At 39.3% G+C, this 69,715-nt stretch overlaps 8 protein-coding genes across 11 annotated transcripts in view; 3 read left to right on the top strand and 5 right to left on the bottom strand.

The window, feature by feature from the left end:
- Window positions 1-546: 546 nt before the first annotated feature.
- Window positions 547-7,946, bottom strand: LOC149114721 (ASNSD1 upstream open reading frame protein-like). Of its 3 annotated transcripts, XM_089284217.1 has the most exons (4): window positions 7,523-7,946; window positions 7,392-7,445; window positions 7,227-7,302; window positions 547-1,813 (listed from the first exon to the last, which is right to left on the bottom strand). In XM_089284217.1, the coding sequence occupies exons 1-4, from the start codon at window positions 7,598-7,600 to the stop codon at window positions 1,734-1,736; spliced, it is 288 nt and encodes a 95-aa protein (XP_089140343.1). In that variant the 5' UTR covers window positions 7,601-7,946; the 3' UTR covers window positions 547-1,733. The 3 variants fall into 3 exon arrangements, with proteins under 3 accessions (XP_089140343.1, XP_020601224.2, XP_089140342.1); XM_020745565.2 differs by lacking the exons at window positions 7,227-7,302; window positions 7,392-7,445; window positions 7,523-7,946 and adding exons at window positions 2,533-3,572; window positions 3,698-4,057; XM_089284216.1 differs by lacking the exons at window positions 7,227-7,302; window positions 7,392-7,445; window positions 7,523-7,946 and adding an exon at window positions 2,533-3,689.
- A 24,813-nt stretch (window positions 7,947-32,759) lies between these two features.
- On the top strand, window positions 32,760-36,841 carry LOC110040552 (nucleic acid dioxygenase ALKBH1-like). Of its 2 annotated transcripts, none has more exons than XM_020745805.2 (3): window positions 32,760-33,575; window positions 34,269-34,594; window positions 35,698-36,841. In XM_020745805.2, exons 1-3 carry the CDS (start codon window positions 33,154-33,156, stop codon window positions 36,228-36,230), a joined length of 1,281 nt encoding a protein of 426 aa, XP_020601464.2. In that variant the 5' UTR covers window positions 32,760-33,153; the 3' UTR covers window positions 36,231-36,841. The 2 variants fall into 2 exon arrangements, with proteins under 2 accessions (XP_020601464.2, XP_020601456.2); XM_020745797.2 differs by having other exon boundaries at window positions 34,266-34,594.
- Window positions 36,842-36,991: 150 nt separating this feature from the next.
- LOC110040567 (potassium channel subfamily K member 3-like) lies at window positions 36,992-39,605 on the top strand. The gene is made up of 2 exons (XM_020745813.2): window positions 36,992-37,514; window positions 38,795-39,605. Exons 1-2 carry the CDS (start codon window positions 37,214-37,216, stop codon window positions 39,358-39,360), a joined length of 867 nt encoding a protein of 288 aa, XP_020601472.2. The 5' UTR covers window positions 36,992-37,213; the 3' UTR covers window positions 39,361-39,605.
- A 455-nt stretch (window positions 39,606-40,060) lies between these two features.
- Window positions 40,061-44,616, top strand: LOC110040570 (two pore potassium channel protein sup-9-like). Its single transcript, XM_089284215.1, has 2 exons — window positions 40,061-40,415; window positions 42,031-44,616. The coding sequence occupies exons 1-2, from the start codon at window positions 40,109-40,111 to the stop codon at window positions 42,588-42,590; spliced, it is 867 nt and encodes a 288-aa protein (XP_089140341.1). The 5' UTR covers window positions 40,061-40,108; the 3' UTR covers window positions 42,591-44,616.
- LOC110040541 (sodium/glucose cotransporter 1-like) lies at window positions 42,999-55,788 on the bottom strand. Its single transcript, XM_089284214.1, has 15 exons — window positions 55,130-55,788; window positions 52,999-53,070; window positions 52,490-52,594; window positions 52,255-52,314; window positions 50,780-50,884; window positions 50,466-50,571; window positions 50,091-50,171; window positions 49,560-49,768; window positions 48,788-48,923; window positions 48,252-48,359; window positions 47,722-47,872; window positions 46,868-47,036; window positions 46,288-46,503; window positions 45,588-45,828; window positions 42,999-45,074 (listed from the first exon to the last, which is right to left on the bottom strand). The coding sequence occupies exons 1-15, from the start codon at window positions 55,223-55,225 to the stop codon at window positions 44,857-44,859; spliced, it is 2,073 nt and encodes a 690-aa protein (XP_089140340.1). The 5' UTR covers window positions 55,226-55,788; the 3' UTR covers window positions 42,999-44,856.
- An 863-nt stretch (window positions 55,789-56,651) lies between these two features.
- Window positions 56,652-60,537, bottom strand: LOC110040639 (ATP synthase lipid-binding protein, mitochondrial-like). Its single transcript, XM_020745907.2, has 7 exons — window positions 60,390-60,537; window positions 60,247-60,318; window positions 59,581-59,600; window positions 58,383-58,429; window positions 58,219-58,247; window positions 57,601-57,727; window positions 56,652-56,962 (listed from the first exon to the last, which is right to left on the bottom strand). The coding sequence occupies exons 1-7, from the start codon at window positions 60,432-60,434 to the stop codon at window positions 56,793-56,795; spliced, it is 510 nt and encodes a 169-aa protein (XP_020601566.1). The 5' UTR covers window positions 60,435-60,537; the 3' UTR covers window positions 56,652-56,792.
- Window positions 60,538-62,980: 2,443 nt separating this feature from the next.
- LOC110040580 (uncharacterized) lies at window positions 62,981-65,360 on the bottom strand. The gene has a single exon (XM_020745830.2). The coding sequence runs from the start codon at window positions 64,824-64,826 to the stop codon at window positions 63,366-63,368; it is 1,461 nt and encodes a 486-aa protein (XP_020601489.1). The 5' UTR covers window positions 64,827-65,360; the 3' UTR covers window positions 62,981-63,365.
- Window positions 65,361-67,207: 1,847 nt separating this feature from the next.
- The window catches only part of LOC110039900 (KAT8 regulatory NSL complex subunit 1-like), a 13,809-nt gene continuing 11,301 nt past the window's right edge, over window positions 67,208-69,715 (bottom strand). Inside the window, exons 7-8 of the mRNA XM_089284213.1 lie at window positions 69,623-69,715; window positions 67,208-68,500 (exon numbers count right to left, since the gene is read on the bottom strand). The exon at window positions 69,623-69,715 is cut by the window's right edge and continues 203 nt beyond it. Coding sequence (XP_089140339.1) covers window positions 67,748-68,500; window positions 69,623-69,715 — 846 coding nt within the window. The 3' untranslated portion in view covers window positions 67,208-67,747. The remainder of the gene's footprint in view (window positions 68,501-69,622) is intronic.

Here is a 69,715-nt window from a genome sequence, read left to right as displayed (position 1 = left end):
GGGGATGCACCTTTTAACTGATAGACACGCTTTGCCGATTTTTGACCATTTTTACATTCAAACAAAAAATAAGCCTCACGGCCCGATTAATCATGCCAAATTTAGAAAATATGCGATAAGACCCTTTGCATAAATGGCACCTATATTTACAATACTTATACACCCTTAGCCTCACATTCATGTGAAAAATACTTTGCCTTGAAACATGAGTACGAGGCTGAGGTGTCTAAACTATTGTTATTCAAATTTAGACGCCATTTATGCAAAGGGTCTATGCTAAGGGGCAACGCTTGTAAGAATTCGCTACTTTGAAACAGATTCTTACGAAACTTTCCACATTTACTGAATTTGACATGGTAAGTTTATCTCTGGGGGTGGTTTTTTGTTTATATAAAAAACTAAAAAATAGTCGATATTGCATGACATTGGTTAAAAGGCCCATTATTGAGACATTTTTTTGAACAAACCTTAATCAACAATTTTAAAATATAAATATTACAAAAATCAGCCATATTTTTCAGAAGAAGTTAAGAGATACTTCCAGAATTCTATTATGAATTTACAACAATAGTTTATTTGTACCTCAAATCGATAAATCATTTATATATCATGCACATTTCACACAAAATAAGTAACAGGGAAACCAAAATATCTATAACATTGAAGCTAAACTGATTAGGTGCCTGTTACACGTAATAATGCAATTTATATTGAAAAAACTTTTTGTCAGAATATGCATAATTAGGTAGTGTAGATGAAGGACATGTGGATTGATTAATAGAAATAGAAACAAATGATTTGTTGAACACTCCTAAACATACAAGGTGAAAAGAAAACAGGAAAAAACGTTTGGCAGGGAGTAGAATTTACAATTTGCTAGGGTCACTAATGCTCCCCAAAAAGTTTAACATATAGATCTAGAGATACTATGAAAAGGCAATAAGGACATAGCCAGATTTAAATTCTTACAAAATATAAGGAAGAAAAACCTTCTATATCGATTTCTTTTTTCTTTAATGCATAGCCCCTTATAGGAACTTTTTCACCAAGGCCACCTTGGTTCTCCTGTAACTAGCTATGATAACTAATTAAAAACAAAATCCTTGATGTCTTTATTGTGCGTTTCCTCTATTCCTTTACCAGGGTTCGAGATATTAAGTTTTACCAGAAAAGGTAAAGTGTCGAAAAGGAATTCCAACAGGGTCCACGAATATGTTATAATTTTGTTAAGTCAGGTACCACACCTTGTTGGACTTGACCTGGGACCTTCCTCTCAAGAGTTGTATCATAGCACAAGTTAATTTCAAATCTGAGTCAAGGTTGAGTCAAATTAAATTTGTTTCTTCTTGTTGTTGTCCAATTGTCATCTGACAAAGCAATTAAAACCAAAAAACTTGAAAAAGCAAACAACATGACTTGTGGCTCAAACTTCACTTGTGCTATGATACCACAGTTCTCTCCTCTTAGGGGTTGCCACTGGCACCTAGGATATCTTGGGTCTTACTGATAAATCCTCAAGTTTCATTTTTGTGTGTGTTGTCCTGTCCCAAATGCTAAATTCATTAACCTAATGTCTCCATCGTAGATTTTCAAACAAGGCGCTTGTTGTTTTGACCATTTTTGGGTTTTACTATTCATCAGCTCCCTCCCCTCCCCCTCAAAGTCATCATCTCCAAGTGCCAAGATGATTGGCCTGTCATGTGTCAATTGATATCTGTCCAGATGCAACAATCCTAACTGGCCTGTGACTGAACAACCTCCTGGTTTTCTCTGTTCAGTTCTGCAAGTTCCTTCCTGGCATCTTCAAGCTTTTCTGTAAAATTAAAAAAAATAATAAAAACAAAAAAAGATTTTAAAAAATTCATGGGTGGAAAGGTGTCTCCTGGATTAGTAGCTGCGTTAACTATCTGCTTTCAACTCTGACTATCATGTAGTTGAAAGCGTGCCTATGTTTTAAGTACTATAAAAGGATACATTTTTGCTCTAAAAAAATCATTCAATGTTTTGGTAACTTTAATTCATGTAGTACTACACGACTGGACAAAATTTGTCGTCGTAGAGGAGATATCATTTGATACTATCATCAGGTCTGGAGTGGGCCATCAATTTTAGCCAGTCATTCTAAAATATAGCTAAGATAATAAATAATTTATTTAAGTCTTCAGGGGCTTGTACAATGTAGTTCCCTGCAAAACTTTTCCACACAGAACACTGTGCTGCCCCTGGGGATGGGTTAAAGTCACAGAAGAAAAAAACAAGTTTTGAGACTAAGGCTCTGTGTGTCCACCTAGTCTCCACTGCATCACTGGGTATTTAATTGTGGGTTTTTAGCCCCTTGCCCAAATCCCTGCTGATCATCATTGAGAGCTAATCGTAAACAGGCTAACCACAGGCAGCTCAAGTTCTCTATCAGATTACCTTGGACGAAGCTCTTGCCCATAAGCACGGTTGTGTTGCAAAGATTCTATTTATAAGGGTTTGTATGGGAACGCAATGGTTTTGCTTTATATTTGGTGGATAAAATCTACTTACCCTGCTGTAGTCTCCCTTGCAGCCGTTTTTTGACATCCCAAAAAACGCCTGCGAAGGAGACTAACCCTGTTACTGTGTTGTCTTCTTCATTATTTCCCAGCTCCTCGGGCTGATCTAGCATCTTATCAGCATGGTCATCATTTTCCATCTCGATGCCCTCTGACTCACACTTTTCTCTCCAGTACCGCTCTCTTTTTTCTGCATTTAACCTTGCTTGCCTTTCCAATTGTAGTTGTTTGGTAACATCTTCCTTAGAGAGGAAGCGCTTGTTGGTGAAAGGGCTGATCACCCCATTGGTTTCTAGTTTCCTTTTCTGTCTTTTCTTTTCCAAGTTGTGTAGGTTTTTGCAGTTGGAACAACACTGCCCTGCACTTGAAAGTATCACACAGTTCGCGGGAAAAGCCCTGTATTCTACAGTTTCTGTTGTTCTATTTGTCGACAAATCAGAATAAATACCACTTTTAAGGGGGATCGTCGAATGTAGATCCTCTCCATCTGTGATTGGCACCCCACGACATAAAGTCGAGGTATCTATGAAGGTTAAAATTGATTCGATCCGTTTCCTTATAGGAGACTGCTCAAGACATTCTAACTGAGAGACCGTTGTAAGATCAATTTGACATCCATGAGATGTGAGTAAGATGGAGTAAGATTCATCTTTTTTAACAAATCTCACCTCTGTCACCACCCTTTGCTTACGGAATGACCAGGGTTCATATCTCGCGAAGGTGAAGTTTCCGCCCTGATCACTTACCAAATGCCATCCGGTTCTCAACTGCGAGATCCGTTGGCTTTCATCTGTTGAATCATTTAAACTTGTTGGTGATTTTCGCGTAAGACCTAGGTAATAGTTTTCTCGTTGTTTCCGTGAACCACGTTTGACCAGCCTTACTTTATCAGACCAGATCTGTTTAATTAAATGGCCGAACAAAGTCGAACTTGCCGAGCAGCCAACTTTTTCTTTTATCTTCTCTCCTTCAGCTAAGATTTCTCGGACTGCTACCAGTTTACCCTCGCAGTGTTCGAAGTTTGATAACAACCTACAAAATATATATGTGACGACGTAAGCTTGGGCCTGGTTTAGACTTTGCATTTCACGTGCAGATAAGCGTCAGCTTTGGTGATAAATTTTCGCGTCAAACGTTGAGTATACTGTAAAACCTACCATGTCTTCCATTTCCACGATGAAGAAGTCATCGCTTCGGCATAGATCCTTTTTTTGGTATAGATACTAAGATAGCTTAGCACTCTGCACAGGCGAAAACTCGATCCTCAGCCGTTATTGCGCTGCCGCGCGCAGTGCCATCATTCTCGTCCCCAGTGCTACTCGTCTTAAAATGCCGACCACGTGATTAAAAAAAACGGAGGCTCTGGGGACGAGAATGTAGATTGCCATAGCCTAAGTGGTAACCGACCGCTTTGCCAACATGTCAGTTCGCCAACGTATGAAGTCGATTCGCCAACGTCTAATGTCAGTTCACCAACGCTTACAGTGGCGGATCCAGACCTTGAGCTAAGGGGGAGGGGGCAGGATTGGTTACCCTACTGACTTTTCTTCCCTCTAATAGTTTTTTCTTTTACCCAAAATAAGGAGGGGGGGTGGGCCCCCCTTATTTTGGGTAAACCATATAAAACAGCGGCTGATCAGTTCACCAACGTCCAAAATAGATCTGAAATGTATTTAAAAAATTACCAGAGAAAGTTGTTGAAGTGTGCACTTTCATTCATATTGTTGTAGAGATTTGTTGACCCATATGGGAGACCAGGAGATTCAGTCTGTATCCGGGAAACTGTCAACCGAGTTTTGATTGAGTGTTGATCAAGATTTTGATTGAGTGTCAATCACAAGTTGATTGAGGGTATTGATCGACACTCGACCACAGATGCTTTTAGTACACATGATCCATAAATAAATGACTTTATTATCATGTCAATTACATCTAGCAGTGGAGAATCCCCACTGCTAATAGTTAATAGTCTCTGGAGAAAACCAAACACCAATTTGAATTGTTTAACAATCCAATCAGTATGTTTTGTTTTTGTTACCAATAGATATACAAAATAAGGAGATAACAACTTCTTTTAAATAGATCTGACAAAGATGTTCCGTAATTAAATTGCAGAGGCAGATCCATGCCTCTTCAAGTGGGTGTGGCTGGTTACTTGGGTTCACAGAACCAATAATGCATGCCCCTGAAATATTGCAATTTGAGAATTGAGAGAAGTAATCAATATGGTTGACTACAGCAAAACAACTTATCGAGGGATTTAGCAAGGACGAATGGTGGGACATACAACAAGGCTTGATATTTCACAGTAGAGTGCTGCTATTTACGTCACAGCTTCAAGGCTCCTGTTACTCTTACTCACTGGTGTGAGTAAGATGATCACTATTTTAGTTTAAAAAAGGTACTTGTAATGACAATGAGGTTCCTGTCTAGAGTGCTTGCCTTTACTCACTCACTCACAGCCTCATCCCTGTAGCACCGGCTGTTGCAAAAGTTTGCCTTTACTTCTGCCATAATACAGGTACTCTCAATCAACCCCAAAATTGTTGCTATGATCTGTACCATTCCCGTTGTGTTGTTTACCATAAATCTTGTTTCATCAGTTCAATAAAATAATAAAAACTGTTTTTGATTGTCCAATCATGTTCGTCTACTGATTATAATTCATAAACCATACACCGTACACTGCTGACAGTTTTACCCTTCATTGTTACCTGTTACAATTATGGCAACACCCACATGTACTAATAGGCCACTTTCGACATATTACAATTCTGACTTCAAGGCTTGGGGGAATACAACAAAAGAAATCACATCAAGGTTGATGGATGAATAATTAATTTCGTTTGTTTTATTTCTCTAAGCCTTGTAACCTTGTTAAAATTTTAATACCTAATTACAGGAAATTTTCGCAACACGTTTAGTTCACAATCTTGAGGTATACGTATTTCGCAACACTTAAATTCCACGATTTCGCGAAAGCTTTGTATTTTGAATCACTTTAACTTTGCGTTTTGAATGACACAAAATTTATTTCCTTGGCATTGTTACTTCAACATGTCCTTGAATTTAGTAAACTGACGTTATTAAAGGTACAATAACGTCAAAATTAACAAAAACACAACGGCGGAACTATATGTCAACAGTAACATAACGTAAGTCACTTAATTTTTGCGTCATGTTATGTTCGCAACACTTATTGTTCACGTCACTTTAATTTTGCGATTTTTTTCAAATTGCAAAATTCGCAAAATTAACGTGTCACGAAAATTTCGTGTAATAATGTATATTGAAAATGGCTAAAGAGCCATTTTGTTTTTCCTCAGTTTGGGCAAACATTCTTTAACAATGGCTTATAAGCATTCAATAATGCTTCTCATCAATATTCATTATCTAGCTATTTGCATACATTCCTATTCACATAACTGGATATATAGGACAATTCTACTTTTCGCATTTTCACCTTTTAAGCAGTTGTCACATGCACCTGTATGGTGCCTATTTTTTAAATTTTGTGAACATGACTTGACTTGATTTTGATTGGTGGATGGAAACAATGTGCCTCTTGGTGGGTTTGACAAATAAAGCATGAGGGGACCTAGAAACATTTTGGTTTGGCTGTCGACAAATCGATGCTGACTACCCCCATCAGGCTAATTATAGATACCCAACGTACTATGCAAACCGCAAAACTGTCCACACTGGTTCGGATGAGGCTCATTCAAATTTGTGAAGAAAAGCAATCTTGAAATAAATGTTTCGTAGCAAAGGCATCATGGACAGAATTGCGGTGAAATGACATAAAACTTCAACATCTCGTCTTTGATTCTATGGAGGAATTGAGTCAGCAAGGTTATTTTCAGTGGATTTATTCACTTTGAGCGGTGGGCACACCAGAAATCAGTGTTCGGTCTTCCTTTTAGTAGAAGAAACCCACACAAAGATTACTCGCCAAAGTCGCATTAGATTGGCCTGAGGAGCTGGCAAACAACAAAGAATACAACACAGCAACAGGGCAAGTAGATTTTATTCACAAAATACAAGAATAATTGACTTTTAAAGTAAAACTGTTGCATTCTCATACAAACCCTTATAAATCAAATCTTTGTAACACAACACCACTTATGAGCAAGAGTCACATCCAAGCTTATCTGACAGAGAGCTTAGGCTGTCAGTGGGCTAATGGAAACATTATTTTGGCTAACCTGAGTGATATTCAGGCTAAGTGGGAGTGATATTCAGTCCAACCAGAGTGATATTCAGGCTAATTGGAATGCAGACTTTCACTGCGATTAGCCTGAATAATCCTGTTTACGGTCAGCACTCGGTAATGGTAATAACACGATATATACTTAAAAAAGTCTGTAGTCTGCGGTCTGCATTTTACTCTCAGTCTACATTTCACACCTGGTCTGCATTTTACCCTCAGTCTGCATTTTACCCTCAATCTTCATCTTACCCCTGGTCTGCAGTTTACCCCTGGTCTTCATTTTACCCTCAGCCTTCATTTTACCCCTGGTCTGTAGTCTGCATTTTATCCCTGGTCTGTAGTCTGCATTTTACCCCTGGTCCTGATTTTACCCTTGGCCTGCAGTCTGCATTTTACCCCTGGTATTCATTTTACCGCTGGTCTCCAGTCTGCATTTTACACTGACCGGATTATCATGAGACTAAGTTGCAACTTACTCTTGAACTGGCTGATCACGTGAGGACGATCAGAGAGAAAGAACAAGTGCCCCGCACCTTGTCTTGTGTAGACCCTCTGGAAATGAACACAGGAGAACAGCTACCTCGATATCAATAAAAGCAGGCCAAACACTTGCAAAAGCTTCAAACGTAAGCTCAACTGACCTTTTTTGCTGGCAAGCAGCTGAGTTCGTGGTTTGTTACTTCCAACTCTTTTATCTAGAGAAAAGGAAATTAAAATTGACAGTTTTCACTCTTTCTGGATCCAGGAGGCATCGATACATTCTAGATGTTACCTTGTATAAAGTTTGTGATATCTTCAATTCAAGTAATTCTGGAGTTTTAGCGCTTTCATTTCCTTGCATGTCCGCCATTTTGGATAAATGCGATATTATTGGGATTCAGGCTTACTCGTCCAAAGAAGCGGCGCGTTCGCGACGCGGTAAACAGCAGGAGCAACAGCGGGAGCCATGGTAAACAGTTGATTTTTCCACCCTTTTCACGGGCAATTTCCAAATCATTCTATGTTCAGAAGTGGTTACTGTTCCAAGTGATATAACTTTGCAAGTCTATTTCCTGATGTCCGGGGTAAAACTAGTTGTCAGGCTTGGCGGATCAGGCTTGCGCTGGATTAGATCAGAAACTGATGCTGAAAAGCTTTGCGCAAGCCAGCCAGTTTTTGTGAGGTGAAAGACCTATTCAAAATGAATTACAGTTGAAAGGTAGACGAGAAATTACCAGAAATAACATTCCAGGTTTAAACGCGATGCGAAACTCTCCATTCTAATTGACAATAAACAGTAAACATAACAAGGACAGCTAAAGCAGAGACGATTAAAAATGTGATAAGGGTTTATCTTAAAGTAAAAGAGGCATTACTTTTGTCATGTGGGATTATCCAATCTGACCGAGGCCAAGGGGCACGTACCATTTGTACATAATTATTAAGGACATAAGCATAACTGTCCAAGAAATTTGGTTTCTATAAGTTACGAGGTCCTTCTTGGAGAGGAAGCACAACTTCCAAAGGCTGCTGTCCTAAGTTTGAAGTCGAGAACAAACGTGGATATATATTGTTGAGTTATTTTGCGCAACATTCTTCTCCCGATATTAAATAGAGCTCCTTATAGGAAGTAATAAGGTTGGGGTTTGATAAGATATGCCGAATATGATTAAAATTAGACAAAGAAATTCGAGAAAGAAGCTGCGCTTTTTAATTTAACGAAAGAGGGTCAAAGAAGCCGAATGTTCAATCGGTTCCTTGAGCAATGGAAACCCCACGGTTGTTTTTTATCGACTCTTTTTTCCGCCTTGTTGTTCCGTGACCGATATATTTTTGTGGGTTTTGTCAATAGGAATTGACATGAACCATGTCTATCTTTGACCGTCTTGTTTTCATCTATGTATATTAACATCCGTTATTCTTAATTAGCCTGGACAGTGAATCGCATTTGATGAAATTGATCTGTCCACTTCCTTTCAGTCTTCCGAGTCGTTTTAGTAATGACCTCTGTGGTTCCGGAGTTTTCCTTTCCTGTTTCTCGATCATGTGTAAGCCGCGAAAAGGCCAAAATTGAGTGACGGTGCTTTCAGTTAATAGCAGGGGAAGTCAACGAAGAAACACGGAAAACCTCGGGGAACAGGGTATGTCATATGGGGCTTACACAGACCTACATAGTTTCTATGACTGTTCAAGTTTCTTATCGCTTAAAGCATCATTCCATGTGTTGACTTGGTCACCTTTCAAGCACCCTCATTTAGATTCTTGTCTCGTACAACCCTCACAAATGTCCTCAGTAAGATGCAGATAAAGTGCAGATCCAAGCTTCTGATGAAGGAGATTTAAATGCAATTACCGAAAGGAAATACTTGATCATTTTTTTGTCCCTTCATTTGCGATGCAATTTATTATTTACAACATGTACAATGGGTTCATGGTGTGTTGACTCAGTTAAATGGTCGTCTCGATAGACCGCAAACAACGTTATGTCTCTCAGGTTATTAATATTTACTGAGCGTGGTGAGCAAGGAAGTTTATAACAATTAACACGCTAATAGGTCGCAAACTTAACGCTAATTTGCTAACACAGAAATCACTGCTACTGATAAATACGGCGACAGTTTATCCACCTGGAAGGTGTGAATGGTTCAGTCAAAAATAAAAAAAAGTGAATGTGAACTTGTTGCCGAGTTGGATGCGTGTTGTTATTTCACAAACTCTTATAAGTCTTGTTAAAACACAATAAGCCAGCTCACAGTACTGTCGACTCTCACTAGCTAGAGCGCCAGTCCAGCGCACCGTAATAAATTAAGCGAATGATGAAGGACAATCATTAAGTTAGCCGGTTCATAAATCAGCATCACTATCACTTGAACTGTCGAACAACTCTCTCACTGAAGTTGGTACAGCTGTTAGCCACCAAGAGATCGTTTCAATTTTCACACACTAAGTGAAGGTTTATAGCTTCTTTCCAGTTGGCACCTCAGGTAACCTCCTTCTCGACTTAACGTTTGTAACTTGTTCAGTATGGACTTCTTCTTGAAGTTCATGGTCAGGTTTTCGCGATGGCAAATCGATGTAAGCTGTCGGTTCTGGAGTGCTTTGTGTTTTGGCGATCTCACTCGGATCACACTGATTGGAAGTGATTCGAAATCTGTTTTCCTCTATACCACGAAGGTTGCGAAAAATCGTGCTGAGGGCCTTTTCCATTTCCTCTTCGTAGTCAAACGTTGTGTAGTTCTCCTTGTGGACTCGGTTTTTTGTATCCATGACCTAAGCAATCTTGAAATCAAGAACGCCACCAAACGTTTTCACCCTCAGACTAATCCTGCGTCCTTTGCAAAGATTCACTCCTTATTAACTCCTCATATCTTTTGTCGGAATATGTCAACCTGTAATCTGTGTTTGCTAAGGAGGGTCAGCGTGCATAACAAATTAAAACCCTAGCTAAACGCCTTTAAAGTTATTTCGCGGTGATAAACGAAGCCGCAACAAAATATATGTTCAACTTCTTGGGGAGGTAATTTTATGACTGGCCCAAAAAACGTGACGTCGTGAATCAAATCAAACCAAGACACTTGTAAATTACATCATGCCCAGCACGCGTCCAGTGGGTCGTGCAGATTGGCATGTAAACCATTATACTGCCATAAAACTCCTTTAATAAGCACATTGTAGTTTTCTATAGATTAATAAGCGAAAAGGAAGAAACGTTTAATTGATTTTTCAAACCAGACAGGGCAATTGTTTCGTGTTAAAGCCCAAACGAGGCGGCAACTAGTAAATTAATCACAAAGGTGCGTAAATTAAGGTTCAACTGGTAGGTCAGTTTATCGGTTTAACAGGCTGAAACTTTACAACTGATTTACATATATGATCACGGCATGCAATCTCTGTAATGTCAAGCACGCTTTTGTGTTGAACGACCTACAAAATTAAAGCGGTTGGGTTTCGCAATCTTTGTTGCGGTGAAATGGACCCTGAAAGCTTTCTGACGTTTTCTGATTATCTTGGTTAGCGGGACGGGACGGGACGGGAGAGGAGAGGTGATAGAGGAAAGCAAGCTTCTGCAACTTCAATTTAGCGGAATTTGTTTGAAAGGTATTTTTTCTGGGAATGTCTTCTGGGGCCTCCAAACACAGGACAACGGAAGAAGAGGCCAGAAACCATAGCTCAGACAGCACCAGGAAAGAGATGTGTTTTACAAACAAAACTAATGGAAAACAGATTAAAACAGAGAATCTGCCGTGGAGCTTGTAATAGCAAAAAACTGAACAACTTGAGCTTCGATCCGAGATGTAAGCATCTACTGTTATTCTGATCCTGACCTAGGCCCGCGAACGTGCATTTTGATCACAGTCCACTTCACCTTTTCCTTTGCAAAACAATGTTTGACCGGCATTGTCTATATTCTGTAATTACGGGGTATGTAGTACCACTTAGTATGCTCCACGGGATTTGGTTGCACATAAACAGTCCACAAACAATTAGAAATAGCGAGATGGAAAATCGATTTTTTTTTTTTTTTTTTTTTTTAGGAAAGTTACAACGCACGTCTTTAATTTTCTGCCACGAATTTTTCGAATTACTTAAGAAGGAGTTCAAATGCTCTGAAAATGAGTTAATCTTCTAGCCAAGTGTTAAACAATCAATATTATGTAGATATTTCGTTGTAACGGTCAAAGAATAAATGTAGTTTAATTGTTAATCAATCAGTGATGAATTAATGTCAGACGTACTGGTTTAAAAGTTGTTAAAATTGAGTTTGGATTCAGTACAGCGGCTTTCCGGCATAGAAGCAGGAGCCAACAGAAGCCATTGTTTACGCATTCGGTTGAGGACAATCCAAAAGATGATCACAGAAATCTTATGGCGAACGTACCAGAGGTACCCTTGGGACACTCACTAGTGTCCGCTCTAAACAGGTTCTAATATATTATGCAATAAGAGTTTATCATTAAACCTTTTGTAAAACAGTGTAACATAGTGTAAGATCAAAGACTGCACATAGCACCATTTCCAGTATCTGGAATAATCTACTTGGCTTTAAAACGACATAACTGAACAACTGTTAGAGGAGTCTGAGCTGATCTGAGCAAAAGCCCATGAAGTGTCCGCTTATTGCAGGTTGCGGCAGGTTGATGTTACAGTAAATGCGGGAAGAAAATTTAGGTAATCAAGCTGGTGTCTACTTAATATGGGGTCCACTTAACACAGGTTTCACTGTATTTGAGAGTAGTTTTGACGTGAGTGTCGAAAACAACTCACTGATTTGCTTTGTTTTTCCTTTACTACCCTAAAGCGCGGTCCGCACTTGCGACGCAAGGATAAACATAGACCGTGAACATAAATATCAACATAAGAAGCTAATGCGCTAGTGGGGACGGCCGCGACATAAGCATAAGAGTCATAAGCATAAGCGTTCTCCTTACACTTATGCTTATGTTCAGTGAGGACATGGTTGACAAAGGCACGAAGTGCTCGCTGATTGGCTGAAAGTCTTTTGCCCACGCTTATGTTTATGCCAACATGTCTTCACTGAACTCAATAGCGACAAAAGCATAGACATAAGCAAAAGAAGAACGCAAGGTCTTTTCTTATGCTTATGCTTATGTCGTGACCGACCTTACTAGGACATTAGCTTCTTTTCTGCTTGTGCTTATGTTTTTGCTTATGCTTATGCTTATGCTTATGCTTGCGTCCCTAGTGAGGACCGAGCTTATGAGTGATTGGCTTGAAATTCGCGACAAAACCACTCATGACTCGCTCGCATACGTTTCAAAAATTTCCCGCGCTACATGTATTTGCTTCAAGTTTTGATTGGTTCACTGGTTTGTCTTTGTCCTTTGTGATTGGCCAGAGTGATTCGGCTTTGGTCAACACTCAATTGAAATTCGCTCTATTTTCATGATTCTGATCCTGATCTCCCTCACTGGTGGTCACACTCTACCAGACCCCCATAATATGTTGACTACGAACTGGCTAAACGCTAAACGCGGGAAACTGTTTAGTTCTTGTCACGTTCGTTTTAATGACGTCATAGAAAAGAATTTTGTTCAAAGTGTGAGAAAAAGTTGCCGAAGACTAAACAAAGTTTAAGTAAATAAGAACGTCTCTTTCGAAACCTTAACCACTTGTCTCGGTAGATCACGCTTCAATCCCTTGTCTGCCGACTAGCTGTAGAACACGCTCATGCAACAAAGCTTACGATAAAAGTTTGCACGAATTCAAGCTCTTTCCTGGCGTCCTCCTTAATTTTCTAACGTCGCTTTTGCGAAGCTGCATTCGAATTTAGATAAAGATTTTGCCTTTAAATTCGTCTCGTTTGAAGTGAAACAACAAACAAAGGTGAATTCATCATTACTGATACGTGACAGTGTGGGGTCTTCAGGTACTTTCAGAGATTTTCAAGATGTGTATCGCTCTTTCGACATCGTGCTTGCTGTCCTGTCTTATATCTCCCTTAATACGTGACTGACTGACTCTTTCAGAGCATTAAAAAGACAGGAAAACGACACTACTGGAGTTTCAAACTTTATGTTAACTTTTCGAAGGCAAAATGGAGCTGTTTATCACTCAAATTTTAAAGCAAAGCAAATTCTTACAGGTCGCTATGGTTACTTATGGCTTACATAATTATCAGCGCAGTCCTAACTTGTGGCGCAGTAAAACAAAATAAAACACTTAATGCTTTTGTTCGTTATTCCAAAGGCGGAACCCACAAGTTCTCTTTGATTGCTCTCGTGGCTTCATTTCGTTTCCATTTCAGTCGTTTATCAAGAGCGCTAGTTGTTTTCAAGCTTTCTTACCTTCAGCCAGCTATCTGTCACATAGTGAAATCCTTGTCTATGTAATTGTCACTTATCAAGATTGGTTTGTTTCCCTCTCGTATCACACTCTCTGCGCACTAAAAGCTTCTGGTGTACCCCATCAGGTGCTTTCGTGGGCGTTCACTTTTGTAACGTGCTCCGTAAACACTCGTTCAATGACGAATTTTTTTCGGGATAGTTTCGCGCATCAGTTTCGTGCAAACTGGTTCTGATCGTTGAGTATTGGAAATCTGTCGCGACTTCTCACACTTCGGCAGTGAAACTCTAGCGTGCCGAATCTCCTCCAAAGCACGCAGGTTGTCAAAAATCGTGTTTAAATATTTGTCCATTTCTCTGTCGTAGTTAAGAGTGGTGCACATTTTGTAGGGTTTGTATCTCTCGTTCATCGCCCAAAGAGTCTGCAACAATTATGCGTGAGCTCAGATTATGAGGTCAAATGACTGCAGGTAGAAAGCTGTCCTCCTTTTATAACCCTGTCACTGAATGGGAGGGGTTTATAAGGCTTATGCTCTAAGCACGATATATCATGTATGTGCGACTCTAAATCCGCGTTCTTGCGAGACCTCTGTAAACCATTTTAATGCTTGAAACTCACGAGGTTTATTTCCTAAGTTTTTGCATACACGCTAGCCAGCGAAGAAGAAAGGAAAAGTTTTTTGCTTTCCCAGTTAGGCAGAAAATACGCTTGAAATTCGGAGCGTGATGGTCGAACTTGGTGAATTATGCGTACGTAGGTCTATAAAGGTTCAAGAAGTTAAAACCCTCAAACGTGTTAAACGGCAAACACGTTTTCCGTTTCCTCTTGTTTTGTTTTCATTCTGAAAACGGATGTTTTAACATTCACAGTGAAACAGTGGTATTTATAGAATTCCTGACGATTAGTTAATGATTATGTATGAGAATCAATTCCAAACGTTTATGCCAATAGCTGAAAACAGAGAGATTATCTCTTGCTTTATTTCAAGGTGCACTTTTATGTCAAGACAATTTGTTTTAGTTTATCAAGTTTCAAACAACCCCATCGATAATCCTCGACACGCGTGTTGTTTCCAAGGGAACGTTTACTGACTAAAAGCTTGAATGGGCTGAAAAGGAAAAAAATGTGTTGGACACGTCTGGATCTCGCTACTGAGGATGAAAAGTTACATTGATTTAAAATGTTGTCCTTCGAGATCACACTGTGATCTTATTTATTTTACTTTCCATTTTTCAGTTTGTACTTATGGTCTGTTTTGACGCTAGTCCCTAACTACTCGTCTCGATAATATGAATGAACAACTATCGCAGAGCCTACCGGTGAATGCCTAACGATATTTCGTGATTGTCACGTTCAAGAAATAAGCATTGTTCCACCTGTTTTTTTTTTTTTTTTTGGATACGTATGGATTCCTAGCCAATATGCTACGCACCTCGTTGGCTATCTCACTTGTACTACCTTTTGTCCAACCGAATTCTGGAATACGTAAATACTGAAACATCGGCTGTTAGACTTGCCTACAAGTTGGGAAGCGAAAACCGAGCTCAGAACGAAAAGACTGTCCGCCCGTTCAAAACTCGCCTGTGGGCATAAGAGGAGGGCAGAGTCGCCCTGCGCGCCGGGGCTAACCTAAAACCGCGAAGGAGTCTGGACCTAACGAATTGTATAAAGGAAAGTGATGGCTTGAAGGCATATCACTCATTTTCGTAAGTAGTGATGTCAAACAAGTCTCTACCGTTTCTTGGTATCTAAATGGCTGTCATGAGCAATCAAAAATCTCTTGATATTGTGATATTGAGCTCCCACACGCATACATACACTTAACCGGCCCTCTAAAAACCCAAGGTGGTAGCCGAGTGAATAAATGTTTTAAAGGACAACGTGCATCAGTGAATGAAATCTGTTCTCTTTTTTTAGCGACAATTGTCGCAATTTCTGGTTATTTCTTGAGCGTAATTCAATGGGCCGGAAGATTCCAACTGTTCCCGCGGACACGGTCAACCGCATTTCAGCGTTATGCGTCCAACATCAGAAAGACAACGCAAATGGGTGACTCCCACATGACCTAGTCCCCAGGTCGCAGTCACGTTCGTTCTAGTGACGTCACGGAAAAGGATTTTGTGGCAAAACGTGTAAAGACCCATTCTCTAGTAAACTGTCACGCATTCTCCGCGGAATTAAATCACCAGTCTGCACACGAAGTAGTAATCGAGAGTTCCATGGGTAGACCTTTATTTTCGTCTGCACAAGCAGCCAAAGCGTATCACTGAATTCTTTCCCGTATTTAACAATAGTATTAGACAAGGTAGAGCAAAGAGAGGTTCAAGGACCCATACACATTTTAGAGACCTATTATATAAAGAGCTTCTCTAAAAGGTATAGAACCCGACTCAATTCAATTTTACCCCCACCCCACTCTCCAACCCCCAACGACACAAAAGTGGATAGTATTCCACTAAAGGTCTCCAACCACATTTTTCATTCACGCCCAATCCGATGGCCGATTCAAAGCCAAAGCTTAAAATTCAAACATTTGTAAATTGCTTTTGAAGAGATAGTGTTTCAGCGAGGTTTCAGCGAGGTTTCCAAAACTAGGTACGACAACTTGCTGCCCCATCTCTCTGACTAGCACATGGCTTAACCTTATCATTAGCAAAAATAGTCCAAATAGCTTACAAAAAGCGATTGGTGGAAAACACGAAGAGAACACAAGGTAAAGTTTCAAAATTTATTGTAAGTTTTCGAAGGAAATGCGTAGTCATTTGTTGAATTGATCGGATTTCAAATTCATACAAACTCTGATTGCCAACTTTATGGCATTAACACTTCGTTTATCTTAGAAAACTTACCATCAGTTCCTAACCTGTGTTGTAGAGTGAGCTAATCAGGTAAGACATTACACTTGTTACTTCCATTACTTTTTCCAAAGATCGACGACTTCTTAGAAATCGCTTTCTTCAGTTCAAGTTAAAATCTAAATAGTAACAATGAGTTTCCGTTTTGCGCCCTCTAATTAAATTCTCAAAGTGCTTACAAGCTTTATTACAAATATTGAAAATGACTCTAATATAGAAAGGTTGTATAGCATTATATGGAGTATAAAATTAAACATAGACATTTTTAAAAAGGGAAGCCACTTAGTTTGCTAGTTATTGTCAATGATTTAATTTCTTCCGGTAAACTGTTCCATAGTTTCGGGGCATAGAAGGAGGAGGCACGTTTGTCATACGTTGTGTCAACAGGATGGATTTGAGAAAGCGCGCTGATTGTCACTGAATTTCCTTTCTCAAAAATAGCCATGGATCCAGGTTTATATCTGCTGTGGCTACTTCGACCATCGTTTGGTTTTCTTGCTGATCAAACCTTCTCTTGGTGGACTACAACCTGTTGCATACCATCACATATTCGTGTCGTCTCTTGTTTACTGTAGAACTTTTTTCGGGATAGCCTCGACGCGCAATTCGTTACAAACCAGCTCTGAATTCTCAGCATTCAGTATTTTTCTCATCGTATCAGGCTCGCGTAAAACCGTCTAGTTCGTCGAATTTTCTCCAGAGCGCTGGCACGCAAGTTGCAGAAAATCATGGTAAAAGACTTTTTCATCTCTTGTTCGTAACTAGAATTGTTGTTTGGTTTGTGTGCTTTGCATCTCGCATTCATTGCCCAACAAATTCAGATTCGTCGTACGTGATCTCAAAATATGGGGTAAATTGACTCCATTTAGAACATTCTCCTTGTTTATAGATTTGGTCGCCAGATGGGAGTGGCTTATAACGCTAAATTAGCCACAAGTTCGCTTGACTGAATATGCTGCGTGCCGGCTCTTCTTGCTGTCGTTAAATGTGTTTGACTCATTTTCGTCGTCTTTACATACACAATAGTCACTGAGCAAAAAGCAAGGAGAAGGTGTTTGCTTTTCAAGTTTGGCAGAAAATGATACTGGCTTTGAAATTAAGAGCGTGATTCACAAGCTTGGTAAATAATGCCTGCTTAAAGGTTAATGTCAATAAACTACTCAAACGTGTTAAACGACAAACACGTTTTCCGTTTTCCTTCTGCGCGTATGGTTTTCGTTCTAGAAGCTAATGTTGTGACATGTATGTCATGTTTTAACGAATGCAAAACGATTCGCCCTCGTTTTATATGAAATGAATTCCGAAATTACGAAGTTACAAAGTTAAAAAGATTCTGAAGGCCTACCAAAAAGATTATCAAGTGTTTACTTGCATTTGATGAATAAGAACGAAAGCATTCCTCGGCGGCATGTTATCAATTGAGCCCCGTTTTGGTTTTTAACTGTACCTGCCAGAAAAAGAACTCGAAACGTTACAAACCGTGATTGTCATATAGATTCAAACGCAACGCGCATTACGATTGGCTACCGAACAGACTTCAAGAATTAGAATATGTAACAAGCAGACGGTAATTTTGTTCAAGGTTCACAACAGGTCATGCCGAAGAGTGTTCAAAAATATTTCGGCTGAGATTTTTGCTTTGCCGTTTAGTTTCAAGCTTGCCATGGCTAGCCGTGAAGGTGAAACATCGAAGCAGAGCAAGCAAGGGGTGAATTATGAGAAGGTCATGAACCAGGCTTTGAGTGAAATCTTTCAGAATCTAAAGGAGATAAAACAGGATACTAAAAGACAAAGAGATCAACTGCTCCTTGAACGAAGGCGAGGGAGTGCTCCTTCTTCAGTACTTAGAAAACCGACAACAACTTTACAGCTACCGAAAAATGAGCTCAGTAGATCAACGTCGAACATGCTGTGGGTTTTGCAATGTGAAGAAGAAGACGCTTTATGAATGACAGGTGAAATTAGCCTAAACTTTGAATTCCTCGAGACGTTATCATTTGAATTTAACTTTGGATTATTCGTAAATTACTTAGAGCTTCTTGTCATGGTGGAAACCGCGAAAGATCAGTTATTGTATGGCGACTTAGTTCCATGCAGCACGTATCCTTGAAAGACTCTCGCTGAACTAGTCAAACTCAATGAAACTGATTACAAATTTTCTGGATTGTTGTTCAGAGTTCAGAGGACTAGCGAAAATCGTGTAAGACCTGCTAGCTGGCGGCATGTTTTATTAAGGACTACAAATATCCCCTGTGTTTATTGAAATACAGGCATAAACTGATTTGCGAGGTTGTTCAAGTTGTTGTCCTCGGTTAATATAGACTGCAATATATGCTTATCTACTGTAATACGAGCTATATTCGTCTGCGACTTTTGAAATCCTCGTGCACTTGTACAGCGGATTAAGCGACCGTTCTAGCGCAGAGTGCCGGAATACACATGGTAATCTTGAGTTGACGTCGTCTCTGTTGAAATAAGATAGTTTCTCTTTGGAAACGCTAGAATACGAAACATTAAAAATCGGCTAACCATGCTTATGCATGTTGTTACATCACACTGGTTGTTTCGTCAAGCGATTCCATGGAGAGCGATATAACCGCAAAATGTGGGTTGATAATCTGATCGGTTCACTCGAGAGGGAATCTTCTTGGGGGTACAAATAATTGAACCGGTTTGATTGAAAGATACGTCGACTCAGTGAAATGAGCTAAAACATGTTAAAGTGACTGGTATTAAATTTACATTTCATGTTGAAACGACGGGGAAATATTTAAAGTGTGAATTAGTCAGTTGGAAAACAGCAATCTTTAATTGCTGTTGAAGCTTTTACTACTGAAACGAGCTAATGACCACACCAGACCGTCGCTAAGTCAACATATTTTGAGCCAGTGTGTGTTCTACAAATATTCTTACGCGAAATTCCAAGACATACCAGCATCAACTCAAATTATTTTAAGCTAGATAGCGAAGGACGTTTGTGCAAAAACCATGAAGTGTGTCTTCAACGAAAGAAGAACATTTCAGTATAGGAAATTGAAAAGAGATGAAATGTCCGAAGTTCTTAACTAAGTTTTCAAAATAGGGCCTTGATATTTCTTTTCTCGTTGACTTTTACATTTACGTTTTTGCACATTGGGTTGGTTGATTGTATTTTTAGAACAGTGATTAAGTACCTTAGTAATTTTACGTCATGTTGAGCTAATTTGTTTATGTAAATATTAAAAATTGCTTTAATTAGCCTTGCTTGACACATAACAAAAGCAGCGACAAAATCTAGATAACCTTGCACCCAGTTAGACTCGCAGTACTGAACAATCACAAAGACTATAAAGACTATAAAGAGCTTTGCCGACTCCAAGTGAACCCACCACTGTTGTAAACGGACCTTAACATGGCGCCACGCCTGGTAGTTCCCAGAATACTGTGCCCGAGCATGACCTGGGCACTAAAACCCATTGGCTAGCTAAGCGCATTGATCACTATAAACAACAACATTTGAACTGCCAGTAAAATTTTATGGTGGTTTGAAGCTTTCAGAAATTAAAGGGATCCGTAAAGAATAATTGAACTTACTCTGCGACAAGATTTCATTGTCATTCAAATTAATGTTAATTATGTCATACAAATGTTATGTAACTTCATTCCAAAATTAAAGTAGCCTCTAGCGGGATTATATTTGTAAGATTTTAGAAGCGTCGATCAAATGGCTAAGCGACAAAATAGATGTCTTTTCACTGACTTTCTCTTTTTCAGACTACCAGGTTACTTGATAATCACTAAAATCAACTGAAATTAATATTTTAAGTTAGAGAGCGAAGGATGTTTTTGCCACCAGGAAGCATGTCTTCAACAGAAGAAAAACTTCTGGGAAACTTGAAAAAAAAAAATGAAATGTCCGAACTTCTTTACTTGGTTTTCAACACGGGACCTCGCTATTTCTTTACTCGTTGACTTTTACCTTCATGTTTTTTTTACATTGGGTTGGTTGATTGTATTTTTAGAATAGTAATTAAGTACCTGTAGGTGTGTGTTTGTGAGTTAATTGTTGTAATTAACATCAGTAATTTTACGTTATCAGACTTGTTAATTTCTCGGTCTTTTGTGTTGAGCTAATTTGTTTATGTAAATATTAAAAATTGCTTTAACCTTGCTTGACACATACACGTAGCTAACAAAAGCAACGACAAAATCTAGATGACCTTGCAGCCAGTTAGGCTCGCACTGGGGAATCAGAAAGAGTATAAAGGGCTTTATCGGCTCCAATTGAACTCACCAAGGTTGTAAACGGACTTTAAAATGACGCCACGCCAGGTAGTTCCCAGATCGCTATGCCCGAGGATGACTTGGGCACTAAAGCAAGTGATTTTGATAATTGTTACGAATATTTTCGTGTGACGAAATGGATGTCAGGAAATTGAATTAAAAACACAACTTATTTTGAGCCAAATAATGTTGAACTGCCGGGGAAATGTTATGGTGGTGCGAAGCTTTGAGAAATTAAAGAGATCCGTATGAATAATATAACTTTTTGTATGACGAGTTTTCATTGTTATTCAAATTAATCTTATGTCAAACAAATCTTACGTAAGTTCATTCCAAAATTGAAGTAGGCCCTTGTGGATTTATATTTCTAAGATTGTAGAAGCGTCGATTAAATGGTTAAGCGACAAAATAGTTGTCTTTTCACTAGCTTTCTATATTTCAAAGACTACCAAGTTAATTTATAGTCTGGCATTCAAATGGTAACCAACATCGGAAGACATTATTAAAAACACATTACATATGTTAGTAGGTTGTTCTGCATGAAAAAGTAAATTGTGAAAAGACATAATTTCTTTCTGCAAGTGAACCGATATTTGTATCAAGCTGACTCAGTATTTACTACACGCTTCATGGAGTAAACGAGTAAAATAATTCTGATAATAAGTTCTTCAGAAAAATTGCAAAACCTGTTAGGCTAATCTGAAAAGGGTTGACAGAACCATGTGAAAGTTAAAGCTTGAGAGCTTGCGTTTCGGACAGGGTGTACTTTGAAGAAACAAGAATGACGTGAGATAAATTTAAATATTTGAAACTCTATATCAGTCACATTAGCTTCTTGCACGGACAATATCTTCTCTGGGTTTGATTTATAATATCAATGTGCAGTGAATTATATAATTGGCTGTTAGGTAAAGGAACTTTTAGAGCTGAGTCAGGCACAGTTTAGCAAACATTACGGACATCACGGTTGTGTTTAATAGTATTTTTCTCAGCTGCTTCTTTATTAACAATGATAAGTCGAATTCAAAGCAGTTGCAAAAACGGGGTGAAGTTTGAAGACGCCATGACTCAAGCTCTTACTGAGATCTTGCAGAACCTACAGGTGGTCAATGAAGATACTAAAAAGCCGAGATGCCGAAAGGCCAGCGTTCCAGCTATTTGGTATACAACGGTAGGAGCAACTCAAGAAAGAACAAGAACTTTCAACCAATCGAATATAAAAATGGAAAGAAGATTTTCTGAAATAGCTGCTTCAGATTTGTCGACCATGCCTGTGTTGCAGTCCTTGGAAGAAGAAAAGGTCAGCACTGAACAGGTTGATGTCAGCTTGGGTTGCCAGGGTAAAGTAATTGAAGAAGTAAGTGAAGAAATGAAAAGAGAGGATGAAGATGTTAAGCCTAGAGGACTGATCGGTGCTCCTGTTGGAGGAACCTCAGAAACGACAACTGTTATGCAACCGAAAAAGGAAATGGAAAGAAAAATGTCCGTCATCTCTGCTCCAGCTTTGACAGCCATGCCTTCGCTGCAGTCCCTGGAGGAAGAGGAGGTTAACATTGATAAGGCTGATGTCAGCTTGGGTTGCCAGGACAAAGGGATTGAAGAAGTCAGTGCAGAAAAGCTAAAAGAAGATGAAGATGTCAAGCCTAGAGGACTGATCAGTGCTCCTGTGAGAGGAACCTCTGAAACGACAACTCTTAAGCAACCGAAAAAGAAAATGGGAAGGAAATTTTCCGTATTCACTGCTCCAGCTTTGTCAGCAACACCTTCGTTGCAGTCTTTGGACGAAGAGAAAGTCAACAACGATGAGGTTGATATCGGCTTGAGTATCAACGACAAAGTTGTTCAAGAAGTCAGGGCAGATAAGCAAAGAGAAGGTGTTAATATGCAGCTTAGAAGACGGATCAGTGCTCCTGTTATAGGAACCTCAGAAACGACAACTCTTGAGCAACCGAAAAAGGAGATGACATTTTCCGTATTCGCTGCGCCAGTTTTGTCAGCCATGCCTTCGCTGCAGTCCTTGGACGAAGAGGAAGTCAACATTGATAAGGTTAGCATCGGCTTGGGCTGCCAGGATAAAGTGATTGAGGAAGACAGTGCAGAAACGCAAATAGAGGATGAAGATATTCAGCCTAGAAGAAGAAGAATCAGTGCCCCTGTTATAGGAACCTCAAAAACGACAACTTTTAAGCAGCCGAAGAAGAAAATAAAAAGGAAATTTTCCGTATTCACTGCTCCATCTTTGTCAGCAACACCTTCGCTGCAGTCCTTGGACGAAGAGGAGGTCAACATTGATAAAGATGATATCAGTTTGGGTTACCAGGACAAAGTTATTCAAGAAGTCAGTGCAGAAAGGCAAAGAGAAGGTGTTGATATCCAGCTTAGAAGAAGACGAATCAGTGCTCCTGCTTTTGGAACCTCAGACACGAAAACTCCTAAGCAACCGAAAAAGAAAATGAGAAGGAAATTTTCCTTATTCGCTGCTCCAGCTTTGTCAGCAACACCTTCTCTGCAGTCCTTGGACGAAGAGAAGGTCGACATTGACGAGGTTGATATCGGCTTCGGTTACAACGACAAAGCGATTAAAAGAGACACTAAGAAACAACCCAGAAGACGAAGAGTTAGCGCACCCGCTAGAACGTACAGAGAAACAGAAGAGACGACAACTTTTAAGCAGCTAAAAAAAGATCTTGTTAGAAAAATGTCCAGGCCAACTTTTCTCCCTGATTTACCTTTGTCAAGTATGCCTTGGTTGGCTGATTGCGTTGAAGACCAAATGGAAGAGGACTTTGAACCTGTTGAATTTAACTTAAGTTTTCTTGACGATTTAATGAAATCCGTGTAGATGATTGAAAAGAAACTCCGAATTCACCTTATTAGCAAAGAATTTTGTGCAGAGAAACATTTGACTGACAGATTTTTAATGCAAAAGCCACAATGCCACAAACTGATTGTTTGCCGATTAATGAAGAGTGGTTAACAACAAAAAGCTAGTGTCGAGGAACTTGAGTGAAAGCTATCAATATCTTCTATCAGATTCCATGGTTTGTTTAAATACATATACACACACCTATCGTTTTTTAAGTTCCTTGCTTGCCTGCTCAGTGATATGCAGTGTCATCACGGGCAATATTCGATCGAGTAGAGCCGTCGTGTGTGGCCTGTTTGTGTTTCTGATATTTTACAACTGATATGCTTGAGTTGAAGATTTGATCGCTCAATATCAGTTTGTTCGCATAGAATTGATCTTAATCGATTTCATAGCGGGCAAAGCGGAAAGTACAAAACAACTTATGAACTCAGTAAGTTAAAATGACGTCAATTGTTCTTATTTTAAAAATGATTTGCTCGCTGGTAAAAGTGCTTTACACTTAGGTAATTGTTGCAGTACAAAAAAAAAATACGGACAATTTTTGTCAAATTTCAGCTTGTTTGAAACAAGTCAATGTCTGTTTGTTTTATTTGTTTGTGTGTTTGTTTGTATATCAGACTCCATTGTTTCAGGAATAAACTGTATTTTTGAAGTATTCGATATTTTGCTGTTGTTTTGCTTGACTGGATTTTAAACATACATGCTCTTATGCTACTAAACAGTTCAATGCAGGCATAACTAAATAATGCGCTTACTTTTCGGTGCAGAATTAACGGAAAATTGTTGGTCAAATCGTTAATTTTGGTGTCGCCTATAAGGAAATACTTCAGGAAGACGTTTAAGTGGAAAAACGATAATTCCTCCGCCAGAGTGGTAAAATAAAAGCACTAACGCGCTTTTAAAAGTACCAAAATACTTTCGTTCACACTAGCGTTTTCGTTTTGTTGTCACCGGTGCATGTCCACAACAATGCGTTTTCATTCGAAAACGCATACTTTTTGATACGTTTGCGCCTGTCGTCTACACTAAACACCCGAAAACGTTGGTGGAGGCGACGGATTTTTTCTGTACCGTTTTCAAAAGTCTCCGGTTTCTCCTATCTACGGAGCGTTTTCAAAGCGATGCGTTCGTAAAAGGCTGCAATTTTGAAACCGTTTCCGAAAGCCTTCGTTTTTATCACCGTTTTGGGTCGTTTTAGGGTGGACGATAGGCGAAAACGTATCAAAAAGTATGCGTTTTGAAACGAAAACGCATTGATGTGGTCAAGGCTTTACACTTAATCATCACCCTGCTTTTTTGTCCGCATAACCCACTGACAGACTCTCAGGTAAACACGCAATATTATTGGCTCCACAAGGTCCTTCTAATTAACAATTAGATTATGAGCTCAAAATTTCTATTTAAACAATGGAGTGTTTCTGTCGAGGAACTATACTATCGGCTTATAGTTACCCCGCGGAAATTTTACGTTCTTAAAGCAATGTTTGCCCGAGAAATGAAGCTTCGAGGGCAAATATGCTAGTTTTGAGAACATCAAATTGTCAAGGGGCAAATATCAGACCGAAGTTCCAGGACATAAACATTCTATTGTCTTTATTGTTCGCCACTAAATTTTCTCCTCGTGCCACTTCAAAAATCATGTCAAATTATTTTCAACTTTTTTTGATGAAAGGCCTGAAAGCCAAATGTTAAGTTTGAAAAAGAAAACAATCAAAACCCACTTAATAGAGTTTCAGTTGTTTATTTTTTATAAGCCCGCTTGTTTACAGAAAAATGTTCACGGACGAGTACTATCCATCCGGGTATTTTCCTCCGACCGGCACTATGGGAAGATAGTGTCTCTTCGCTGATGAACACTATCGCGTCACGTGATCAATTTAAAGCAATAAGAATCGGAGAAAAATTAGTGGTGAAGTGGCTGATAGTGTTCGAGTAGCTCAACCAATCAGATTGCAGTATTTGCATTAGTATACTATTAGAACTAATCGACGGCTCGAGAGGGTAAATCTTTGAAAATGGCTTCAACTTCTCGTTTTCGAGAGTTTGTGCAATAAATATACTGTTTTTCGATATATCGGTCAGTGTGGGTTATGTTAATAAAATTAGACAGCTTTCTTTCAGGTTAGTTACGTGTCTTATTGTAAGTATAAAGTAGAGACGAACACAGGATAGTTTAACAAGAACTATATGTTCTAGTGCGTCTTCTGAATGATGATAAAGGGGTGTAGTCAGCTCGGGAGCGGGGTAACTCCCTGTTGTCATGAAGCTCTCTAGAACCTCTAATTTCATTGGATCTTGTTAGCACGAAACTCTCTTGTTTAAGGGCTAGGGTCCATTGTTACTACTGTTTGTGTATCATTTTCTCAGCCAATCCTGTGAGACGTTCCGAAAGCTTCATGGCGACCGGTAATTCCTAGTAATAGGCTAATGAGGATGTACATGTGTCGCTGGATGCGGTCGCATTTTCTGACGACTGGATCGACTATAATGGGGTTGCATTTTCAATAGAGTTATAGGAATGGGGTCGCACTTTTTTGGGGTTTCGAGAGAAAGAAAATTCTGACAAGTAGGGATTTAAAAATTTAAAAATGTCACTTCATTTTAGGATGAAATAGTTTAAGGGCTTTATAAGTTAGATACATAAACAGAAAGTGACTAAGTTGGGATTGCGAAAATTACACTTGCCCAAAAGTGACTAAGATAAGGCCTATAATTGGCCATAGAACTGACTATTATGGGGTAGGAGTTCTGAGAGGTCAGCAGCACATACCCAGCAAAACTTCCCCCCCCCCCTCCCCCGGAAGTGGGGTAGCCAGTCTGGTAGTTTGTCCCTTCATGGTAAGTGGTTTGAACCCAGCTGTGTCAGTAGTTTGTAGCCACCAACAACAGTTTTTTTCAGAACTGCTCTCACTGCACCCAGACGATCACATGAAGTGTACGAGTTCAGCCCTTCGAATTCGTTACGCATGCCCTGTTAAACCGCAGACACATAACTCAACGGCTTAATGCGTCTCTGTTATAACAAGTAAATGGGGCCAATATTTGGAGATAAAAATAAATTGGGCGTAATTTAAACAAAAAAATCTCTTTATCTGCTAGCAACTGGCTTTCCCAAAACCAGGACCGATTGAAAAATAATACATTTTGTTTTCAGGTTTTTACGTTGTCCTGCATGAAAGAGCTTGGTGTACAAGGAAATTATTGCTGAACTTTAATTTGTGTAAAGTTAAGTGAAGTTACTTCACGCTCCAGTAAATGATAAAGTATACTCTATAAAAGCAAGAGAAGATCAACTGAGATGGTTGTCGACAAACTCACACACACTCGCACCGCTAACTTTCTTACGTTTTAGATACAGTCAGTTACTGCAATTTGGGAGAACAAATATAACGTGAAATAATTTTGAATATTTGCCCTAATGTCGTAAATCATTGGTTCTGTTAGCGCAATACTCGTCACGTAATTGGCTGTGGTCTAGAAGCATCGGAACACGTAAGCAGAGTGCGGAAGGCCATTGAAGCTTTATAAAGGCGCTGAGAGCTCACAGCTCAAGTAAAAGGCTGAGTGATAGCTCAATGCTTGGAGATATTTGGTCTCAGTTTGGCATCTGAATACTTTCCTTTATAGACATCATTCCTTTGTTCACGATGAAGAGTGGAAGAGACCAGCTAAGTCGACGAAAGAAGGAAGGTAATTATGAAGAAGCCATGAATCAGGCTTTTAGTGAAATCTTTCGGAATCTCAAGGAGATTAAAGAAGACACTGAGAAGCAAAGAAAGAAAGTTAATCTTGAGCGACAGAAAAGAGTTAGTGCTCCTGCTATGACGCTTAAAGAAACGAGCACCGCCTTCCAGCAATCGGAAAATGAACTTAACGGAAAACTGTCGCCGGCTAGTACCCCGTATTTCCCAACCATGCACTGGGTTTTGCCGTGCTTCGATGAAGACGATGGAGACGATGGAGACGTAGAACCGGTTGATTTCAACTTTGGTGCCTTCGACAATATCACAACTAATATCAGAAAAAGTCAGTCGAACATGAGTTGAAATATATTTTGGTAAACTGAGGATTTTGCCAGGAGGAACAATACAACGGATCACAGAACAGTTCTGAGGTCTCAGACTGCAGGTGTTTTCACCAGCCAAAGGATTTTTGAAGCGACAACCACAAAGATTTGGTTCAAGATTAATGAACAGAGTAGAACAACAAACAGTTAATTTTGAAACTTATAGATATTATCTTTGTGTTGGTTAAAATACAGGCCAGAATTTACCCGAGACCTTTACAGCTGTAAAATTCTAAGCTCGCATATTTTAAAATCGATGCAGTAACATGGCCAGATCATGGCTGTCCGTGCGAACGATATTTGAGTGAATAAGATCGCTGCGTGTGGGGCGCAGTAGTTGATTTATGATAATAAAACGACATATACGAGTTGAAGTGATTCTAGGTCATAGGATTGAGAAGTTTAGGAAAGCCACGAGGCGTAAAAGGTTCTATATCAAAGCAATTAATTATCACGCCGGTTTATAAGCTCTCGAGATATATAAGAAATAAAGATATAATGATATGCTTGATGACAAATGCCAAATAAAGTGTAGAAAATACGTACGTGTAGTTACAGCTTTACATTTCTATAGTTTAAAGTTTGTTTGGTAGCAACGTTTGTCCACCAGTTGTTTGGAGGGCATGCACAAACCCACGAGCTTCTTGCTACTGACACATTCAGAGAGGAAGGGTTGTACCACAGACATGCATAAAGACACGTCTATTTACCTTACTGTTGCAACACTATTCACAAGACTCAACGAAGCTTGTCAAGAAACAAAAGCTCAGTCGAAAGCGGAAATACACGTAGATTTTTGTCATTAGAATGTCTAGGTGTTCATTCTTGAAAAATGATCTCAGATCTATACCATGGCGTTCTAATAAGCACTCGTTTCACTAGATTGCCGGACCTCATGACTTCAGCTAAGTCAAGTGTAGGGATATGATGGTGATGGGTGTGATAATTGTACCCTTGGGGAACCTTTGTATAATAGTTACAGAAGGTATTTTTGGGGCATACCATTCATGGTAGGACACATTTAGTCGCCTTCCCCTTCTCCCCTTAAATGCTAATCGCAAGCAAGCAGCAGTAAATAAATGCTAACCGTAAGCAAACAGCAGTAAATAAATGCTAGCCACAGGCAAACAGCAGTATAAAAGGCTAACCGCAAGCAAACAGCAGTATATAAATGCTAACCGCAAGCGAACGACGATAAATAAAAGCAAACTACATATGTATCCTACCATGAATTATATCCCTGTTTTTGGTTCCTTTTAGAACTTTAAATACTATTAAAATTGGATATTTTGTATACAAAAACATATTGCAGTAATTATATCATTTACTTATTTATCCCCTTAATGATTTTACAGAAGAGAGCCATGTGCACCACAACTTTTTCGCAACCAGATGAACACTCTGAGCCCCTCTTCAAAGAACTAGAGATTCTGAAATGAAGTGACCCTGTTACCCTTCACAAAGCACTTCTTATGAATCAGTATCATCATAAACCTTCTTCCATCTTCTTTTGATAATTTCTTTCAAACAGTATGATCAATTCATCAGTACAATACTAGGCTTGCTTCCAAATCAACTTATAATGTCAACACCATAGAAACAAACTGTTTTCTTTTTTTAACATTCAGTTTGCAGCTGTGAAAGTTTGGAATAATTTGGATGAAAGTATTAAATACCTCCCCCTTATAATATTCAAAAACAAGGTAGCTCAAGTTAAACTTAACATCTCACAATCGTACTGATTGCCAACATTCATGAGTTTCCATCTGGCATTTACTAGTTGAGCAATAGAGCACTTTTTACGTATTTACATAGCCTCATCTAAAGACGAGAAGGGTAGGGAGAATTCGAAACAGTTATGCAAACTCGAGACGTAGTAAAGGGTTTGCATAACTTTCGAGAACTCTCCCAATTCCTCCGAGTGTTTACATGAGGCTATGTAAACATGGAAAAAGTGCTCTATGCTTTTATCAAATAATTCTCAAAAATACGCGCGAATCTAAAACGTCACACCCGTGTTTACATACTCTCATCTAAACACACCAATCGACCAATGAGAGCGCGCGTAGTACCTCAGTTATTTTACAATGACTTATCAGTATTTATTACTAATTTACTTTATTCCTAGGTATTTAGTGATTTACTGATTTCAAGTCCGCTCACTTATTTCTTGTTTCTTTTTCTTTTTCCCCTTATTTTGTGTCCTTACTACCCCCCCCCCCTCCCTTAAGCTTTACTGCCAAGCATATATCTTATACATATATATACTATTATATAAATATCTTATATAAATACTATTTAACTTCACTCAGCTCGACTGGCTTTAAGTTATTCTTAGTGAATTTACTAATTTTCTGTTTTAATTATCTTTTTTTGTAACCAAGAGTTTTCTATTTGAGTAAAAAGCGTGTGTTGTTGTTGTTGTTGTTGTTGTTGTTAAAATTCAGTTTGCCTTGGTACCACTAAGGGTCAAAATGGCCATTCGCAAATCCTTCTTAGGGTTGCTATTAAATTAAAGTTGTGATGATAGCCGACCTGACAATTTTGCAAAGGAGGCTTGGAGTGAGCTCAAATGGTGCAGTGTGTGCTACAGCAAGAGAAAATGAGAAAATGTCTCCTCATTCTCTCTTGGTCACAGGTAGAGTAAGACCTGTTTAGCCGGTACAACTTTTCCACCTGCACAACATGTTGGACCTCATCCTTTATATCTTCAATTGCTTTTCGTTCCTTTGTTATGGAGGTTTGACGATGTTTTGAGGGTTTCAAAATTGGGCGGCTTATTCTTCGGGGGTGGGGGGAAGATGGCTTATTATGGGATTGTTACTGTGAATAAATAGGAACCATACTGTTTCCCAGCCACGTCCCTCCGCTCTCCACCGTATTCCACTGATTCACGTCATGGACGGCGCACACAACAGTTCTGTTTTATGGGAGGAGAGGGTAAGGAGAGTTTCGCTTTTATTTGAGTCAAGAGGTTTTTCATCAGGATTAATGATTTTAATTAGCTCAGTTTCACACGTGTACTCGGTTAGAACGGCAAATAAGCCACGTGTTGTAAACTCACGTGTCCACAGTTCGTTGATCTGAACGTTTCACAACTTAGGTGACATATTGAACTAATGAAACCCCTCAGTTGATAACAATAATTTCCTTATGCAGCGGACAGTGAAAATAACTAAAAAAAAACAATAAAGAGTCAGTTAGTTCTCGGACTGAATTTGCTGAAGTGACTGTGAAGTGAATCAAATCAGAATCGCTATGTTTACTTACAACACCGGATATATCAGGTCTTAAAGAGCATGGTGGTAAAAGGTTAAACGTAAGTGAGTAAACCAAACTAACAAAGTGTGTAACAAATTAATTCAACAGTGCTGTTTCAATGGTAAAACGTCAGTAGGTATTTCAAGGTGTTCTTACTAAAAAGCCTGAATCGTGGTTTATTTTGCTTATATTTATTTCGCAATCGTTTCTTGACGTTTTAGATCTTACTTAAATGACAGTTATGGTGCAATTAATCTTTTCGGAGATTTGGCACATTAATAAAGGCATCCGATCCAATAATCTCTCATTTAGTAATAGTTTTAACCCCATTAGTAGATCACCTGTCAGCCACTGATTTTAATTAGCTATTCTTTTATTTCAGTTTTCAGTTCACATAGTTATTTTTTTTTAATCCATGAAGACTAACTGGAGATTACTTCTGTCAGTGAAACTTTCACGAACAATATTTTAAATTCAGAACATTCCCGCTTAAATAAGGCATTCTTGTTTATTTTGTTTATTTATTTACAATCGACACCTTTATTGGCTACAATTACTCAATGCTTAAAAAAATGTCTTCCGGCGATGAAGCGTGCTTGATTTCACGCGCAACCATGATGCCGGAGAGCTCTTTTGCTCACATGACAACGGGCGTTTTTCAAAATATTTTCTTTCCCTACTTTTCTCTTACTCTTGTTCACTAACCCAAAAAGGAAGGGGATCGATCGTGTTTGAGAAAAAAATGAGTCTGAAGTATTTACACAGATAAATAGTAAATACCGGGGTATAAAAGTTATATACAACTCTGTTATCTATTATACATTTACATTTCTTTGGCACTTAACTTGAAAATAAAAAAGTTCTATACGGAAATGGTTTCGCCAGTATTTCAACATACATGAATGAAATATTTGGGTGGTTCTTCCAAGGGTAAGAAGAACTTGCTAACAGAACTTCTCGGGTTTCGTGATTCCTGAGGTTTCAAGTTAATCCCTCAGTGTAAAATCCTGTACTGAATCGTCACGCAGTAAATAATATCTCATCCTGTGAATAGATTTCACATAGTTCCAAAATTCAAGTCTTTCCGAGCCAGCCATACGTTTTTCAATAATTGTTCAAGAAACCAAAACTTGATTCAATCGCTCTTCAAAAAATGTCTTTTCTTCTTCTTCTTCAAAGCACTGCAAAACCCAACGCATGGTCGACAGAGTTGATGATGTCGCGGGTACTGTTGTAGACAGTGATCTGTCGAGTTTTTTCGGCTGTTTAAAAGTTGCTGCTGTTTCTCTGAGGGCTGTGGCTGGAGCACTCCCTCGCCTTCGCTGAAGATTTATTTTCTCTCTTCGCTTTTTTGTGTCCTGTTGGATCTCCTTGAGATTCTGAAAGATCTCACTCAAAGCCTGGTTCATGGCCTGTTCGTAATTCACTCCTTCCGCCTGGCAATGGTATTGCTGTCCTTGACCGTTATTCACCATTGCAAATTAAATTAAGGCAAGCTCAAAAAAGTGGAGTTAGGTCCTCGAACGTCAATAGTTGGAACTGTGCCGCGTGATGAAGACGGTCTTGTTATAAACGGGTCTGATGTACTCTTGACTTAATCCTCTAGTTCTTATTAAATAACCAATGAACGCCTCGTTGCGCTTTCACAAAAGGTCTTAAGTCACGGAATACAGCGTTTAGGTTGTTTTAACGTGATTTTAACAACTAAGATCAACTAACACGTGAGCTCAACTGGAAATAAGGCTTGATTGTTTCGGCAATGTTTCATTGTGTTCAGCACCTCATTTGAAACAATTTTTGTTTCGAATCGTGGCCTTTGCGTGAAAAATGATGACAAGGTCAGATCCCTGCCTTGCCTGTCTTGTGGACGGTGTATATAACATTTTGCTGAGAAAGATCACATACAAGTTTTTTTTTTTTTTTTTTTTTTTTTCCGACCACCTGCTCGGATTTAAAATATCCACTTTCTAAATCCTCGACGGTCCAAGCTTGTGCTAACGTGGCAGTACTACGTCACGAAAATTTCTAATCGTCTTAATTTTCACGTGAATCTTCCTTCCCCTGTTGTAGTCACAATGCTCATTTTGGGCTAATGCATGGAACAGCCTCGCGGCTCTGGCCCGCGCCTCTGGGTAGCGCGGAGAAGGGAGAGTTCAGAGCAGGGCGGAAAAAGGCCGTACATGTAAGCGCCCTCGGCAACCTCCTTTCCAGAGTCCCCTCTCTCGGGGAAGAGAGAGGACCCTGGGAACGAGATTTCTACCATTTTGATGAAATGGTGCTGACCACTGGAGCCTGCAATTTTCAACATGGCGGACGAGTCGACCCAAGGAACGTGCGGTGAACTGTACAATCAAAAGATTGCTCGTGGTCGAGTAGATTATGTTCGTGAAGAATACAAGCGTTATAAACGAAAGAAACCTCCTCCTGACTTGAGTGAAGTTATTGACTTCCAAGATCCGTCCACATTTGGTGAGCGTATTCAGAAAGTCGAGCTGAACGAAAGCAAATATCATTCGAAGTTCGGACTTCGTTGTGTCTCAGAATGGCGAATGTACGAGCTAAAAACTTGTCCAGGGTTTATGTTTATAGTGAATCCTTTTTCGCCTGGGGCACAGCAGTACTGGACTCGGCGTTGCATGGAAGATTTTCCACGTAAACCAAACGTGTGTAACTTGGACGCCCACGTGAAGTTAGACCCGGAGAAGTCTGTGTGGGAACTTAGTCACGGGTAAGAACTTCTTACGTGCCTGGTGATAATGATCAAAAAATTTCGCCTGTTTGAATCTCTACATAATCAAGCAGCAGGTTAAGAGAATTGAGGCAATCGTCTCCTGGTTGCGCAATTCTTTCCGAGGGAGGTGGGAGGGTGGGAGGCGGCCTCTCCGTTTTGTAAACGGTCGATGCCATTTTCGCGACACTTAGAAATTTTTTTGACTATCAACGAATTTTTCTTTACTAAATTGAAGAAAAAAGAAAATTTGTAAGTAACCAAAACAAAGCTATAGAAATTTGTGAAGAGCTATAAATGCAGATTTGTCGACATAAGGTTTTGTGGAACAATAATAAACCAGGAGTTCTCCTTGAGACCTGCTAGATCCACACCGAGAGACATAAATATTGCAAAAACTGAAAATAAGAAAGGCATTAGCAAAACTTCATATTGCTTATTTACTTTGAGAAATGTTTTGACCCACAAAGGAGATTCTTGTCAAACTGAGAGTATCAAATTATTATTATTATTATTATTATATTAATATTATATAATCATATTATTATTAATATTATTATTATTATTAATGTGAGAAATATGTGTACCTATGATCATGACCACCACAACATAACATAACATAATAACATAACAGTCATAAATTTTGTTAGATTGTCAGAAATTACTAAAGAAATTTTTTTCATTCCACAGCAGTGATGAAAATAATGACCTAATGGACAGGCTGCGTTGGGTTCACCTTGGCTATCACTTTGACTACAATGTTGTTGATTACAAGCCTGAAAGGTACTATGACTTCCCATCAGACTTAGCTGGTATGGCACAACATATCGCTAATGCAATCGGTTATCCTGACTACTCCCCTGAGGCTGGCATTGTCAATTACTATCCCCTGGGGGGCTCTATGGGGGGTCACACCGATCATTATGAGTCAGATCTGTCGTGGCCATTGATTTCCTTGAGCTTTGGTCAGACAGCAATCTTTCTTATTGGTGGAGCAACCAGAGATATAAGACCAGTTGGTGAGTAAATAAAATAAATGAATGACTATTTATGAGTAGAAGTGCCATTTTTGCATCTAAATACAGCTGTAAGTCTTGTTTTTGACATAAAGAACGTATTAAGTGTTTCTTTTATTTTGTCAACTTTTTAATTTCCAACGGTTCAAATCCATCCCAACTAGAAACATTTTACTTTCAAAGAGTAAGACATCAAGACTCTATCCCACTCATCTTAGCTTAGGCTGCATACCATGACCTGGGTAATGTTATGGAGGATGCTTGAGCTGTGGATGAGAGCAAGAACACATAGCAGGGTGTGTCCATCACTCCAACTCACTCCCTATCATTACTTGAGGGTGCACTATGCATTCTGCTCACCTCTCTCCACCCCTTAGCCGTTAACCCACTTTCTTGCCAGTCCAACCTCGTTCCCAGGGTCTTTTCCCTGGCTCGGGGGTGGGGCAGGAAAAGACCCTGAGGGGCAGGAAACACCCCACTCCCAAGCCAGGGAAAAGACCCTGGGAACGAGGTTGAACTACAGTCAACTTTTGTTATAGTGGACACCCTCAGGACTGTCATTTTGGTGTCAGTAATAGCATGATTCCACAACAGCAGGGTGTGATGAAAATGACCCATTTTTGATTGTGAAGTCTCACATATAACATATACTGAGCTGCACTTTTTCAAGATTTCCAGATTCTTTTAGTTTGTAGTATACATTTACTTTGACACATACTCATAAAATATAGGTCAAAATAACAGTCTAATAGTGTACAAACTGGCAAACATTCCAAGGCTGCAGAGTAATGTCATTGAATATGGCCAAGTTGTCCATTGTAAGGAGAAGAGAAATATTAGAAATATTAGTCTGGGACCACATGAAGTGTCCAATTCCTTAACAGTCTGACTTAATAACAGTGAGAGTTGTTTCCATACATTTCTTTGTAGCTTTGATTTTTGAACCTCCAGATTTTTGAACCCATATCTGTTCCCCTAGGTGGTTTGAAAAATCGGGATTTGATTGTTTTAATTGGCTTTTTCGTCTACTTAAGAATGTAATTTTGAACAGGGACAAAACTATTCCAACAAGAAAACTTACAAACAAATTGTTATGATTTTTGCAGCTTTGTACATTCGCAGTGGTGACATTGTCATCATGTCAGGAAAATCAAGAACTGCCTTTCACGCAGTCCCGAGAATAGTCAAAGTAGGAAACGAAAATGAACCTCCACCCTGCCTTAAATGGGAAGACAGCCTCTTAACGAATGGCGTCACTTTGTCTTCAGAAGAAGACTCAGATGAATCAAGTATCCCGGATGAGAACGTGAAATTCCCGGATGTCGTGGAGAAGAAGACTGTTGCCAGCCAAAGAACGTGTGCTTCTAACGCTGAACGAAATGAGAAACCGTTGTTTCAAGAATCCTGCGATAATAAAAATACTAATAAATTTGGCGACATCAGTAGTTTGGGAAGTGAGTACATTGAAACCAGCGAAGGTTGTCAGTGTAACAAGAATGATTTTTGTGGTAAATCCATGAAAACTATCAGCTCGGACGAATGGAGGCAGTTTGAACTCTATCTTTCAAAAACACGAATTAACGTCAACGTTCGCCAGGTGCACGAGAAAGGGATGACCATAAATTCGTTTTGTTTGTAATGTGAAATTATGAAAAGGAACACTTCATCTTTAGCGTGAACTGAAACATTCAGCTCCTAATTATCAGTGATTATTTTCGTGAAATAGCCTTCCTAAGGACACTTTTCACTGATATGGATTTTAAAAACAACACACACACAAAAGGTATTTGCCCGTTGCATTCGTTGTGACATGTAGACACATGTACACACTGTGCGCCTTTTTGTTGTTTGCTGAAGGAGATGGGCAGTATTGTTTATGTACGCGAGAGAGTTTCGTGCGAACCGCACAAGTCAGGTTTACAAATGGCCCGTTTGCAAACTTCACAATAATTTGTTCCACTTACGGTTCGCGTGTGCTAGGATTGCATTTTTACCAAAAAAATGATTTTAAAACCAAAATATAACGAGTAAAACGCGGTAATTTCAGGGTAATTAACTCAAAAAGAGACGTTTTTGTTTTAAAATAGAAGACAAATAGAATTAGGGCCAGCTGGTACGGATGGCTTTTGTTTAAACATTAAACAACCAATCAACGAAGCCAGCATTTTTTAGTAGTTTTAAAATTACCAAGTTCTGAAATAGCTGGATACACAAATAAAGATCAATAAACAGTCGGTAGTGGAAATATGAGGTTCGTAGTTAATTCCTCTTTGTTGTCTTGGTAATTGTGTATTGATAGTTCTTGACTGATATATCAACAACAGACTCGGGTTATATCAACAGTCTATCGTAGTGTAATAGCACTGGACAATAACACAACAATGGCGGCAAAGAAAATATATTCTTCTGTTCATTTTATTGTCTTAACGGAAGCTGCCCAGTTGTGCCTGCCTTTTCCGTTGTGAGCATGAGATGATACCGCTCAAAACAAAGGGACTCAATAAGAATTAACAATTCTGCTATTGTCATAGTAACAAAATTGATACGCCCCGGCTTTGGCCGACCTCGAGCCTGTTTGCATACAAATTGAACACGCGAAACGCAACTAGTTAAAAAGAGCAGATGGCTTTGAGCGAGAAAGACCGTACACTTCTCTATTTGTTTCTTCTCTGGCTGATTTATCTCATTGTTGGCGTTTTCATATTCAGAGCTGTCGAACACGATGGCGATAAAAAGCCAGATAAAACCGAAGAAGCGAAACTGGAGACGATCAAGCTCAATACTATGGCGAAGTACAACATGACTGAATCGGATTTCAACAACATTGTACAGCAAATCGAGACAGCTTCTTCGTCAAATGCAGGACCAGTATGGAACTACCACGAAGCAGTGTCTTTCGTGATTCAGTTAGTAACAACCATTGGTAAGCTAGTACTTTTAATATACTTCTTCCTCACCCTAAATAAGCTTAATTAAACACAGACTAGTAATCCTAACCTCTGACGTGCTTCAAGCAGGAAATCGTCACTAATTATTCCCAAATACGAAAACGTTTAAACACCATGGACTTCATTTAAGACCCAGGCGAGTCTGTAGGGCGTTCATTTAGAATGACGTTATTTCTCACTATTTTCAGGAATGAAACGTGCAGTCCAAATTCACTGGAAAAAAATAATTGTACCACCGCAACGTTTCAGCGGACTCTCATCCTCTTTTACATTTCTTTTACACATTTTGTTTATTTGGGACGATCTAACCTCGAGTTTTATTTGATCCTACAACGTCACGAAATTTTCTAGCCTGCTGGCAGGGCTCCCCGCAAGGAGCCTGCTCGCCGCTAGCACGCGATTTTCCCATCAACGCGATTTTTGGACGTAAAGATTGCATGACGAGACAAATGGGGAGTATTGATTATCTGTTAGGTCTAAACGTTGCGGGGATGCAAATTTTATCTTACTTTGTTTTGCTCCGGTTGGCGTGACGTCAAAACAACCTTCGAAAGTATCATGCACGCTATGTTCGTCTTCGTCACGCAACGCGCCCAAGGCAATCTGTCCTGTAACATTCAATGCCCCGGAGGGGGGGAGGGGGTACTGTACAAAGATTTATAAGGGGAGGCTTCGTCCCGGGGTCCAACCCCCTAGTATTCTTTTTGAAAGCAGTTTCCATCCCCTTTACTTAAAACAGGCGTGGTTTTGAAAACTTAGTTGATTGAGCCTGTCCAAAGGAGGAAAATAAAACAATTTTCGCGGGAAATCCCTAGGGAGCCCTCAAAAATAGAAAATGGGCACAGTCCTGCCAGCCATTCAGAATCAGCTAATATTTGAAGGAGTATTTCAAAGAGAAGAGACTAACCAAGAAAATTGGCAACTTAATCATTAGTCTCTATAGCTGGCAGGAGAGCTTTGCTTTGGCGGCGGAGTCCCCAGTGAGAGCGGCGAAGCCTTGTGGAGTTGGAGTCGTCAGTTCTTTTATTACGGTTTCTCCGATCCCCGCTCGCGTCCCGGACGCAAGCCACTCGCGCGCCAGTCCAGGCCTTATATGGGGCAAGGAAGGGAGAGTTTAGAGACTGGACTACGAAATCGTAAACGGCCGGATGACGGAAAAAATCTCAGGGAGTCTTCCCAGTTGGAAGACTCTTCCTTACATCTCAGTTGTTGTGTTATTTTTCATGTAACAACCATGTTATTTTCTTTTTTCCAGGATATGGTAATATCACTCCAGTGACAACAGGCGGCAGAGTGCTTTGTATATTCTACGCCTTCTTTGGTATCCCCATCAACATTTTGTTCCTGCAGTTAGTTGGAGAAAGAATGTTGCGAGGTGAACAACATCTTGTGACGAGATTCGAAACAAGTTGGCTAAAGAGGGAAGGCGTGCCAAAATATTTAAATGAGAAGTGTTCTTTCTTGGGTTTCGTGTTGCTAGTGATATTGTTAGTTATAAGCGCTCGAACTCAAAAGGCCATTGATGACTGGACTTTCTTTGAAGGATTTTACGCTTACTTCATCACATACACAACTGTCGGCTTTGGGGATCTGATCCCAGGGGAGAAACCAAGATCTGCAGGGCATACAGCTGTTCGAGTCATATTCATCATCCTTGGTTTGGCAGCCATGTCAAACGTCATCAATGCCCTGGTGAAATGTACCGAGTGCCTACGTTGGTTCACGAAATTGACAGCACGGTGTGGAAGAAATAAAAGGGTCGACAGACCCGTTGAAACGGAGGGAGGTGGTGAATTGGAGTTAAACGAACAAATCAAGTGAGATCTGACCAGTGTAGATTTTTGGATGCATATAAAATTTTGCCAGATTTGCCGGCAAAATGCTCTTGTCAGGGGGTATTGTAGTTGAGTAAGCGGTACGAAAGCGAGTGCAAAGAGTTGTAATAAGAGAGACTTGATAGGTAGTCGACAAAAGTGAGAAAGTTGCCATGATATGTAAAACAAATGTCTTAAACAAAATACAGTTGTGAAAGAAAGAATAAATGTTTCATCTTTCGATGCTGTTAAGCAAGCTGTTAACATAAGTCGATCAGTTTTGATCAGTATCTGTATTAAAACCGATGGTGGCTGCCAATGGAACAAGAACATGGCGCAAGGAAATGTGGTAAATCCGTAACTCTCATCTCAGTTCATTAGAGACATTTTAAACTCTACCTTTCAAAAACACGAATTTACTACTAATAATAAATGTTCGTCAGGTGCAGGAAAAAAAATAACAATGTAACTTTCAATCGCTAATTTACATGAGATTAAAACTTGAATAATTTCGGCAATATGTATACAACTGTTTAGCCCCAGACCAGAAGTCGAAAACACTGTCTATTTCTGTCCGGATTGGGACTTAATCGACTTCTGGTTGCAGGTGCGCCAACATGAAAAACAAAAGAATATTACCTATTAGCAGTTGTCGTATTGTCATGATAACAAAATAACTGAGAGTAGAAAAGCTTCCAGCCCGTTAATCTGTGTTTGCATGCAAATCGCGTAAGCAGAGCACTCAGCAAAGGCAGATGGCTTCGAGCGGGAAGGCATACGCACTTTTGTATTTGTTTCTTCTCTGGCTAATTTATCTCACCATCGGCGTGTTCATATTCAAAGCTGTTGAGCATAATGGCGATAAAGAACAAGAGAACACCAAAGAAGAGCTCCTGGAGAAAGTCAAGCTCAATGTAACGACGAAGTACAACATGAGTCAAACCGAGTTTGACAGTCTTGTCCAGAAAGTCGAGGAAGCTTCGTCTTCGTCGTCAAATGCAGGGCCTGAATGGAGTTACATCCAGTCACTATCTTTTGTCATTCAACTTGTAACAACGATTGGTAAGCTAGTAAATTCTTAAACCGTGATAATCATGCTTCTCTCTAACTCTAATTAACCACTGACTATAATCCTGAGTTTGGGAATAACAATTGCATACTTTCATTTAACATCTCCAAATCTGATTTGCCTGTTTTTTCCCCCATATTTCTATATTTTATTTTTCCGTATTTTTCCATGTTTTATTTTTCTTTGAACTTGATAACATTGACTTGGAGTCGTCGTTCAACGTCGTTCAGTTGAACTATCGCTGATGATTTCATTCTCAAGTGTTTTGCAAAGCCTATTGTTTTTAGTAATCCTACTTGCTTATTTACATTCTGCATCTACTTATCATTAAAAACATTTTCTTAACTTGCTGCTACGCCGAAGAAATTTGAAAACGCAGCTTTATTTCTACGGTTTGGCCTACCGTCCACACCAATCCGTCACGAAAACGGAGCTTTTGGAAAACACTCTTCATACCGGTGAAATTTGAACGCGCCTGCTTTACGCGTTTTTGCGTGGACGGCGGAAAACATTTTGAAAACGGAGCTTTTCGAGCACGATGACATCACGATAATAATGTGATTACTCTGCCCGAGTCTTCCTCAACCACAAATCCAAAATGGCCGGTTATTGTTGCGTTTTCAAATTTCTCCGGCGTAGTGTGGACGGAAAACATTTGATTCGTTTTCAGAGTGAAAATGCCGTTTTCAAATTTTCTTCGGTGTAGGATTGACGGAGCCTTAGTCCAAAATGCTTATTAGGTCGCGTTTCAAAAAAGCCTGCGATGAAATTGAACTCTCGCGTTTAACGTTGTCGTCATCGTTGGACATTGCAGGGGTGGATCCACGATTTTTGAAGGGGGAAGGGGTGGCTGGATGGTATCTTGGGGCTGCAGAATCAATGGAGCATGCTCCCAAAATGTTGCAATTTGAGAAATGGAACCTAATTGAAAACCGTTTCACCAGAAACACTAGCAATGCCACAAAGTAGAAATTATAATGAGGTATCCGTCCAGAGAGTTTGCCTTAATTTCTACCATAATAATCATAACCATTTTCAATTTTTTTTTTTTGCTTCTCCAAAAGGGGGGTGTCTAGCCACCCAATCCCCTCATTGTATTGTAGTCCAGTTCAATCCAAAATTTGAGCTTTTAAAAATGCGTCGCGCAATTTTCTTGGCAAAATAAGCGACGATTTTCAAGCTTGACCAGGGTTCGTACTCTTTGAAGCTTTTAAAATTCCATGACTTTCCATAACCTTTTCCATGCCCTTTCCGAGTTTTCTGTGACCAAAGTCAAGCAGCTACTCTCACAGCAGTATCAAAACAATCATTCATTGCACGTATTTTCCAGCATTATAATGCATAAAATGTGTGTCTATTTCTACTGAAATTAAAGCCTGTTTCTTACTCGTCTGTAACTTTTTAATTTTTTTTTTTTCATTTTCCCTTTTTATTTTCCGAAAGCATATTGCTTTTCCATGACTTTCCATGGCCTTCACTTAAATTCCATGACTTTCCAGGTTTTCCATGACCTGTACGAACTCCGTCGACGGTATCCCGAAATTGTGAAAAGGTGGACTTATTTCCTAGTTGGTTATCTGCTTCTATGTTTATTGATTTGTTTTTTAGGATATGGTAATATTACGCCAGTGACGACAGGCGGTAGAGTGCTTTGCATATTCTTCGCTTTGTTTGGCATACCCATCAACATTTTGTTCCTGCAGTTAATTGGAGAAAGAATGTTACGCGGCGAAAAATATCTCGTGACGAAATTCGAAACAAAGTGTCTGAAGAGGGAAGGCGTGCCACAATATTTAAATGAGAAGTGTTCTTTCCTCGGTGTTCTGTTGCTGGTGGTACTGTTGTTTGCGTGTGCTGGAATCCACACAGCGACTGACGGCTGGACATTTTTTGAGGGCTTTTATGCGTTCTTCATCACATTTACAACTGTTGGATTTGGTGACTTAATTCCGGGAACCGTGGACGGAAAGATGGAGGGAGTGAATACCGTGATTCAAGTCACGTTCATCGTCCTCGGCTTGGCGTCCATGTCGAATGTGATTAACGGGCTGGTGAACTGTTCCGAGGCGGGGAAATTGTTCAGGAAATTGACCGCGCGTTGTGGGAGAAGAGGAAGCGTAGAAGTTACAGATGAAACGAAGGAAGGTGGAGAAACGGAATTAAAATGAGAAATCAAGTAGATACCAAATGGAAGGTCTAGTTGGGAGTGCTGGAGTCTCAATTAATATATAGATTTAACCAAGCCTAAAAGCGGAGCTCCCATAAAAGAGTAACTCGATGCCCCAACATTTTATTCGTGGGTGGAGAGAGCAGGGACTACGGAGACCATTTTAAAGTGGTAGGGCTAGACAGACAAGCATTGGCGGTCTCTGTAGGGCTGTAGCCCTACTAGCCCCACGCCTCCACAGTCCCTGGAGAGGCAGGGTGAAAGCGAAGTGCCTCGCCCAAGAACAAAACGCAATGACCTCGACCTGGGCTCAAACCCCGAGTCCTGGCCTCCGCGTCTTTCCTGTTAATATAGGTGTGGTCAATTAAGTTCGGATTTCAGAAGAGAAACGGTCACTACACACAAAACGTTGCTATTTATCGCCATGTCTATTTAATGGTTACTTCTTGATTTCTAAAGAATGAGTTACAAACTACGCATACATCTTGTGCTGAAGGTTAAAACGCGACACCATATTAATTTAGCCTACGCTTTTATGGGTGGCACGATGAAAAAAAAAAGTGAGAGGCGACGCTGTGAGAAGAGGATTGGGTGCAGGTTACACTGATCGTTAGAGTACATTTTCTCGATATTACATATGAAGTTCATAAGTCCATAAATCATTGCCGGTAGCACAAATCTTGTAGCCTGAATCAATACATACTAGCTTCAGGACTTTATCAATCTATCAATTAATCCATATCGACCACATTTATATTTAAAATTTTGTAGCCGGCCTAATAATTTACTAACCCACTATCTATGAAAACTAGACTAACAACACAGTTCTGCAATAGCATAAAACAATAAGATAAACGAAGAAACTAAGCGGGCATTGATTAGCCAACATGGTTACTATATTTGACAATCATATTACACAATGCTTACGAGGCGTGGGCAAAATGGCTGTTTTTCTTGACCGACACAAATGTTGTGCATCCCATAACTGTTAAGGAAATAGGCCCATGTAAATACGCGCGCTGATTGGTTTAAAATCGTGTTTTCACGCGTAAAAATCGTGAGCGAATAATCTAATTGTTTTAGTATATATCTACTAGTGGTTCAAAATTTTCAGACACTTCGAAAATTCAAAGGAGCGGCCGCCAGTTCGTTAACAAACGCACACTGCTAGGCTATCTATTTCTTAATTATCAACATAGAAAAAACAACTACAAACTTGAGATTCGAAATGCGCGGAAACTCTGACGGTTTGCAGTGAAAAAGATGAATTGGCCATCAAGTTATACTTTCGTCAGACAAAAATCTCATTAACAAATAGATTCCACGACAACCCTCATTTCCAAGATCTCCAGGAGGGATTTGGGATACACCACAAGGAGGAGGGGGTGGGGGCAGTAAATTGGGAATACGGTATTTTTACCCTTCAAATATGAAAATATACCGGGGTATTTTGGTCTGCTTGTATTCTAATTTATGGTATAAATATATGCTATTTTTTTCTTAATTTTGGGTATTCGGGAGAAAATGTTAGTAAACTGGGAAACTTGCGACAAATTAAATAAAAATGTGCTATCTACATTGCTAAATGACTAGCTATAAAAATGTGCTATCTACATTACTAAATGACTAGCTATAATGAGAACTTTTAACACTACAGTGTCTATGATATTCCTGTTTAAAATAGAACGTACCTACAAAGCGTTAATAACAAAACAAATCGATATGGGAAAACACGACGCCTTTTTGGTGCAAGAACTAGTATTATTTAGAAGTGTTTTGTTGACAAATAGGATTATCTCTGTTAGTGGTGATATTGTTAGTTCTGTCATTATAAGTAGTATTATTGTTAAGCAGAATCAATTCTTGTTATAAAAGAAAGTAGAATTGTAAGTAGAGTTAGTATTATAAGTAATGTTACTGTTTTGAACGTAATTCGTAGCATTGTCAACTGCGTTGTAATCTGAGTTGCGTAAGTAGTGTTAGTATTGTAAGCAATGCTGCTGTTGTAAGTGAAGTTAGTATTGTAACTGAATAAAGAAAAGGAAAACGAAAAAAAGCAACACAAAGAATGTCGAAGAGGAAGGCTGAGGTAGGGATTAGCCCAGTCACACCAAGGCTGGTTAAACTGGTTACAAACATATTTGTATTGTGAAAAAAAGGTAATAGTCACATGACATGGCAGTACTAGTTGAGGAAGGCCCAATTCTGAGGATTGAAAACCAGTTAAACTGGATTGGAAATCAATAAAACCGGCTACGACAAGACCTTTAAATTGAAAAGAAAATGTAAAGGTAGAGTCCAACAGCGAGGATAATAATGACATTAATGTTGAGGAAGGTTTCGGCGTAAGGGTTCCGTTCCAGTGATGTAATCATGGCGAGTCGTTCATGCTGTTCATGAGCAGCTCGCTTGGCTTCTTCAGTTTCTGCGTCATAGCCACAGAACCACGAGTAAAATCGCTTTAGTTTGGACTCCGGTTTACACCCTGAAAGATAAAGAGGTGCATGTGAGGTCTGGTTCACACTAGTGATATAGCGACATAATGACGTAAATACATAATCGCATATGTTGGTACAGTAATGTGACCATCGACATAAAGACAAGAAAAAGATCAGTTTTTCCCCCCTATGGTGTTAAGTTCATGCTGTTATGTTGCTACAGTGTACCATGTGTGAATGTTCACTTTGAAAACATAACAACACAACGTCCTTCTTACGTCGTCATGTTTATGTCGTTTTGTTGCTAGAGTGAACTAGGCTTAAGCTGGCGAAGCCGAAACAACAAGGAATCTCTCTCCGTGTTGTTACAGTTGCTGATTTGTAATACATATTTTTTCGCATCACAGTTGACTACTCTTCCCAACTAACGGTCCCTCTAGTGCTAGCCAGAACGGAATACTAAACCTGAAAGTAAATTTTACTGCAATGTGCGAGAGCGTTTGTTTTGGTGAGCCGAACAGAGCGTGAACTTCAATTCAAAATCACCAGGTTTCACTCACTGAATGAATGACTTTTAGGTCTTGTAGCTACTGCTGGAGTCTTCTCAGTCACATCTTGCTCATTCTCAGCGCCCGCTTCCTCTTCTTCTTCTTCTTGTCCTCCTGTTTTCTTTCCTTCTTCAGCTCCTTCTCCTTCCTCAGCCGGCAGATCTTGCATCTCGATCTCTTCGTCTCTGGCCTCTTCCATGACGTCCGTCTCGGATGGTTTCTCGTGCAGAGTCCACCAGGTCAACCGAGCTACCTGTCGGTGAAAAAATGCACATGATAAGTCAAGAGGGTCAAAGTAATAACCAAAGTATTAGTAAGTAACTAAACTCGAACTCAAACATGTGTCAAACCTAAGGAACCAGTCAAAAACAACGCTAGAACGCACGGCATTTGCTGCCCTAAACTTCCTATAGAAAGGACTTTACGATGACTGCTAGAAAGTTATTGAGTTAAAGCTTTGAAAAGCAAACACGGATCCAATCACTCCAGCAAAGGTATAATGAGCCAATCAGAACTCATGGAAACAACTTGTGATTAGTAACAAGCGCGGGAAAGTGAGTAACGAGTGGCAAGCGCGGGAAAATACGTGGCTAGCAGCAAGCGCGGGAAAACCTGTAAATGGCGGCAAAGGCGAGAAAAGCTACTTTAGCTCCCTACAAGAAAAAAAAAAAAAGACGCACAAACTAAGCATACATGTGTTTGTTTTACTTACATTTCCGTCCTTCATTGGTTTTGTAAACAAGCTGATAACTACAATGGTGATGACCGTGATCCAGAAGAGAATCAGAGCAAAGTACATGTAATGGACCTTGGCTATGATTGACGGGCGAGTGTCCTCTTCACCACACCGAGGCTCCAGGTGCGTGAAGTCCAGGATCATACGAATGGCACCCACAATGAACCCCACAATCATACCCCAGAAGGCACCCTGAGATCAAAAGCAAAAAACCTGGATTTAATTAGAGAAATGCTTGGAAAGAAATGCAAGACGTCAATTAATTAGCGACACAAGCTTCTCGGGAAAAAAAGAGTGTTAAAATAATCCTATATTGTTATGGGCATGTGCAGGAAATTGTCATATTTGAATCAAGTTATATTGCAAGGTTTCCGGCACAAGTTTCCTGTAGGAGTGTAGGGGTTTCGTTAACTTTTTCAGTGTTTCTCTCGAGCTATAAACAAGATTTTTAAACAATAAGCGCCCATATTTTATTTGGGTTATTTTCTAAACACTGGTTATTTGCCGTGTGGGTGCTAACCCTCTGCAAGGTAGATAAAAATGCATTACAACAAACCTTTTCTGTTGCCTTGGTCCAAAGAATGGCAATCAGATAAAGAGCTGCGATTGGAGGAGAGAAATATGCACTAACAGCTTGTATGTAAAGGAAAAGCTGCCCTCCCTGTACATTCTGCACAACTGGAATCCACAGGATACCTATCCCAGTCATTATGGCAACCATGATCCTAAACAACACATCAAAGATGACAAAAAAACCATTAGCTATAACCATTAGCCATCATGCAGCAAAGAAGCCAATGAACATACAAAAACAAAGGCAATGGAGCCCATTAGATAACTTGAAGCCATTTTGTGTATGCGTAATTATAATATGTTTTAGATGATATAACGCGTGCTCTGATTGGCTAATTCTAGGGGATTATTCTCCCTTAATACACACAGATCGATTACAGGCCTGCAAAAACAAAGCAAAAGGTAATTAAAACATTTGATTTTTTTCTGAAAATTGCAGTGGCCGGTAACGATGAGTGAAAAAGAGCATTCTGAGAATGAATTCTAATACCCCAGTGAGCTACAACTTCAGGAGACCAGTGAATTCACAGTTCTAATTTATGAACGAGCTGATGCCAGACAAGACGAACGGAACAGCCAAACAGTTTATAATAAACAACTTATTAACCTTAAATGTTCAGTCTTAATGGAAAAATCTCCAACCTCGGCCTTGCCGTATTGAGATTTTCCTGTAACAACCTCACTCAGTGGTTAATATTTTGCCCTTTCCACTTTGCTATCACTACTTTTTATTTTAACACTGCTGTATTCCAATCTTGAAGTAGAGAAATAAAAAATACAAAAACAAATGCATGAAGCATACTCCTGTCAAACCACAACAACGAAGAACAAAATTACCTTCCCACAATCATGAGTTCCCTCACTGAAGCCTTTGTTCTGAATCTGCCATAGACATCGATAGTGAACAGAGTACTGGCGCTGTTAAAGATCGACGTCAAGTCACTCATCAGTGCCGCCATCATCACAGCCATCATCAATCCCTTGAGACCTGAACAGTGCGATCAACAGTTAACTTCTCAAGACAATATTAACATGTTGTCAAACACACAAGTAATGGGAATTATGAAAGTCATTATTCTCAGTAAATTGCAACTGCAAAACAAAATCTTACTCCTACGAAAGTCTCTCAAACTTGCACACTCCTGTTAATTATCACGAGTAGTGTAAATCCTTAGGCACCTAATTATTCATGATTTTGTCATCTGACTTTAACAGTTACCAGTGCAACCACGTTAATTTGTACTGCAGTGCAAATTAAAAATTAATGATACATTGGCCTGCTGTCAGCCAATCACAATGAAGTTATTTTCTCAGTCACATAATAAGATGCATAATTTGTAGATCATGTAAACAAGGTCATAGCTTACCTGTCGGCATCAGTTTGAGAACAAGCTCTGGGTATGCAATATTGGTGCAAGCAACCTCACTGCCACAAATTTCCATGCACTTCTCTGGAACACTACAAGCAACTCGGTCTGAAAAATACACAGGGAAAATAAGCCAATGGAAAAATCTCAAATTGAGCCAGTTAACACATTGAAAATGTACAGTCATATCGTCTACTTAACTATCTTCAAAGAAACACAATTTGTGGCGAGAGTAAACACAACAAACCAATTATTGAGTGTTGTAAAACCAATAACTTACCAATTAGAATACTCTGCCAGTCTCAAACCGTAGCAAAACCAATCCAAAACCAAAGTAATTGCCTGATTACTTTCAACACTCATTTGAAAACCGCTCTAGTTTAGATAATAATAATAAACAATATCTTGTTGTCCCTTTATGCAAAGCTTTTGTTTGACCTTGAAAAGGAGCTGTTAAAGTATTTTCAATCTACTTCTTTCCCTTCCCTCGACTTCCTTCCCAGGTGACAAAGCTACTGTTACCTCCCCTCCCTTACCTGGTGACAGCACCCTGCTGATCATTCCCGGCATGACCAGGGTAAAGAGAGGCAAGACCTTAATGTAACCAGCCAACAGGCAGCCTCCCTGAGCATGAGACAAACTCTTGGCAGCAAGAGCTCTTTGAACAATAACCTTGCACGACAAAACAAAAAAAAACAAAACAAAACAAAAACACAAAACAAAACGAATGAATACCCTGGTACAACTTAGACCTGTGTGACTTTTGTAGCATGCCCTGCTTGATTCATGCTCTCGCATACATGACTGAGTCAGGATGCATGTACAGGGAGCTTGCAGAGCACAACACAAGCATAAGACCTGCTCAACACTTTAATAGTCAACAGCAACTATAGCTTTTTGAGTGCTCTGTTAACTTCCCAAGTCCATAATAACTTGATAATGCACTTCTAAAAGCATGACAATGCGAATATAATGGGGAAAAAACTTCTCTTGCAAAGCTAACTTTGCTTACACAATGAGCGGGCATCACTGGATTATGAAGCATGCTTTCATATGCTGAGTTTGATAGCCCTGCTTTGCCAGCCATGTCATGAAGGATTTTAAAACATGTTTCAAACTTCCACAGCATTTTTCCTGTCGTAAAGACAGTCTTGAAATCAAGCTGTAGGTTGATTTACACACTACAATTTTTGTCACAGACTTGTCATAAGCTTGTTGCACATGACAAAGTTTGCCATCTAAACCAGCATTTACAGTGAACAGCTGAACTAGGGTTTAAATTTCACAAACTAAGAGCACGATACAAACCTGGTCAGCACACCAATACCAGATGGAAGCAATTGTTTGTCCAAAAATGAACCCAGCCCAAGGCATGTCAGAATTGAGAGGATCTCGCAGCATGACAAATGAGTCATCTCTTGGCCGACCACAGCTGCTATTCAAGTACAGAGTGTCATTTGACACTGCCATCATGTACTTCTCCTTCAGTCCCTCATAACCACCAATTTCAGAAAACCCTGCAACAAAATGAATGGTCAAACACTGTCAAAATGGATATCGTAACAACCATGGAGGGATTGCTGGTGAATAACAGTGCTCACCAATAGTTTTACTTGTGGTAGCTGGTTAAGGAAAAGCAACCTAATAAGAGAAGACTCCATCTGACAGTTAAGGAGTTGTGCTTCCCATACACCCAGCCTCAGTCATTCTTCAGCTACAGTTGCTTAAAAACCAAACGCAGGGACCCTTGATCTCCGAGAGTGGTTTAGATTAAGTATCTGATGATAACACCATCACAAAAAGAATACTTTTATTTTGTAGCATGACAAACAAAATTACCAAGTCCCATGACTGTTAACGATCCTGTAACCATTAGAAAGGTGCAGAGTGTATCTGTGTAGATCACTGCTGTAAGTCCACCTGATAAGATTGACAACAAAACAGAATGTTCATAGATAAGGGAAGCAATTTGTCAACATAAGGTAGGGGTTGGCACTCCACTTGACTTTAGATAGGAATGTTCCTGACCATGATTACATGCAAGACAAAAAAAAAATCAACATAATTTTGCAACAACCAAAAACAGAAAGCGGATACAAAACAGTGATGTCAGTCAGGGATGGGGTCTTAAAGTTGTATGGCAAGATATCCTTACCCTCCCTACCCACCCGTTACATGTCAAGAAGCCAAATAAAGATTAAAACACTAACTGACCAGTAATTGTACAGAGACATGTCATTCCAAGCATCAACAGAATTGCCAAATAAAGGTTCCATCCAAGAGCTAGGCGAATAAACAAAGCTCCAGAAAATAAATTGACCTGGAATAAATAATTGACAATAGAACAAAATCAGTATGAGCAATGTAATATTCCACCACCAGTGGCTTAGAGAAGAAATTTTTTCCAGCTCTCATTCACAGTATGCACAACATAAGTGAAATATTTCCATCTAGCCCTCTCAGTCAGTCATTAAGTGCACCGAGGTATGCACATACGTGTACACAATTGCTAGAGAACATAAACTTACAGATATTTTGGTGAAGATGTACAATAGAAGAGAGACGACCGAAAGCCACATTCTCAGCCTTTTGCCACCAAAGCGACGGCAAATATATTCTGGTAAGGTGCAAATCTATTGAAAACAAAAAAAGTTTTAAACACAAACAAAGTGTTTTCCAGGAGGCAAGTTACAAGATGTAATTTATGTAAGTTGAGCTTCATGTTGTTTTACAATGTTTTCAATAGGCTATCCTATAAACAAATCTCTCTTTATAGGCCAGATTCTTTCCCCACTCAAAATACAGCTCAACAGATTCGACCAAAAATTTCCATATTGATCACACTGCTCTAAGGAGATCCATAGTGTGTCCCCATTGTGGTTGTTGTGTGGATTTGAAATTTACTTAGAAGGGACAGCCAGTCTCTGAGGCACATGGGTATATTATCAGCTGAGGGTGAGTATCAAATTTTTGGATTAAATCTGTGAGAGAAGAATTGAACACACAAAGGGAGATGTTACTGTTACTTACTAATTACGTTATTCTCTACCTTACAGGACAGAATGCACAGGACATTTCAGGTTAGTTTTGTGTCAATTAACTTTTTAATAAATTCTTCATTTTAATTACATTAAACAAAATTCCTAAATACTATTACTGACAGTCAAACCTCCCATAAGCGACCACCCAAAATGTCAAGCCTATATGGTTACTTATGATTACGAGAGCTTAGACCACATTGAGACAAAATTTTTGCCTAATAAGCATATGCTACATGCCGAGATTTACTCCACGTTTTTAACATTTTAAACGAAAAGTCAATTTTGAGAAAAATGTGATACTTCCCATTGAGAAATTTATGTCTCTTGTACTATCTAGGAATGCGATAATATTAAAAAAACCTTTACTATACAACTATTTCTGCTTTATTGTCTGTCCAGTGGTCACCTACAAGAGTTAAAAACAAAATGAAATTTCAAACTTTTAGTCCTTAAAGTGGTCGCAGTTGCTTATGAGAGGTGGTCACTTAAAAGAGGTTCCAAATATGGTGATTTGACTTTCTTACCAGATGTGGTCGCAACTGGACATTCGACTGTTTAATAACACTCATAAATACCTATGTGGGCTTTACAGGAAAATCTGGCCCTTGTTATTAGTCATTCACAGCGTAAGTGACTGGTACCTAGGACCGGCTCTAAGCCATAATAAGATCTGGAATTCCCTTCCTGTTACAATCACTTCATTGTCAAGTTTTCCCAATTTTAAGAAAAAACTGCTAGAGTTTTTAGTAAAATACAATTACTGAACTGGCAAAGCCACACACTGTTGCACTATTTATGTAACCGTATTGTTATGTACAAGGTGGCCTCCACTAAAAGCCTGATGGTTTCTAGAGGTCACCTCGCCTCACATTAAAATATTTATAAATACTGTACATTAAGTAAAAAGGCAAAATAAACAGAATTAATAAATGAAAAGTTGGAGAAATGCTCCTTCTACTCACCCCACCAGCAATATAGACAGGTAAAAACACCCAACCAAGCAACTGAAGCAGCATTATAGCCTTGAAAGCAGAAGGACTAATCAGTGAACACAAGTACACAAAACAAGCACAAAACCAGAAACATTAAATGATACATCTATGCATCATATTTGTTTGACAATTAAATTACAAGACTTAAAGAAAAAGTTAAAATGAAATCAATTTCACTGAAGTTTGAGCAGGATGTAATATTTACATTAAATTCAAATGCTCCAACTCCTATTCCACCAGCAGCTCCTGATCCTGCCAAGCCAATGAAGTGTTCACTGCCGATATTACTTGCAAACAGTGATGCACCAACCTGCGCCAAAAAATGGTTTATTTTTAACTTTATAACAGTTACTGTAACAAAATATTCAATTTTAGTTGTATATTAGATGTTAAGGGGTAATTTTAGTATTTATTATATAAACACCGATGAAATACCAGGTGAGCTTTTGTGCGAAAACATGACATCTTCACACGTGAATAAAACATGTTATTTTCACATGTGAAAAGATCACGTTGCTATGGTAACATAATAAATTGTGCCTTTTGCAACAAAAGTCAAATGGTTTGTTATTCCATTGGTGTTTATATAGTAAAGAGAAAATTACATGGCCACTTGAAAATACAAAATTTCTCTTGTTCGCGCGGCAACGTAATATTTATTTTGCATCATCCTGTTTTTAAAAACAAACTTATGTCTGATCCAACTTGACTTACTGGAAGCCATGTCATAAATCTCCCAGCCAAGAAATATCCACTGACAGTACCCCGATTAGACTTGAACATGGCCTGCAAGAAATCAAAGCGAAAATATTTGAATCATGTATATCTAGGGTTTTCAAAATATAGAATGTGCATAAGTGGCCTTCTGTCCCCTGTAAAACTAAACAGTTATTTTGGTTTGGCTGTTGTTTCAAACCCATTGAATAATTTTGGAGTCTGTTAATTTAGGTTTCAGATATTAATTTAAGAATAAAAACTAGCGATAATAATTTCGAATGACGTTGCAATGACTTGTTCATCATTTTCAAATTGGTAAAACTGAAAAATTTGAATGCTTAATTTACAAAATGCTCTTTATCCAAGAAAAGAAACCTATTTAGACTGAACAGTCAACCTGACTCAATCAAAGCAAACCTATTTAGTACTTAATTGATACTCTCTACATTCCACATTGCAGGGTTTTTTAAAAAATTCTGTATTGTGGGTTCAGAACCACCTTAATTTTTCGAAATTTAAGGTGGCGCTGAACCCACACTACAGAATTTTTTTAAACTTTGCAAAAAGTTGGATCTTATTCCTGGGAGGGGGTCTCCCATTTAAAAAGGATGGGGGTGCTTGTTGGAATTTTTGAAAAGAACCCCTAAGAGGTACCAAGATCCTCTTTTGTTGGCATGGCTTGAAATGTTTTTCACCCCTAAGAGGTATTAATTCTAAAACAACATATAATGTCTTGTTATATTTTTGCAGCTCAATACCCTAAAAGGTACTGCAAAAGCTCCCACTGTGAACCTTTTGAGGCTGAACACACTGAGAGGTACTAAAACCACTTTTTTAACCCCTAAAAGGTACAACAAACACCCCCGTCCTTTTTATATAGGAGTTCCGGTCCCTGCCCAAGATCTTATCATATCTAATCATACTTCCATAATAAAAAATGGGGGTCACCGAGCTTGCTTCTGAGTTACAAGTGCTTAAAGCTACAATTATGGGTGTTTTTAGCAGGTCATATTGTTGCTATGGTAACTTGTTATACATAAAGAATGACCGTCATTGTTAACCAATGTTTGGGTATTTGTACGATACCAATACTGCAGCATCACTTGATAAACAATAGTAGTATTCATCCTTCAAAGTATAGCTATTAGAAGAGTGCTGGAAACTGTTGCCAGCCTCTTTAATCCACAGATTGAGGTCGAGCAACTTTGATTTCTGAACATTCAATTGACTAAGCTGAGAAAAGCTAAAATCGCTCACAGGGGTGTTCTTTGATCTTTTGAAATACAAAACGTTGTTTTATGAAACAAACCTAGACACTGTTCCTACACGACCATACTAAACAAATTTTGTCCACTTTGTCACACAGGAGCGTTTAAATTGTTGTTGATTATTGTTTGCTAGCATCCTATTGTTTGGAGCGTTTGTTAGACTCTTGTGCGAGGGAATAAACACACGAACAGTATTTGCATTGCAAAGACCAATGCACAGAAGACGTCTGCATGGTCTCGTGTGGCCGACGCAGTTGATCACGATGAAGGTGGAAGTTGTTCCTTAGATCGTTAACAGGATTTTTTCGGGCGTTCTCAAAGGGGAAGCTTTCCGTATAGTAACAAAGGTTTAATTGTACAGGGCTGCCACAAGCAGTCAATAGCCGGTTAAACTCGAAGGTCAACAACCGAGGAGGCCATCTTGAAAGAGTCTTGAAAAGCGTAAACAACCGCCGGCTTATGTTGCGAATTTTTTCAACAATCAATGACCACTCAAGTTCTGCAAGACTGAAAGGTCTTAAGTCAGGATCACTGCAGGTCGACCTCCTCTGCAGAATGAAGCAAAACTACCTAACTCATGCATGTCCACGTTTGCATGCTATTTGCGCGTCCGAGGTTATTAAAACTACACCACGTTCGCAAGGAACTATGCCAAAGACATCTTTCAACACACAACTTAAATAAAACGCGGAATTTCTTTCGTTCAACAGGTGCGTGCCATTAAAATCCAAGCTTTGAGACGAAATAAAACAATCTCGACAAACAGCGCGAACGATGGTATTCTAATGACCTGGGTGTGATATCGATCACGCTAACAAATCGATTGTTTGAAACTGCTACACGTATAGTGATATACTTACGTAAAGTCCCACTCCAAGAATAATAAAGAAATAGAGCACCACTATGACAATATCCCAAGGTTCCAACCCAGGAGGTTTGTACTGAGTTTCAGCCATCCTGCTCGCTTCCCGGCCGCCAAAAACTTGCTTACGGACTGAAAGTCAGCCTCCGGTAGTCACAAACATAGAAACTTAGCAATGATTGGTTAGTGCATAAAAAGCGCGCTATGAAAACGATTGCTGATTAGTTCTTTTTGCCGTTAGGATTAGACCCCGAGGGGATCATTTCAGCCGGGGTGGGGTATCTGGAACAGGCATGTATTCCTTTCACTGGCAATCATGAGATGGGGATTTTTTTTCTCGGGACGTGTGTACGCATGGTGTTTTTTTGATCTCTGTGTAACATGGTTTTTTGGGCTCACTAAATGAGAGTGAATTTTTGTGTTCGGCAGTGTGTACATGACTGGTTTTTTTGGTACAAGTTTGCCTGCAGGATACATGTATGTTTTCAAAATATCCTACCCACCCTTCCTCAAATGTCAAATGGTCCACCCCCTAGTATCGTCTTGGCCTAGACAGGTGGGTTTTGATCCAAGACGACCTTTGAGAAAACTGCCAAGTCGCTGAGATGGAACACACTGGTCACTCTCCGGGAGAATACAAAGATCTGCAGCTAATGGAACTTGGGGTGTGTGTGTGTGTGTGTGTGTGTGGGGGGGGGGGGGGGGGGGGTGGGCAGAGGTGTTCTTAATCCCATTAAGACTCTGATTATAGCTGTGGTGGAAGTTGAACAACAGACTGAGATGAGATGGTTTTACTGACACTATCCGGTGTACAACTGATCAGACACCAGATAATTTGACATGAGCCAAATTCCTCTTCAGTAGAGAATGAAAAAAAAGTCCATGTTCGCATGTGCGGACTAGGATCATGAGCCAAGGTAAATTTATCCTGTTGCTGTTTTTGCAAGAGCACTTGTATAATTAGGACTCCCCTACCTCCCTCCCCCTAAAAAGATATGTGTGAAGCATCTTGCCTAGCCAAGCTCAGAGAAGTATCAGCGCCTGCTCAAGGTTGGCATAATTCCTCTAAACAAAGTAGGGAGCCAAAAAGTTAGCATTGTAAAATAATAACTATGGTCATCCTTACAGACAGCACATGGTTCATAACTCCCAATTCACAATCAAACTGGCTTCAGGGCTGGGTTGATAGAGGGAGGACGAGGTGGCTTGTTCATAATAATAATTATTCTTATACTTGAGGGGCCGCTTAAAAGGAGCCCTTGCCGAAGCAGGGGAAAAAGGAGATGAAAGGCAGTACTTTACAAGAAACTAACAACAAATATTACATAAGAGCAAATTTAATCTGCAGTTGTTCAAGGAAGGAAATGCTAACCACCAAATGATCACTATCAAGTAGAAGTTGATCTATCCAGTGGACAGCATTATCTAACATTTGAAAAAGACACGAATTAGTGATTTTGTATCATTGGTCCTGCTTGATTTAACATCTGGAAACAACAAAATAAAGTGTGTACAAAATGTTACACAAGGTACTTTATTTGAGACCATCACAGTTATTTGTTCACAAAATAAAATTAGCACAAGCACACAACAGCCCTTCCACAAAGCCATCTACTAAAATTAATGGCATGAATTGATCACATGTTGATCAGGAATACAGTTTACAGGGCAAACAGGATTAAAAAGGCCATCATCAAACAGAAAAGACCCATAGCTTCAGACAGAGCAAAGCCTAGAATAGCATACGAGAAAAGCTGCTGCTTGAGGGATGGATTCCTGGCATAACCAATGATCAAACTGCCAAACACTGTACCAATACCAGCTCCACTACCTGTAGTGTAAGGAAACATGATTGTCAGTCACAAATTAAAATCAGACCAGAATGCGATGCTAACAAGAAAGTATGGCTCACACTCACAGCAAATACAAAAGCAAACACAAGCAAATTTTCACACACAACACGAGAAAAAGTAAATGAAATGTGCACTGAAGTTCTTTTCAGCAAGTGACTGATTCTCTAGTACTTGTACTTGCTTAGGCATTGTCCAAATATATACAAATCCAAACACATGAGCCTGGAAAAAAATTTATTCCTTGAGCTTGTTCTAAACAAGTTCACCAATCACTTACAGGTAAGAATTGGGTATAACTGATAAATACTATTTCTTTGAAAAGCAAAACCATTGGGGTTTGCTTAAAATTTCAAGTACATGGACAAAATTTATAGTTCCTGGCCATGACCATTTTAAATCCCAGCAACCCCAGCTTGGGGAAATAAAAAACAATAAATATGGGAAAACAAACTAGTAAAAATGTCATGATTTTTTGTGTGCATTTTCTTACATTGAAGTATCATGTTGATCGCAAGGAAAGCTGGTATGACTAGCAGTACTAGCCTGCTAGGCAAAAGACTAAAAGATGGTTACTAGTACTTATGGAGAACTTAAAAGTATAAGGAAATCAACTGACCTGCAACACCTACAGTAGCTGCACCAGCACCGATGAACTTAGCAGCAGAATCAACATCCTGCACCTGAGAACTTGTCTGAAAGCCTCGGCAGGCCAGAGCTAACAAGGGAGAGGATGGTACTACAGCCTATCACAAATAAAGAGACAACAATTACTTCATTTTCAAAGATTAATCAAAGTGACCGCTGGAAATGATGAAAAAATTAATGAAAAATAGTCTTTTTTCCCTCTCCTGATTTTAAGATACCAGTAAATAAACCTTAGGAATGTAACATGGCCTTGCTTATTTTTAATACCAATACAATTATTTTTTAAGCGAAATGTTAACCAAATTCCCTGCAAAACCTTTGTAACAACCACACTATTTAAATAAAAAATATGTCAGAAATTGAGGACATTAATTAACCCACGATTTCTGGAAATTCTCCAAAGATTAACATTGCAACTCTTTCAAGCTTCCCTTTCTCTATGAATGCACCTCTCTTTATAACCTCCTCATTAAAAGCACAATGGCCTTGGGACATTTTTGCTAGTATGCACATAATCAGGCTGTTAATTTGTCAAGTACTTTGATTTCATTCCAGGACCATGCTGCTGAGAAAATAACCTGCAACTCACCTTGCTTTGCAAGTTATCTTTTTGGATACCTGAAAATGAAAACAGGAGGGTTAGAACAAATAATGAGAGAAGTTAACAAAGCAAATTCGTTTTGCATCTGAAATATAGTGCTTCACCATATGGAAAAATTTACTACAACATTTACTTAGCTATTCTATACTTACTAGAGAATTGACTTGATACAACAGCACGGGACAGGTTAAACATATTCCTGTAAATAGATTACAGTGTTACAAAAAGGAACAATTCACTTAAAAGTAGGACATATAAAAGTGTTAACTTCTACCGCAACAATCCACACAACTTCAATAATCTTAAAATTAGCTTATTTCATATACAATCAAAGTAGTTTAAGGAGCTCAGTCACAGTATTTTGAGTTATTTTGGCCACATACAAAATAACCTTTAAATTGAAGGAAACCTGAAAATAACAGTTTAATAAGATAGAAAAACACCAAAGAGATAATGATAAACCATAAAGGATGGCTAAGGATGGAGATTATTAACAGGGATTACAAACGACAAATTTGAAAAATTGAGGCTAAACTTTTCAATATGAGCAAACCGTGATGTAGCTCCTTGAATATAAAGAAATGGCCATGTTATGTTTGTAACCCATCCACCCTCAAAACTCAAACATAAATAAAATGATGTTGAGAATGTAATGCATTGCAAGTATTGCTACTCAAGTCACATAAGCTTAGCAATGCAAGTGATGCAAAATAAACAAAATCTTACAGATGTTTTTATGAATCAAGATTAACAAATTGACATCAGTTATTCATGCATCTGTCCTGCTATTAGCAATAAATTTTGCCATAACAATGCAAAGTAGCTGTGGATCCACAAGATGAAAGGTGAGTGGATTCACAGACTACTTTGACATGTCATGATGAAATGCATCGTCAGTAACTGGACAGATGCAAGAAAAACTGACATCAATTTGTTTTTCACAATATCAAAAAGGCAGAAGCAACTACATTAAGACAAAACGTGAGATAAAAATTCATGTGTCTGTCCACTTTTTGACAATAAAAATTACCCAATGAGCCTGCAAGAATTTCCGAGGTTATAATAAAAATAACTTATTTGCACTGTCAATAAGTTTCCTAGTGCAAGCTTTGTATTACAGTTCACTGGAAAGAATTCATGTAGAAGAGAATTTCCAACAGAGAGAAAATAACAGTGCAAGATGTGTTGCATATGTCATTTCAAAACACAATTTGGTTTGAACTGGGTGTGTACACTTTTTCCCACTACTCCATGCTAATTCTAAACCATACAAAATCCAAGCAGCACTTTTCATAAACATCATTCCCTTAACTAAAACATCAACAAACACATACTTCAAACTACACTTACTTTTGTGCTGACTGAACATTCTGAAGTAACAATGAAAAAAAAAGGTTAATCACATGTATTAAATACAGAACAACTAAAAATTAAACAGAAGTTACTACTACTTTGTATCAATGTCAAAAAAGAAATTCTCATCGATGATTTATCCAAATTTCCAACATTTCCACTGGAGGAATTTCAACTGAATCAAGATTTCCCCTAAGATAGGGTCTTTCGTTCATTCAACTGATATGCAGTTTTGACTTCGCTCAACGGGAATTTAAGAATTCTACATCAATAATCAGCATCGTATATTGGATGTATAGTTTAGTACAAATGTATATTGAAATCTCTATGAACCCACCCCCCAATACTTCAAACTGCTAATTCCAATCGTGGATCCATTCAAAAACGAAGCGATCGAGCAGTTTAATAACCTTTCGCAAAGCCCACTTTCTAAACTGTGCCTCATGCCTAGTTTAACATTTACCGTCTCTAAATTTTACTACGAAGAAATCTCTAATGACACGTGCAACCCTATCTCAAGTTGCACAAGCCGACGCCGGTCCAAAAGTTTTGTGACAAACCCGCTCAAAGTACGCCTAAATTACAATCCCAGACAAAAATAAATATCTCTTTCGTATTTTATAGGTATTTGGTCTCACTTCCTCCACCCTTCGGAGTACATACCATTGCCAAAGTTTGTGACTGGGGACGAATGGCGGTAGAAAGCGGCCGAGATAGTGCGCGACCATTGCCAACCTACAAATATCAAAGCAATTCGATTAACGTAGGCTAGAACTCTAACGAAACTTTAAACAACTTACACTTACAATACTCCTAGCGACTGGGGAGGTAAATTTACTGCAAGAAAACATCTTTTATGATAACTTCTCTGATGATATAACGCCACGCTCCGTTCTACTTTCCAAGATGGACGGCGAGGAGGGACACTGCAGTGCAATCTGGGATACTCATAGCGATCGCTTGGAGTTCTGGGGCAAGCCTCGCTTGGGTGCTGCACTTGGAAGATGCGAAAGTATTTTGCGTCTTAGTGAGATTTTCGTCTTCAATCAGAAAAGATAAAGACAACGAATTGAGATTACCATATTTTCTTCGTTTTGTAGTTAACAGGGAAAAGATGGAGACAGCGATGAATCACCCCCAGTAAGAATCAGCACTCACCCTACAAATAACAAGAGCACTTCGGATAATACTTATATTTAACAAATTGACGTCAGTTTTTTGTGCGTCTGTCCTCTTATTAATGATAAATTTCGTTATAACCTTGTCAAAGTTTACTGCGGAACCACTCGCCGCCACAAAATCTCATTGGTTAAAAAGTTGACAGTTTGACGGGCTGAAAGTTGAACTTGAAAGCTTGCATAAATTATGATTTCATTCCGTCTGTACTCTTATTGATGATTAAAATGAGCCAATCAGCGCGAGAAATTAGGCAATTATTGTAAAAGTTCCTTTCGATTCTATCTTAAAGTTCCTTAACGTTTTAGGGCACCCAAGGTTTACAAGTCTTACAACGCTTCAGTACCTTCTTTAACCGCTTTAACGGTTTAGCGGCATTTTGTCATCAAAACAAATTTAAACCTCAGCATCTATATAATTCGACCTTTTAATAATTAAAGCAACACATCTCTATGTCTGCAATGTTAACTATTTGTTTAGTGACCTCATATCATAGAACAAAAAGGTTCCCGCCAATATTTCACTAACTTCTTACACGGTGTGAGGTCACTTTTGTATGGAGCGATCTAACTTTCGATTGGAGCGAAGTGACTGAGGTGACTTGGAGCGATCTGATCATGCAGGAGGCGTAATTCTTTTCATACCATAGAGTGAAAAAGATTTTTCGATTTTCACATCAATCAAAAATCTCAGATTCTATTCGATGGTAATCTCAAAAAGCACGCTTCTGCAGCTACAAGCACATCAGGGGATACGAAAGCCTGAGTGTACAACAAAATTTTAAGCAATTTCCCGACTACAGAGTTCGTCATGGACCCTGCATCCGAATAAATTCCGCGGTTCATTAGAAAGAAACAACACCTTAAAACATTAATTATCCTGAACAATTAGCGCTGCGAGACTAAGAGAAATGCATAAAATTCGCCTTAAGTCGGAGCACATATTTTTCAACAGCCTTAATTTTGTAGCGCTTTGCTGAATGCAACACTAATTCGATTATCAAACCTGACGGCAAGTAAAAGGCAATTCCAAAATTCAGTAGGGAACAACTTTAAGCCCGAGCGCAGATAAAATTTCCATTGCTTCACAGTGTTGTTTGCTTGCAGGCTAAATAGTTTTACGTGTTTTTATTATTTTCCTTCGGTTTGATCTTTTTTGTGCTTTGAAAAGTTCTACTTAAATCTGTCGATCTGTTTTAGCCTGTGTGTTCCTTAGGAGAGGATTAAGATAAAGTTTTGAACGACTAGTAGATTTATACTAAATTAATTAGATTATTCACTCTCGGCGAGAGCGAATAATCTAATTAATTTAGTCGTTCAAAACTTTATCTTAATCCCCTTCACAGACACTTCGATTCGAAAACGCCAAGAAGCGGCCGTAGTTTTGTTAACAAGGGTACACTGCTACGCTACTCACCATCTATCACAGAATAGATAGTGAGTAGCGTAGCCAATCAGAGAACGGCATTCGTGATATAGATTTATACTAAAACTCGATAGAAAAATATCCTGCCTATCATCTTGACTGTCGCTAGATCGTTCTGGGGTTAGCTGGCGTTGGAGCCGGAAGTGTCACAAAATCCCCGGTATAGTCCGCCGGTATACCGGCGGTTTAGACTGTCTGGGACGCAGGCTATTCTGGGGTATAGCCGTGAAAGTTTGGAAAAGCCCTCACAGACTTGAGAACGACGTTAACTTTAAATCTTGAAAAACATGGTACCGATAAATACCTAGCCTCTATAGCAGGCGTAAAACGGGAGAGACACGAAGGGATAGCGGGGTAGGGAGGAGGGGATAGGGGGTGAGTGAGAGAGGGGAGGAACTTCCCCTTCTTCCCCGCGTATTTTTGCCTGTCCTACTGTCCCTTCCCCGTTTACTCCTGCGAAGCGGGTTATAAAGTATCTAATACCTACTTATCAACCGAGAGTGAGGTTTTTACGGCTAAATCTCATTTCTCGACTTTCCCGTATTAACCTCGCTATCGCTCGGTCAATACGGCAAGGTCTTGGTTTGAGATTTTCCCGTTAAGACCTCACTCCCGGTTAATAAGTACATGTAGTTAGTAATATAATTACTTTTATACCCATGAATTGATTTTCTACGAAGTGTTCTCCGGAGAATATGTATGTAGCTCTCGTAAAATATGTTTTTGACCAGTTCTATCCGACTGGCTGCTTTGTGATCCCAAGTTAACGAATGAAAATTATCAAACATACTACTAATTATCTGATTGGTCAGATTGCAATTTTTTATTTTACAATTAATTTTCGCTTTCAAGAAAACTAAGACAATAAAACAAAATTTTTTGCTTAATATTTCACTGCTGAAGTGGACTAAAATTCTCAAAGTGCAAGTGTCTTTAGAAGAAACAAAACACAAACCGCGGTGATAAACATGGAACCAAAACGCATGTTAAACAAAGTTAATTTCCTTGACGTTTCGTATGTACAACATACATCTTCAGAAGTGACCGTTAACTAGATTAAATTAACTTTGTTTAACATGCGTTTTGGTTCCATGTTTATCACCGCGGTTTGTGTTTTGTTTCTTCTAAAGCTACGATGGCCAAGGAAAAAGAGTGTTTGCAAGTGTCTTATCTAAAATAATTCACAGTTCATCCAAGTGCTTGTCTTTCTTCTTTCCTTCTAAATTTGGAATTGATTCACTAGCTTCGTTTTCAGAATCAACTTCCGTCACCAATTCCTCGACACTTTCTCTATCGCTCTTCTCTGCTGCCTTAGCCTCCGATCGCGTCTCCGCTGACTTTTGTTCATGCGCAGCGCTGGAATTTTGAACATCACTCGGGCCCTCGATTTCAGGGGCTGTATCGAAGCCTATGTCCAACGCTATTCCTTCCATTACGTCATTTCCGTACATTTCAATCAGCTTCTTTAGCGCGGTTGGGTAATGTTCTTCAGGAACAATGCTCTCAAAGAAGTCAGCCAATAGCATTTCTCTCTCTCTGACAAATTTTTCTTCAGTCATGGCACCCTCCAAAAAAGAGGAAAGTGAATCGAGTGCGCTCTCCCAGGTCATGGGCTCCCAGCCAAGAAGAATTTTGGCCTTGTTGATATCAAGAGGACCTTTTGTAACCGTGGGATAGGAATACCACGTGGAATCGTCATCCGAAATAAACTCGAGCTCGTCCACGTTCAGTTTATCGGCGATATCTCGGAGGAGCTTTTTTAGAGTGAATTGTTCGCTGAACGCCAGGTTGATAGCTTGGTTGTGAGCCGCGGGACCAACATCCAAGACCTTCTCGATGGCTTTTGCCGCGTCCTCTACGTGTATAAGACTAAACTTCACATCTGATACACCGCTGGGCATATGTACCGGATGTTGAATGGCCTTGTGGATGCGTATCCACAGATGATAGGTCCAAAAGCGGAAGGAACTGTCACGTGGTCCGATTACATCCGGGAGTCTTAAAGCTACGTACGGGAATCCACCAGATTTCCTCTCCTGTTCGAGTACCTCTTCACAAGCAAGTTTATCATGCGCGTATTTTTCCTCTCTCTTAAGTTCCAGGCGCTTCTTCGGGCTCTTTGGTCGGACTGCGTCTTCTTCAGTGCTAAGTCCAGAATGCTTTTTCTCGCAGACCTCGTAAATTGAATCGGTGCTGATGTAGATATAAACACCAACTCGACCATGTAATATGTCGACCACCTGTTTTATCTGCCTCGCATTGTACGAGCTGAAATCGATCACAGCGTCGTAGTACCCGGATGTTAAAAGCTCCTCGCAGTCAACTTTGAGCAGTTTGTCTCTATCGCATAGAAAATGCGCTTTTACAAACGGTTTGATGCGCTCGCTTGAATCGAAGTACCAATTCCCTCGGTTCACGATGGTAATCTCGTCTCCTTTATCCAGGAGTCTTCGTACGGTTTCGCTTCCAATAAAACCGTTCCCACCGAAGACCAGAATTTTTCGACCACTCGATTTTGCGCCATCTTCATCCGGTTCCCCTTCGCTGTTTCGGGCGCTGACCGCAAATTGAATATAGCACAGAAAATAAGCTAAAACCACTAATATCTCTCTGAGCATGTTAACCTCCATTCTCTCCGACATTAATGGATTTCTTGTGAATAGCGCTATATTGTTGTTGAAGTCTTTTAGTAACGGAAAAAGCACAAATCACAGGTGTGTTTGTTTTGTAAGAAAAATAACCGCGATTCAACCAGTGAAAAGAACGCACGTTATTTGCCTTCTGTAGGTGAATAAAATTACCCTACGTTGTTCAGAGGCGCGATTTAAAGGAGTGATACTTTCAGAATGAGGTTTACGTGTCGATTTTTTAATAATTCAGCTTGAACAAATTTTTTTTCAGTAGTCGCTGCCTGGACGCGACAGCTGTTCTGTATTGCAGTGCGGATTCAAGTGGAAGGAAGGTTTTAATCGCCCCAGTCATAACTGTTTTAACCGGTCATTTTCGCGCAAAACGAAATATTCTACGTTGCGCGAGGAATAAAGGAATACTGAACTACAAAAAGTAAGATTACAGGCACGGCTAATCATTCTTTTGATAAATGGGATTAAAATTATATACTGAAGAAACACAATGTGACAAGCGCGCATGTAGAATTAAACAGCTGGATTCTCTAACACAACATATCAAGAAATTTCAGAATCAGGCAATTATAATTTCAGTGAAAGAAAGAAAATCATGTCATGTAAAGGGTAAACAGTATTGACTCTGTTTAACTCTCATTTGGTCGTTTCAAAACCGTCTTGTAAATCTACATGTACTTCCAAGCATGTTACGAACTTCAAGAAAAACCCTCTTATAGTCTGAAAAAACCGTTGGAGTGCATTAAAAGCCATTAAACTGCATTGTTACAAAGCCATTTAATCTCCAGCGGTTGGAATAGTGATTAGCTTCCCTAATTACCTTTATAATCAACTCAAGTTAAGAATTTTAAGCCTTTAATCATTAACTGTGAAAAAGTCAGATTCAGAAGCCAAATTCTCCAAGTTAAAATTGTAGCCATGAAAAACAGCGATGAGAATTTAGACTGCAATCTTGGAACGGTTTTGAATCACGCTTTTTTTACTCGCCCTAAGCGTGTTTCGCTCTCAACATCTTCAGTGAGGTTATTAGAAAAAAAAAAATTGAGCTTTATGGAAAACAACCCCTCGGTTTTGTTTTAGAATTCCCCGGGCTTCCTATTATTCTTTTTTCAATTTTTTTTAATGCTCTCGCCGATTCACTTGATCGAAAATTCTCAGACTACCCGGAAAAGATCGACCTTGCTTGTTTTTCAACCTGCCATATCAGGTAAAGTTTGATTGCTGGCAATCAGAAAAAATCAAGGGCACATTTGTAGTCAACTCAGCTCATCAACAGGCCAAAAGTTGATATTTCCTGGTTTATTTTCCTCCACATAAGCCTTTCCGTCGTCATCACCGACTGGACCGGTGTTATGTTGTCCACCCACCCCCAGGCGGTAGGAGTTGGCCCGTTACCCCGTTCATTTATAATTATCAGATAATTCCTGCACCACTCATTTCCTGTCGCGATCTGTCTGACGCCCCAATTATATGGTCTCGGTTATCCGAGAAATCTCCCTCCAAGTTACCCTAACCGAGGTAACTTTTTTCTTATTTCTTTGAAGACTTCAACCGACCGTTTACAAGAGGATCGCGAATCCGTCTCGGGGGCGAGACAACTCGGGTGGGCGAGTTGTATTGCCTCGGCAGGTGGGGTAACCCTGGCAGGCGAGACGATGTTTCTTCATATAAACAATTTGGCTCACCAAACCGAGACAATTCTTGGCTTGGCGAGTGTCACCAAATGATAGATTTAGGATTTAAAGCAGAAATTCGTGTCAAAGAAGTGAAAATTAACTCCGCAAAACCCACTTACTTTGATCTAATGACCGAGGAAACCACAAAGAAAGAGGGATATTTGCACATTTGATTATTCAATAAAGGGTTATGAATGATCATGCGGGGTCAGCTCTTCCTCAGTTACAGAGACGACGTTTCATATATAGACGCTCGACAAAGTTGCTTCAGGAGGAGGGTTGTCTCGGGTACCCAAGACCATAAAACAAACGAGACTTCACCCTGCTAAACAGGTTATGCTTTGTCTATTGAGGCTCTCCACCTCCTGCGACATTTATCACTCAAATATAAAATAAATAAATTGACCAAGATATGATAATTAATGATAAAGCTGCCAAGGTGAAAACTTGAGAGTATTGAAATAATTTGAGACACCGCTTAGAAAGTGGATACTCGGGTGAACAAGATTGTAGTCAATCTTCCATAATATTGTGTAGGTTTTTGTTTCCTGGTCTTTCTATCCCGTTTAGAATCGTTTCAGCAATGTTTTGCTTTATTATTCTTTTACTGGCCGAGCAATGTAAACTCCCATAACTAAGTTAGGAAACTACTCATTAGCACCAAGTGTTCCACCAATGCCAAAATGAGGAAACACAACAACAGCGTATAATATAAATCAGTTTATTCACAAAGTTGCCATTTTTGTCGTAACCAAACCTCTACAAATCTATGTTTATGTCAATGTACACGATGTTTAAAACTCATAAAATACAAGTGTTACTCGAGCGGAAATATGCGGGCTATATACAAACATGACTAGTGAGAAAAATTCTCTCTCAACGAAAGAATGCTTACGTATAAAGTACATGCATTATACTCGGACAAATTTCGTTCTTTTTTTTTCGGTTGTTTCAATCATTAATACTTTGGGTGGTATCTCAAATCAAGCCATGAACTTCTAACATACTCCTAACAGGAGTCACAGACAACAAACTAGTCCTCAATCAAGAAAGGGCAACACAAAATGACCCTACTAATAACACTACAACGAAAAGCACGCTTCTACTTTTTTCTCACATGTAAAAACGCCATAACTAACCCAGATATATCATATACAAGTGTTATCAAAGCCCTTTCTTGATATATGAAGGCAGCTGTTTGCCTGGACAACCGATGTGTTAATACCCTTTACATATTTTTCCCTATTATCTTTTTGCTAGTTTTAACACAATTCCTTTTCTTGGCGCTCCTCCTGAGTCGCCACCTGAGCCTGGTCCCTGGTCCGTAACAAGTTTGACTGTCCATTCATTCTTTTCGCTGCTTGCATCAGAGGCCGGACTTGCTAAAGGTGAACACATAGGGCTACCAGGCGATGACGCTGAAGGGGAAGCGGGTACAGAAGAAGCTGGTGTGGGCAGAGGAGTAGGAAGTTTGAGTGAAGAGACATCCGATTCTGATAATGGAAATGTCCTCTCTGGCCATGGAGGTACCGGTGGCCAGAGTTCCTCATCATTCACTGATTTTTCTGACCTGTCAGTTGAAGACGACCTTCGATGCAAAAGTTTAGAGTCTGAAAATGAGCGATGAAATCTCTCCATGGATGGTGGCATTGCTGAGGTGGGTGTGAGAGTCCCAGACGGGGACAAAGAAGCTGAAGGAGGGGGAGGAAAAGCAGAAGGAACAGAGATTGTAGCTGGTACCGAGTTCCCAGTTGGTGTCGGCAAAGGTGTATTACACGTAGGAGTCCCAGGCGGGGTGCCTCCTTGACTGTCCGTATAACCCAGTGGAGATGGTGGATCTGGAAGGCTCATTTCACTGCTTTGTCGCGAGGTTCGCTTTCTCTTCTTTTTTACCAGTCCCAGGAATCGTTTGCGTTCATGCTCCTCACAGAATCCGTGTCTTGAGATGTACACCTCATCTGACGTGTCCTCCTCACTGTCCTTTTCAGTCTGGTCCTCCTGTCCAACAAGACAAAGACTGTTTAAACATGTGCTTTACAACGCATTAAACAAAACACTCACGTGTTTTGGAGTAAAATTTTTAGAAAATTTGAAATCACCAAAGTGACAGGTGGGCTACCATTGACAAGAGCTAAGTATTTCAGGCTGCGTTTATAGAAAGAATCCGGTATTTCAAAGACCACACACTTTTTTGTTTCAACCGGAAATACTCTCTGGGTGTTTTCCCATCTTCCCGTTTCTGTTTACATCTTTTTACATGTACATCAATACCTTGTGGCACATTGGAAAATTCCTTAACTATAACTCAGGGGGTGCTTGCATGAATAAGTGAAGCTTGAAGATATTTTTCTGTTTTGTATTTCATACAACTTGTAAAGATCAGTGTAAGGTTAATCAATGGCGAGCAATGATCACGGAAATTAGGGATATCAGGGTGCACATAAAATCAGTTTTTGAGCTTGCCAAAGAAGAAGTTTCAACCAGGATGTGCTAGCCTGACGGTCATTTTCACTAACCCAAGAAAAAAATTACATTAAAAAAAATTTGACCTCTCACAATACTAGTGTGTTTTTAAACAAGCTACATCATGGTTTAAATTAGATATAAGGCTCAAACTGCTCTTAAAAGTGTCAAATATTCGCTGGTAATCGGGCTTAACCCTTCTTCTACTACATCACGGTTTACATGTCTTTGAATAGTTTAGCCTAAATTTTTCAAGTTTGTCATTTGCAATCCATGTTAGCCTTCTCCATCCTTGTTTCCTTATGGTTTTTTATTATCACTTAAGTGCTTTTCTTTCTTACCTAACTGCTATTTTCAGGTTTCCTTCAATTAAAGATCATTTTGTAAATGGCCAAAATAACTCAAACTACTGTGACTGAGATCCTTTAATTTTCCATAATTTCTGCCTCAAAAAACTTCACTTGTGCATCAGGTAAGAAGGGAAGGACCGAATCAACTAGTCCCACCAGCTACCTGACATGATTGTCTTTACACACTGGGTATTGGCTGATCATAATCTTGTTAGTAGCAGAGAGAAGAGCACAAGGAAGCGAACATTAACTATGAGACATTTCCTTGGTGTGTTGGACCCTCATTATCAAAGCAAGTCAAGCATACCTCCATCTTAGTTTCATCATCATCAGCTACATCGTTCACTCGCCAGCTCGGAGTTGGGATCTCCTTGTACTGCAGTTTTTCAACTCTTGTGGC

This window comes from Orbicella faveolata, unplaced genomic scaffold (genome assembly GCF_042242905.1).
Source record: "Orbicella faveolata isolate gen_17 unplaced genomic scaffold, um_ofav_v1 contig_13, whole genome shotgun sequence".
Classification (NCBI taxonomy): domain Eukaryota; kingdom Metazoa; phylum Cnidaria; class Anthozoa; order Scleractinia; family Merulinidae; genus Orbicella; species Orbicella faveolata.
Note: the sequence above shows the minus strand (reverse complement) of the source record. Positions and strands in the feature narration are given on the sequence as shown.

Coding starts and splice junctions, on each gene's coding strand:
- LOC149114721 (XM_089284216.1), bottom strand. CDS start 3,625: ATGCAAAGTCTAAACCAGGCCCAAGCTTACGTCGTCACATATATATTT. Junction 1,814..2,532: donor GCAAGGGAGACTACAGCAGG/GTAAGTAGATTT, acceptor TTAATTTTACAG/AAAAGCTTGAAGATGCCAGG.
- LOC110040552 (XM_020745797.2), top strand. CDS start 33,154: ATGGCGGACGAGTCGACCCAAGGAACGTGCGGTGAACTGTACAATCAA. Junction 33,576..34,265: donor GTGTGGGAACTTAGTCACGG/GTAAGAACTTCT, acceptor TTCATTCCACAG/CAGTGATGAAAATAATGACC. Junction 34,595..35,697: donor CAGAGATATAAGACCAGTTG/GTGAGTAAATAA, acceptor TGATTTTTGCAG/CTTTGTACATTCGCAGTGGT.
- LOC110040567 (XM_020745813.2), top strand. CDS start 37,214: ATGGCTTTGAGCGAGAAAGACCGTACACTTCTCTATTTGTTTCTTCTC. Junction 37,515..38,794: donor TCAGTTAGTAACAACCATTG/GTAAGCTAGTAC, acceptor TCTTTTTTCCAG/GATATGGTAATATCACTCCA.
- LOC110040570 (XM_089284215.1), top strand. CDS start 40,109: ATGGCTTCGAGCGGGAAGGCATACGCACTTTTGTATTTGTTTCTTCTC. Junction 40,416..42,030: donor TCAACTTGTAACAACGATTG/GTAAGCTAGTAA, acceptor TTTGTTTTTTAG/GATATGGTAATATTACGCCA.
- LOC110040541 (XM_089284214.1), bottom strand. CDS start 55,225: ATGGCTGAAACTCAGTACAAACCTCCTGGGTTGGAACCTTGGGATATT. Junction 52,595..52,998: donor GATTTATGACATGGCTTCCA/GTAAGTCAAGTT, acceptor TTTTTGGCGCAG/GTTGGTGCATCACTGTTTGC. Junction 47,873..48,251: donor TCTCAAACTGATGCCGACAG/GTAAGCTATGAC, acceptor CGCACTGTTCAG/GTCTCAAGGGATTGATGATG.
- LOC110040639 (XM_020745907.2), bottom strand. CDS start 60,434: ATGTTTTCTTGCAGTAAATTTACCTCCCCAGTCGCTAGGAGTATT. Junction 60,319..60,389: donor CCCCAGTCGCTAGGAGTATT/GTAAGTGTAAGT, acceptor TGATATTTGTAG/GTTGGCAATGGTCGCGCACT. Junction 57,728..58,218: donor AAGATAACTTGCAAAGCAAG/GTGAGTTGCAGG, acceptor TATTTGTGATAG/GCTGTAGTACCATCCTCTCC.
- LOC110040580 (XM_020745830.2), bottom strand. CDS start 64,826: ATGTCGGAGAGAATGGAGGTTAACATGCTCAGAGAGATATTAGTGGTT.